Source organism: Diabrotica undecimpunctata, chromosome 10 (assembly GCF_040954645.1).
Source record: "Diabrotica undecimpunctata isolate CICGRU chromosome 10, icDiaUnde3, whole genome shotgun sequence".
Lineage (NCBI taxonomy): Eukaryota > Metazoa > Arthropoda > Insecta > Coleoptera > Chrysomelidae > Diabrotica > Diabrotica undecimpunctata.
In genome coordinates, this window is record NC_092812.1 from 81,123,899 (window position 1) to 81,195,987 (window position 72,089).

Below are 72,089 nucleotides of genomic sequence, written 5' to 3' on the forward strand. Positions count from 1 at the left end.
GATCCAAAAGGTCACAGAGGAAGCAGCTGGAAAAGAGCGGGCCTGTGACATCATAAAAATTTGGACCGAGACACGAGGCGCAGTAAGAGGAATGATGAGTGCCGCGATCGATGTGGATGAAGACGCTGCCGAAAAGATTTTGAAAATGAAAAGAATAAAAGTAGACTACACATCCTGCCGAGTAATAGAATCAAGGGTAGAAATACCGAGATGCCTAAGATGTCTCGCCTTTGGACACAAACAATGGCACTGTAAGGGGCAAATCAGAAGAGGATGTTACTTCCGATGTGGCAAAGAGGGTCATATAGCACTGGAATGCAAGAAATAAACAACCAACTGCTTCAACTGCGACGTGACTAAGCATGTGGCGAATTCAGGAATATGCCCAAAGTTCAACCGACTGGTTGAATCACTGAGGACTAGTCCCAAGAAGAGTCTTCTTCTTAAAGTTCCATCTTCTATCGGAGGTTAGATATCATAACGGCTATTGTCACTTTGTTGGCTGCTGCTCTGAAAAGTTGTAGTGAACTACAGTTAAACCATTCTCTAAGGTTTCTCAGTCAGGAGATGCGTCTTCTTCCTATTCTTTTTCTTCCTTGGATCCTTTCTTGCATAATAATTCTCAGCAGCTCATATTTTTCTCCTCTGGTTATGTGACCCAAATACTCTAGTTTTCTTCTTTTTATTCTGTTCATAATTTCTAACTCCTTATTTAGACGTCGTAGTACCTCAGCATTGGTAATCCTTTGAACCCACCAAGAAGAGTAGGAGAGTGTAAAAGAGAGCGCGAAAGAAGTACTAGATTTAGAAATGGCAAACAACGGAAACAGGACTCGAATGCTGAGGGTGCTCCAAACTAACGTGGGAACAGCAAGATTAGCACATGATCTTGCCGAGGCTCCCGCATTAGAAAAAATCATCAATGTGCTGGTGACGGCGGAACCAAATCCAACAGCGGTGAAGAGAAGAGGATGGTTTGTAGATACGACCGGGAGGGCTGCTGTACGAATCTGCAATAGGAAACTGCGAGTGTATCAAATTAAGCCGAAAGAAGGATATGTGATTGTTCGGATGGAGGGGGTGCTGCTAGTTTGATGTTATATTTCTCCAAACGTGACGGTGGGCGAGTACGAGATGAAGATAGACGAGATCATGCAGGAAGTCGGAAACACAGGAGGAGAATACGTAGTGCTGGAAGATTCTAACGCAAAAGCGGAGGAGTGGGGATCTTCCATCACCGATACTCGCGGCGGGATACTAACTGACTGGGTGGGTATTCTAGACCTAGTGGTTCTGAACACAGGTCTGGAGCCTACGTTTGTTAGAAGAGGTACAGGTACGTACATCGACATGACCATGGCGACACAAGGAATAGCGGCGAAAGCAAGAGGCTGGAAGGTTTTGCCAGACTACACCGGAACTGAACATCAGTACATCGAGTTCTCCATAACCGGAACGGGGACGACTAATACCGTCCGTGCGTCCGGGACGTCGGGGGCAGATGCGACGACGGGAATGACTGGAAAGTATACGAGAAGCTGATTAAATGAAGAGTGAGCCTAATGCAGGGTCAATGACCGACGGTGGAAAGCCTGGAGAGAGTCAGTAAAGAAGCGATGGAAGGAAGTAAAATTGGTCGCCAAGATGTCAACAGGATGCGGTGGAATGCGGACATCGAGGCACTTAGAAATGAATGTATAGCAATGAGAAGAGAGATGAGGATGAAGAATCAAAACGATCGAAAATATCTACCAGAACAACACAATGAAGATAACAGTAGAAGAAGAACTAACTGACCAAATTGAAGCTGACAATGGGATAAGAGGGGGGGGATTTTCTGACTCCTCTATTGTTCAGTCTGATCATGGATGAAATAATAAATAGGTAAGAACTAAAAAAGGATATCAAATTGGAGAAAAACAACTTGGAGAAAAATAAATTTGCTATGCAGACGATGCAATACTACTCTCTCAAAAGACGATTTACAACGTATGCTGCACCAATTTAATACAACCGCCAGAAAATTTAACATGTTAATTTCCCTAAAAAAGATAAAATGCATGGTTATAACAGCAAATTTACTAAGATGTAAATTGGGGCTGGAAGGTCAGATAATAGAAAAAGTGATGAAGTTTAAATGTCTAGGCATCACATTATCTAGCTATGGAAAGCTCTAAACAGAATTGGAAGATTAAGTGCATAGAGAAAACAGAGACACAGGTTGACACAAGTAAGATTTTATATCATCATCATGAACTAGCCTCTAACGTCCTCTGCTGAACAGAACTGATATTTTCGATCGTTTTGATCCCTCATCCTCATTTTTCATACATGTCTTTCATAATCTTGACATATTTACCAGGAAATCCTTTTTTATTGAGCGCCCACCACAGAAGTGTGTTTATTCTCAAACTACTTTCCTCGGGGTTTTTTAAAAGTATTCTAATAGCAGTATCCCTAATAATACTAGGCGTATTCCTCAAAATTATATTAAGACTTCATTTGATGTTGTAGAACATACATACTATTTTTACCGTGAATATGCTTTCTTTCTTATCTTTTAAGATTCACTACTTGATTTTTCGTTGTCTTCTCCGATATTTTCATTTATTTCGACTTTTTACTTCGATGTCAATTACCTTCCAGTTCATATATTCACGTATATCTTCTGATCTTGTCATAAAATAATCTATTTTGGAGTTACTTGCTATATATCCCCTCTTGGATTGTCGTGCATTAAAATCATACACACATAATCCACACGTGCATTAAAATCACATTTTATTCTGACTCTTCTCTCTAATGGAATATCATTCAGTATGTCTTTTAATTGATCATAGAAAGCTTTTCTTTCATTCGTACGCATAACGATTTGAGGAGCATACACACACAACATTCAAAACTTCTTTATTAAGTACAAATTTTACTTTTTTTATTCTATTACTCGTTGTTACAACTTTTACTAGGTTATCTTTCATTTCATAACTGGGATAATAGGTACGATCCTATGGTCGGAGCGATGGTCGGTGTCTCATTACGAGCGACCAATAAGTCTTCCAGGATTCTAAGATCCTGTAATGATTTTTCTAACCCGTAATGGTGTTCCACCTGAAATAATGCTCACCCGAAAATCCGAACAGAGGGCTCTATTTGTTTCCGGAACATTAGAAGGAACATTTGTTACCTCAGAAGATGCCATCACTTCATTATTATTTTTTTCACCACATTGGAGAAGGTCGTGTCAATATTATGACCTCGGACATTAGATACCTGAATATTTTTTCTATCAGCATCATCTACTGTACATTTACTCAAATTTTTCTCTACAGGCCAGGATCCCTTGTAGCAGGTCTACTGCAGAACTCTACGAAGCCAGTGCGTCACAATGCCACTTACTTTCCACGTTTGATTGAGCAGCTACATGAAACTTGATATTTTAGACAAAAGAAACAATAAACTGTCCTTGTAGGCAACGCTATAGTGGAGGCCGAAATAAAAGACATATCTTAAACAACGGTCCTTTTGCTAGAGCTGAGTAAGCTGACCACGGATATGTTGTAAGCCATTCGTGTCGGAAAGCTTGTTTAGCATTAAGATTTAAATCATTTTTAAAATCGTATGTATTGCTAAGGTTTCAAAAGTGTCTAAGTAATTTCAAACGCAAATCATTATTGACTTAATAACCAAAGTCCAAACACAAAGAAATATGCAATAATAAGTTAGTTGCTGTGCTTCTACTAGAAAAATCGAGCGATGCATCTGCTTGAGAATCATTACGCTTAGAACTATTATCTTTAAACGAAAAGAATTCTTATGTAATAAAAAAATAAAGAATTAATTAACGAATTATTTCGTTATTTTCAAGTCTCATTTTTTTATGTATGTTGATAATGAATAATACACTAGTCCTCTAAGGACGAATGCTAATTTTTCGTTACATTCGAATCAATTGCATTTTATGGGTAAAATATGTATCGAATTCGCAGCATTATGTTGTGTCGAGAAACAGTGAATGCAACACTCTGCGGTCAAGTTATATACATATAGTCCGTCTAGGAAGACTAGATATACATATACATAGTCCGTCTAGGAAGTATTCAGAATTTTATATTCTTCCTAATTTTAATAGATTTACTTTTTGTAACATTTTAAGACAAAAGTAATGCATCAAGTAGGTTGTGCCGATAATAAGTTATGGACAAAATCGCATGACAACACTATCTGTCAAATATTGTTGTTTGTAAACAGACTTAAGGTTTGTGAAATAATGTCGCAATTAGAAAAAAGAAAAGTAGTGAAATATTTGTATAGAAAGGGTGTTTGAAACGTTAAAAAAGTAGTGCATTTGACTGAACTCGAAAAAGGTGCAGTGTATGAGACAATAAAGAGGATAAAAAATGGCATAGATATGAGACATCCGCGCCTAGGGTTTCGAAAATAAGCGAACAGATTTGAAATCAACGAAGAATAAAAGTGTGCTCAGAAACTGTCTGCATGTCACTGAAAAAGCAAGGCTACATATCCAGTAATCCAAAAAAAAAAATCTCTACAATGACACCTCTGCAAAGGCAACGAAGAATAGATTTTTGTCAACGTTTTCGAGGAGATAATTTTAATAATGTCTTTATATCTGATGAAAGTTGTTTCCAGCTTGGTGCAAATCATCTAAAAGTCCCATCGAGAGAAAATGTTACCGTTCAAATTTCCAAATTTCCCACTAAAATAATGGTTTGGGGAGCAATATCTCAGTGTAGTGCTACACCTCTCTGTACAGTTAATGATACTGTTCATAATGCGAAATATTGTGACATCCTAAATGGTTTTCTTCTTGAAACGGCTCATGTTTTATATCTAGAGGGGTGGCGTTTTCAGTAAGGTGGCCAGCAGCATCGTCAGATTTAGCTCCATTGAAAACATATGGGGACTGGTGAAGATGGAAGTGGAACGAGCAGCGCCACGAGATAAAGAAGGTTTGATTCGGTCAGTTTTACAGGCCTGGAACACCATTACCGAAAATTATGGCCTTGACCTAGTTTGGGGTGTACCTGGACGTTTAGTTAAGTGTTTAGATTTAAATGGAGTTTGTATAAGTAAACAAGATGAATAAGAATATACATATATATATATATATATATATATATATATATATATATATATATATATATATATATATATATATATATATATCACGATTTATGTGATTTGCCAGATTTTACTCCACGTTTTCTCTTACCATTTAAATATGTGTATATCTATCCTATACAGAAGTTCTATATTTTATATTATTAGTTAATAGTATCTGTAAATGAAGATGCACCTCCCTAAAAATAATCCTGGCGGCGCCCATGTTAGTACTTAATCACGTTTAGAGTGGATGTGGTTTTTTGTGTCATAAAATCGAGTGTCAACGCTGATCAATTGCAAGGGGATTCATATTTTCTTGTAAACTTGAACGAAATACTTGAGTATATATGCCAATTATATACAAATATAAATATATATAAAAAATGTTTATATGCGAAAATTTAAAAGAGATTTGAATAAAAAGGAGTGATATAATAAATATTACAACATTTCTTTTAGCAAGAAACCAGGCGAATAAAAAATTTGGGATTATTTGATAAAGACGAAGTTTACTTTAACGTTAAAGGAATTAAAATTAACTAAACTTCATGTACCTTTGATTCGGTTTTATTACAGATTGCCCAATAAAACATTTTCTCGATTTACACGGACATCTATCCTATATTTGTCAAACTAAACAATTTCCAGAAATTAGGTAGAGCTACAGAGTTCTATTAAATAACCTAGAGGTCGAACTCCCTATGATCGTATTAAGACAGAATTGAAGCGTGCTAGAGGGCGCTATTTGTGGGACGAAAAAAAAAAATATTAATAAAACAAGAATTTGAAAATTACAAAAGAAAATTTTAAAAGATCTCGTTTATGTTAATACCTATATCTCGATTTTTTATGCCAAAATAATTTAAAACAAAATACCTATCCTAACGATTTCTTATTACACATTGTAGTACATAAATTTCAAAAAATAAGGAGAAAAAAATAATTGTTGATTGTTGAATCTGGAGATTTATTATTTTTGTATTATATATTACAATAATTTAGGTGTTTATAAAGATTAAGAATTACTGAATAAGATATATTTAGTCAGTTCACGCCTTTTTGAAGTAGCATTTACTTTAAGTACTGTTTTCATAGTTTATTGAGTCTAACCGTTAATTGAATATCCAAATATTCGGGTATTCAATCCTAAGGTATTCATGGCTAACCATCTTAATCAGCTCGATACGGTAACAACTGAAGTCTATCATATATAATTCAGTACATAAAGAGAACACATTGGCGGAAGAAAGATTATATTTAATACCAACGGAAAAATGCCATTGAATAACTTAGCATTTACACACGAAACATTTTTGAAGTCACCAGTTGCCAAGAACAAGGCTCTTTCTATGTTTTCAACTACCTGAAAAGTACCTTTGGCGGTAATCACTAACCCACCATTATTTTTTTCATTCACTAACCTGCTAAATTCCCCAACAGAAGCATAAGAATGATCAGATTGATCTGAGGTGTAAATAAACATTGAATACAATTTGTTTGAAACATTCAGTTTGGGAAAAATTTTCGTAATAATAAACCCAAACATATAAAAAGGATACAATCCTTTAATTTAGATTTCTCATCACCTACCAACACAATGTTCACCTTTTCTGGAAACAGTTTCTATATCATTATCTTCAAAGAATAATCTTTTCCTTCTTCTCCACTTTATTTGGAATAGATTTCCCTCATTTTCATTGTTATTTAGATTGTTCCATTCAATACAAATGGCAACATGAGAGTAAGTAATATCATTCCTCATCAGAATTTCCTTCATTACTGTCAAAAATTGTAATGAACTTGGATTGTTATTAAAACAATACCTTTGTCGAGTTTTTGAGAACAATATCTCTGTCGCATTCTGTGAAAATTGGTTAGTCAAGACATGTTTATATCCTCTGACAGCAATCAATATTTTGGAAATTTTTAATACACACTGGCAACTTATTGCAAATCCTATCATAAATGTTTCCTTGAAGATTTATACAGTAAGTTATTGTATTGTTCTCAGAGTAAGTAGGTATTACATAATGACATTCACTTTTTTCTTAAAAAAAAAGAATGGTTGTTTTTAATTATTGGTTTCTTATAAGCTTTTGCAAATCGATTCCTAAAATTAAGGAAATCAAAAAGTCTACCTAGGGCTCTAATATACTTTATAGTTTCTTCAACTCTTTAAATTCCTTTAACACATGTACCACTAAAAATTCAAGGGCATCAGCAATTTAACTGCAGTGTCTATGTTGTCAACTTTACTTTCACTTTGTTTTGGTCCAATATATATGGCTTTGCTTAGCTTAATTGCAAATTTTAAACTAATTTCATCTTGTAATTCATAAAGTTTTTGAATATAAAACCAGTTAGTTTCTCCTTTATAAGTCTTCAAAACCCTTACATTTGCTATACAATTTCTAGCGAATGTCATCATACAACATATTACCGCATTTCTTTATACATAAAGATAGTTTCAGTTCTTCACGATCTCTTTTTTTTTCGTATAATGGCTTTGGCATAACTTCCACAAATAGTCTCATTAGCCAGACTATTTGTGGAAGTTACAATTTTTGATTTTATTACCTAAGCCTATTTATAATATAAATTTACAGGAAGTAATATGTTCGTATACACATTCAATTTTTGACATATTTACAATTTTTAATTTGAATACCTAAAACTACTTATAATTTAAATTTACAGGATGTTATGTATTCGTAGATATATTTTAATATCTGCTTATTATTTGAAAAAATAATTGTATTTAAATTGACAATTTTTTAAATTTCATACATCATTTTGACTTCAAGATCGATGGAAGTTACATCCAAGTCCAGTCAAATCAGTAAAATTTGTTCGGGCTCCATCGAACATAACATCATTTAAATATAGATCAGCCTCCAGTGCAAAATCCAAGGTTGTGGTAGTAAGTTCTGATAAAAACTCTCCTTTACATTAAGGAAAAACCAATGAGCCATTTCTATGAGCAGTTGCTATTAACTAAAAGAAAACAAGTGCTTCGGTTGCTTCTAAGTACGCATGGATCCTTAGTGTTAAATTGACCAGCATCACAATATCCATATATTCTTTTTTTTCATTGTAAAGCACTTGTTTTCTTATAGCTAAACTATCCATGATGAGGTTGCAGTCCTGCATATCTTTTGGCATCTGTTTCAATTTGTCAAACACTTTTCAAAAAAAAGCAGCCCCAGCAGACACATTGGACAGTCAGTTGTGTATACTTGAGGGATGGGCTAACTTGAAAATATTCCTGTAAAAAATAAAAGTAGACACCATTACTTTGTATCTTTCGTCCCTAAAAATAATTTAATAATAATAATAATAACAAAATCTTTATGCCGAATTTTGCAGGGAGTACCCAGAAATTCAAGTAACTGAACAACGAGTTTCTGATATTAATACCGTGTAATTATAAGAAATAATCTTATCCCAGAGACTACGCAATACTCAAGACGCAACACCAAGAGGTAAATGTGAATCAAGTCCCTAATGAAATACATCAGCAAATTCCTGAGCTTGCCATACAAGAAACTCAACCTGATAATACACTACACGACAACGAGTTATGCGATACTCTGGTAAGCGAAATGGCACGTGCTGTAAAAGAGTTTAATGGAACAAATCCACTTAGCAGACCACCGCTACCAAAAATCTTCTAAAAAACCAAACTCTTCTAAAAAACTAGGTGCTCTGTTACAAATTATAAATATCGAAGTCCTACTCAATTACGTCGTAGAAGCCCATACGTTGGAATATTTGCACATGCTTATTTACTGTGCAGCAACAGCAACAGCTAGTTTAGTGGGAATTAAGATCGGAACACGACGGGGTACCAATGCCGTAAGGACAGACAACAGAGTTGCACCCTGGGAGAAACGGCTTCTAAACAAGATTGAATTATTGCGTAGGGCATTGGTCAAATGACAGAATATATACGAGGAACAACAAGTAAAATAGTCATTAAAAAAGCTGATCAAATAATGCTAAGTACTGCAAGACACTCGCAATATGACCCAGAAAACAACACAGCCCAACAGTGCCTGGATACATTATAACAAAAACTCTTCGTTTATTCAGGACGACTAAGGAGGTACAAACTTAGTAACAGCCGGAAATGTGACAATGCGCTTTTTGAGCATGCCGAGAAGGCGTTCTATCGGAAACTCAATTCCACTTTTGAAAGTGCCAATAAATCATACACAAGCCAAGAAGAAATTCAGGAGTTTTGGGAAAATCAACTTTGCACACCAGCTGCTCTTAACACCAATGCTGGATGGATACAAGATACGACGCACAGCTGTCACCACTACCGTACAACTATCTACAAACCCTTCACCACAGACGAAGTCTCTAATATCATCAAAGAGCTTCATAACTGGAAATCTCCTGGACAAGACGGAGTTGAAAACTTCTGGCTTAAGAAGTTCTGGAGTGCTCATGAGTGCTTGTCAACACTAATTAATCGTGTTATTTCTAATCCGCAGGAAATACCATCATTCCTACCTCAGGAAACAACTTATTTAATACCGAACGATCAAAATAATACCCAAGATCCAGCCAAGTACCGACCAATTACGTGTCTTCCAACTATGTATAAATTGGTCACATCCTGTGTAGCCCAGCGTATCTATCAACACTGCGCTCTAAACAATATCATATAGCCTCAACAGAAAGAATGCGCTAAGGGCATAATGGGCTGCAAATAACAACTTATTATCGACTCAGTCATTTCTAACCAGGCATACACCAAAAAAAGGAACCTCTTCACTGCATTTATTGAATATAAGAAAGCCTTTGAATCAGTGCCGCATGAATGGCTGGTAATATTAAGAATATATAAAGTCGATGATAATATAATGATCTTTTTAAGACATATAATGACAGATTGGAAGACTAAAACTCACCTCCACCAAATACCTGGTGAAAGCAATATCGAAACGGAAAATATCGCAATTAACCGCGGCCTATTCCAAGGAGACTCGCTGAGTCCATTGTGGTTCTGTTTAGCGATGAACCCACTATCCTAGCTATTGAACTCCACTGACTCAGGTTTTAGTTATTAAAAACAACAATACTGTAGAGGTGAAGCTTAATCATCTGTTGTACATGGATGATTTGAAACTAATGGCTTCCACTCGAAATCACTTAGATCAAATGCTAAAAACTGTAGAAACTTTTTCAAATGCTATTAGTATGCACTTTAGGTTAGACAAATGTCGTGTACTAAATATAGTCAAGGGAAAGGTTCGGAGGATTCGATATGCAAAATGGCCAAAACATCGAGGCTATGGGCGAAAATGACATGTATAAAAATCTAGGAGTAAAGCATGCTCGGAAAATTGACCATAAACAAATGAAAATCGAATTAAAATCAGACTTCATACGAAGAGTAAAGCAGTTACTCCTACAGCTTTACTTAATAGTAAAAATTTGTTTAAGGTATTAAACAGCTACGCATTTTCCGCGCTTAGCTACTCACTTGGGATAATTATGTGGACTAAAACGGATATAAAAACTCTTCAGCGAAAAGTACGAAAACACCTCACAAAGGCACAAAAACACCATCCTCGAAGTGCAGTAGATAGAACGACATTACTGCGATATTTAAGAGGACGCGGACTTATTGATATAAGCGAGCAATTAGAAAAACAGATTACTAATTTACGAACTTATTTTCAGGTGCAGGCGGAGACATCTACTCTTCATCACGCGATTTGTGCAGTAGATCACACAATACCGATTAAACTGAGAGAACAAGAAATGCGCATAAACCATCTTACTCAGTCTCCCGAGCCCCCAGAGACTACTACACTGATCATTAACTAATAAGTAATGCGCTGGTTGAATATCTTGTTAGTCTTCGAAATTTATCACTATGGGAAATTATTGCTTTCATACAATTGTGTACTAGCTTTCCAAGTTATGTGATTACTAAAGAAGGCTCTGCAAGAAATAAGTCAATACACGTAGTATTTCCGGTAAAAGAATCAAAACTTGTTGGAGATCCATTGTTAAGCAGAGTAATATTGGTGTTATTAATGACAGTTTCTATAATGTGTCCTATTTTGTTATATCTATTAGATCCCCAAAGTGGATTGTGTTCATTTAGATCTCCCATTATAATCTTAGACGAAGGTCTATAATATGAGTTATCTCTTTTATACTTGTATCAATATTCGGTGAAAAATAAATGTTACTAATTTTGGGAGTTTTTATGGTTACTGCTACTGCTTTAAGGTTGATCTTTAAAGTTATTTGTCTAGATTTCAATGAGTCATTAGCAGAAATAGAAACTCCTCTACTAGCTTTTTATAGCGTCTGTTTTTATGATAGTAAATGCGTTTAATTTGGCTAATTTTTGAATTAGCTTTGCTAATAGTTTAGCTAATAGGTTGGATAATAGTTTAAACATTTCTATTTATCTACAATAACCACATATGTACTACTGAAGTATTGACATTTTTGTTCTATATGTTAATTTTTATTCTTGTACTCGATCATTGTCTAATTCAGAGGAGGTATTAGTATCGAGCAATTTAGATGTTTTGCGCTTAATTTCTGTGCAACATGTTTTTATTATTTTTTCATCGAAGAGAGGGCAGATATTGTCTAATAATTTTAGTAACCCCTCAATATCTTTTGTAAAAGTTTGAGCAATACTCATTGGGTCAGGTGAACGATACGCGTCTTCAAAAAAGTTTATCATTTCTTGATAATTAAGAACGCCTTCAAAAAATGCTTTAGTTGGCTGCATCAATTTCTGTATATCAACAGGATCTGTTGTTGAGTGCTGGGTACTGATGAGTACGTTTTTTTAGGTGCTGGTGGTAAAATATACCTCATTTTTTGAGCTAATTCGGAATTATTATTATCCAATTAAATAAACTTTGAAACTAGTCATTAGATCTGAACGCGATTCTGTATCTAAACTATAACAAGGCAATTAATCCGGTGTAAAAAAAAGATGAGAAGTTCTTGTTTGTATGTGAAATATTCAGTGGTTCTTCTTTTGTTGTCAAATGGATATTTTTGTTATTACTAATATTATTGATTTAATATAATCTGACTTACAGAGCCACTGACGTAACTCCTATTCAGGAACTTCACCAACTCTTGTAATTTTTCAACAGGTATATTTAACTCAAAATTCACTCAACTTAAGAACCGATATTTTCCTACTATACAGGGTAACTTCTAGGTCAGGAATACATAAAAAATTATTCTAAAGCACAAATCTAAAGATTAACCAGTATATTATACCTATTACAAAAGTTATGTCTTATATAATTATGATTTAAAAATATCCTCGTATAACTAAAAATTATTATTTTTCGGACAGGAGATTATCTTACTTAAAACTACTCACTCACTTACTTAAAACCAAAAATTCTATTCTAATTATCGCGGGAAACAAGTGAAATTTCAAACAATAATTATATTTTTTGCCTCCTTATGTGTGTCCACCTAGCGGATGTATATTTAGTTTATTCTTGCTACATCTATGGGTAAAACGGTTTCTAGACAACAAGGTCGATAGAAAGGACTCGGGTAAAGAACACATAAACTGTAAACGGGACACATATCGATTTTATCCCCTTACTTATTTTTAAATTATAAATACAGATGTCGCGCGCTTGAATATCTGCAACAAGGACTCTGTGGTTTTAAATATGTATTTATGAATTTCTAGTATCTTTTATGTAACTTACATGCCTACCTTTTTAAAAATATAGTACAGAAATAATATATATATATATATATATATATATATATATATATATATATATATATATATATATATATATATATATTGTTATGCTATTTAAATTGTATTATATTGCTTACTTAGGAAAAATCCTGTCTATATTTATTAAATGATCTAATCTCCAATTAATCACAATAAATCAGCATAATTAATTACAATCTCAGGCTATTTAAATTGTACTATTTACCTTTGATCGTGGATTCAAAATATTTTCCAATTGGCTTCCTAATCGGGATAGGTAATATGACCTGAATAAAATACATAGAATTTCAACTGAACTATATGTGAGATGTCCTTTATTTTAATGAAATTTTATATAACAATCAATCCTGTAATATTTGCAATATACTAACTTTAAATATATGAGAAGTTGTTTTCTATCATGGACCCAAATGTTATTTTACATTGATTTTTAATATGTGTTATAACGAAGCTCTTTTTATAATTCTTTTTTTTTTAAGTGATCGCAAAATTAACTGTCTCTATTATTTATTCAATTTATTTAATTAATAAATGAAAATCACACTCCGGCTCTAATGAAAATTGACTGACCTTTCCTTCTCTGCCGTTGCAATTCTATGGCCACGCCACAACAAAAAAAATCCTTTCTCTGCTTCTGCTCCTATTGTGGTCCAGATGACGTACACCTTTCTCCTATCTGTCACTGTATCTGCAACCCAACAACTCGTGTTAGTCTATGCAGCCTCCCTTTGAGCCAATCTCCGCGCCTGTTTACAACTCCAAATGTTTCCGGCTTCGTCTGCTATTAATATTTTTATACCCTTTGGTTTTCTATCTCTCTGTACCCCGTTCCTCACACTGGTCAGCTTTTACACAGCAAATAAACACACCCGGTAAATTACGTCTTCGGGACTTCAAAAAAAACACAAATCATAAAGCTCCTTCCTTCTTGGACGACGAAAACTGACTAACTAACTTTTTTTTCTCTCTCCTATCTCATAGCCAAAACCAACCTCCTTGCATTCAAAAATTGACCAATAAAAATCATCCACCTCTTGTGACGTATATCGTTACCAACCAACTCTCTCTATAAAACGTCATTCGGGTAATTCCAGAAAACAACCTTCTTTAATTATTCTAACTAAATCTATCTGCTTTACAAATATTTCTTACTAATAGCTACAAACGATACCCGTTTCTCAATTCAATGTCTTTTGTTAATAAACTTTCACCGATATAATCTTTCGGGGAGAAAAAACCACCGCAAATCCCGGTCTATTGTTTACACTTTCTATATACACTTTTATTCCGGGTAAATCCATTCCACAATAACCGACTTATTTAAATTTCTTATCGATAATATTTGAAAGTCTTGTCTCTGAGGCCTAATGAACAATTCTTCGAACAACTTAAAATACATATTTTGTCTTATACAGGATGTTTGAAAATTTATATGCCCGTGTCTTTATGAAATATCAATAATTTTAATTTTTATGTAAGTAATAAAATTTGTATATCGGTTTTTTATTGCTTATGGACATTCAAAAGTACAACAAATCCCCGCCTTTGTAATCGATAAAATTTATCAATTTATGCAACTAAATTTTCTCGAGGCAAACTAAACGCACTTCCTGTATGCTAGCTGTACTTATGCTACGTATTATCCTATCCTACTATCTACTTTATACAAATTTAAATCTTCATTCGTGATATTTATATACATCATGGATATTATAAATACCTCTGATCTTTTCAGAATCCATATGTTTCAACTCATAGCTGTTTACTCCATCTTCGTTGTTTACTATGTATGGCCCTTCGAAAACAGGCATCAATTTTGCGCAAATACCGGTCTGAAGATTTGACACTCTTAATGCTCTTACCATTACTTTGTCACCTTTTTGGAAAGTTACTGGTCTTCGTTTCCTATTATGACCCTGTCTCTGGATGTATTTCTCATTGCTTCTTCTTAATCTCCTCTGAACGGTTTCTATAACCTGTCGATACTCTCTTTGTTCTGGATCTTCCCACGGTCTTATCGGCATGACGCCTTTCATGATGTATTCTGGTGTTTCTTTCGTTACTGTACTTGGCATGGAATTTAGGTACATCTCTATTTCTCCCAATTTTCTGTCCCATCGCCGATGTTGACCATCCGTTGCAATGCGAAGAAATTTCGTTACCTCTTGTATAAATCGCTCAGAAGGATTACTTTGGGGATGCCTGATGCTTACAAAGTTCGTCTCGATTCCCCGTTCTCTAAGCTGTCCCTTGAAACGATCATTTCGGAAGTACGTTGCATTGTCTAGTAAAATTTTTCTTGGGTTCCTACCGTAGCGATGAAATTGTCTATTTTTCTCAATATTTCTTCCCCTTTTGTGGTGCGGCAACTATATAATTTTACGTATTTTGAGAACACATCCACCATCACCAGAATATGCTTGTTCCTTTGCGTGGTCACAATTAGATCGCTTAACATGTCGATGGCTATAATGTCCAGGTTGTTCCGGGATACAATGCTCTTTGCAATATTTTCGTTTTTAAAATTCCTGCTCTTGTATTTCTGGCATACTTCGCATTTCTGTGTGATCTCTTTTGCAATGCGGTAATCTTGTCGACTGATGTAGTTTTCCCTAAATACAAGCCATACCTTTCTACTGCCAATATGTCCATTTTCCTCGTGTAGTTTCTTGATGATTCTTTCTGCCAATGTCGGTGTCACTAAATATAATTCCTTTCCGTCTATTCTCTTAAAAAATATCTCGTTTTCTAGCTCTACTCTTCTCTTTTCTCTTTCTTCTAGGCCTTCCTGGTCGGTCCTTATCTCATTTAACGAAAATATCCCTTCATCTTGTGTCAATATATTCAATCCCACATGTAATGTAATTGTCTCCTTTTTTCCTGTATCTTCGTCCCGTGTTAAAGCGTCAGCTATTATGTTGTTTTTCCCTTTGATGTATCGAAATTGGAAATCATACTCTTGTAAGAGCAGAATGACTCTGTGTATTCTGTTATTTACGAATCGATTCTTCATGATGTGTATCAATGCTGCATGATCTGTTTCGATGGTGAATTTAGCTCCCAATAAGTAAAACCTTAATTTGTTTACGCAAAATAGTACACTGGCGAATTCCAACTCGGTGACACTGTATTTTCTCTCATGTGTTTTAGTCACTCGAGATATAAAACATATCGGAACCTCTTGGCCGTTTTGTATTTGCGACAACACTCCTGCAAATTTCTGTATCGACGCATCCGTACGGAGTATAAACGGCAAATTGTAAATAGGGTGATATATTTTTGTTCCTTTAGCAAATTCTTGTTTCAATATTTTGAAAGCTTCCTCCTGTTCTTCTTTCCAATTCCATTTTGTCCCTTTCTTTAACAATTTTATTAAAGGAATTTCTTTTTGGCTTAAATCGGGAATTAATTTCTTGAAATAATTTATCGTACCGAGAAACCCTCGCAATGTTTTTAGATTTGTTGGTCTTGGGTATTCGTCGATGAGCTTTACTCTGTCCTCGGCTAGACTTACAGTTTCGGTGTCAAGTTTGAAACCCAAATAAATCACTTCCTTTAAAAAAAATTGACATTTTTCAATGTTTAGTTTTAATCCCGCTGTGTCCAATTCTTTTAAAATTATTTTGATATGTTCCACATGACTCTGCATATCTTGTGAAAAAATTAATAAATCGTCGATGTAATGGACGATGAACTCTTCAGGGTGATTCAAAATGGTATGCAAAGCTCGTACAAGTGCTGCACAGGCGCTTTGTAATCCAAACGGAACTACCTTAAATCGGTATACTATACCATCAATTGAAAAGGCAGTGTAGTTTCTACACTTTTCAGCCAAAGGTATTAACCAAAAACTATGCTTTAGATCAATTTTTGAGAAAATATGTGATCCCGTGATTCTTCCAAAAATGGCCTCGATATTTAACGGTGATTCATATTGTGATACTGTGTGTTGGTTGATATTTCGGGCATCTAAACAGAGTCTTAACTCTCCACTGCTCTTCTTCACTATCACAATTGGGTTAATATAGGGTGAGTCACATCTCTCAATGATTTGATCTTCCAACATTTTTTTGATTTCTTGCTTTACTTCTTGCCGATACTTATAAGGAATTGGATAAGTCTTCGATCGAAAATTTCCCAAGTTTTTCACCTCAAATGAGTGCTCGTATTTTGTGGCCACTGGGTTTTCCTCATTTATCAGCGTTTCATAGTCTCTTAAAATTATACGCAAATCATTTTCTTTGCCTTCTCCACATATCAATTTTTTGTCTCTCCCATCAAATTTTTCGCACATATTCACCGTGTACTCCGTGTCTTCTTCAAACACCACTGTCTCCATTGTGTCCTCTTCATTTTCCTTTGTTTTTTTTTTTGGTTGGGCTCGTCTCTTCTTTTGAGGAATCCCAAGTTTTGCTTTCATTTCTTGTCAAAATTTTTCCATCTTCTTCTCCTGAGCTCGTCTCATCTTTTGAGGAATCCCAGGTTTTTTTTTCTTTGATCTTTTTCAGACCTTTTCCCCTCTTTCTTCCTTTTCCTTTCTTCGTCGCCAGGTTCATTTCCACCGTTTGTTCTTTCTCTGATTCGTCCGTAATTTGTTTCTCTTGTTCCTTATCCTGTTCTTCTTCTTTTTCCTTGGTTATTTTCATCGTATTGGTTTTGAAGTCGATCACTACATGTTTTTCCGTTAATTCGTCAACGCCTACAATCATGTCATGTGACATATTCGGCATTATTACACATTGAAGTGCATACATATTTTTTTCCAATCGTACTATTACTCGTATACCTTCATTTATTGTTGCCAATGTCCGTTTATTTGCGCCCACTAAATTCACCCTAGGTATTTTATAAATTAGACTTGTTAAATTTACTTCTTCGATTAATTTTCTGTTGACCAGTGTTATTTCAGAGCCTGTGTCTATCATAATTTTAATTGGTTTCTCATTTATAAATCCATCCACAAATTTTAAATTAACTCCATTTCTCTTTTCATTGTTTCCTGCCAGTTTAATAAATTCCTTGGGGTGACAAAAAATTCCTGTTTGTTTCTTCGTTTTTAGTGAGCGCCTTCTTGAAAACACGCCTGTTGTTCTTCTGTGTTTTCTCTCCCGTCATCTTCTCTCTCATATTCATTTTCTTCTCTTTGCATATTATTTATTTCTCTTCTGTTCTCTTTTGGTCTATCATTCCCGTATCGATTACCGCGAGATTCCTGTTCATTCCGTGGGTTATTGTATCTGTTTCCTTGGTATGGGCGGTTATTTCTACTCTGATTTTCCCGATCCCTGTTTTCATTCCATCTCTGGGTTCTGGGTTCATAATTCTCTCTTCCGTTCGGTCTATTTTCATATCCCCGTCTAGGTATGAATTCTCGTCTTGTATAATCTCTTCTAAAATTTTGACCTCTATCTCTATATTCTTGGTTTTCTCTTTGTCTATAATTTTCTTGCGCTCTTCTTTCTCTTCTTTCATGCCTACGTGATTCTCTCATTTGCAAAAATTGACATAAGCTGTCAATGTCCTTGTAATTTTGGAGATTTATGTGGTCTTCCAAGGTATCTTTAAAGTGTCGCGATATCAACTCTACCAATTGTTATGATGAATAATTATATTGCAAATGTTTTGCATTATTATAGAGTTGTAATGCGTACATCTTTTCTGATACGCCCATCCTCTCATGGTATTTTCCATTTTGTAACTCTTTATTTACTTGTAGTTGCTGGATTTTTCCCCAGAAATAATTTAAGAATCTTCTCTCAAAATCTTGCCAATTGTCCAATTCTTCTTCCTTGCTGACAAACCAAAGATTTGCCTCTTCTTTGAGATGGTTTCTGATGGTTTCCTTTGCTGTTGCAAACGGTCCTATGTATTTGACTTTTTCCTTTAGGTTATTTATAAAAGGCACTGGGTGTATTTTCCTTATATCCCCGTCAAATCGTACTTTTACGTCTTCTGTGCTATGTACGATGACTTCCTTTCTTTCTACTCCTCTTATCTCCATCTCTGCAATTTGTTTAAATCTCCTTTCCGTTTCTTTCCGGTCTTCTTGTAGCGCATTTTCAAATTTTATTTCTATCTGTTCTAATTCCCTTTCTTGCATACTCTGAATATCCTTCATTTTAGTTTCGATTTTTTCTCTCTGCAATTCTAGTTTCCTCTCTGTTTCTTCCCTACTTCTTTCTAAACAGACTTTTATTTCGTTTTCATATTTGTCCATACGCGTTTGCATTTTTTGTTCCATTTTTCTTTGGTTTTCTTCCAAATTGTCCAATTTTTGTTCCGTTCTTTGTTGTGATTCATCCATCTTCTGTGATAGGAGTTGCATCATCTGTATTAATTTTTCTATTCCCGATTCTTGTTTTTCTGTCTCCATTACTGTTGTGTCTAATACGTCTTCCTGGTCTGAATATTCTTCCTGTTCTGATTTATCTTCTTGTTTTTTGTTCTCTTTGCTCTTGTTTCTTGTGTTTGGCATTTATTATGTTTTTATCCCCGCCAAATATAAAATTCTACTGGTCTGTTGCAACAAACGGGACTTTTCCTGTTCAAATGTAATAACTCTTGAGTACGAGTATCAAATTTCAATATCCCACAAATACATCAAATGGTAAAATATCAAATGTCAAAATCAATCAAATAATTCAAGTATGGTAAAATTATCAAATGTAAATATCACACAAATAAATCAATTATGGTAACCTATAAATTGTCAATATCACGAATAAATCAATTATGGTAAATTGTATCTTAAAAAAAATATATAAATCTTTATGTCCTCAATTTTTACATAATATTTCACTTTATCCCCGGCATATAAACTTTCAAATATCTGCTCGTCTACTCCTATCCTTTCAAATTTGCCAACTAGAAATATTTTTCAAAGCTTTACACGTTGGGGGCCATTTTGTTATGCTATTTAAATTGTATTATATTGCTTATTTAGGAAAAATCCTGTCTATATTTATTAAATGATCTAATCTCCAATTAATCACAATAAATCAGCATTAATTAATTACAATCTCAGGCTATTTAAATTGTACCTTTGATCGTGGATTCAAAATATTTTCCAATTGGCTTCCTAATCGGGATAGGTAATATGACCTGAATAAAATACATAGAATTTCAACTGAACTATATGTGAGATGTCCTTTATTTTAATGAAATTTTATATAACAATCAATCCTGTAATATTTGCAATATACTAACTTTAAATATAGGAGAAGTTGTTTTCTATCATGGACCCAAATGTTATTTTACATTGATTTGTAATATGTGTTATAACTAAGCTCTTTTTATAATTCTTTTTTTTTTAAGTGATCGCAAAATTAACTGTCTCTATTATTTATTCAATTTATTTAATTAATAAATGAAAATCACACTCCGACTCTAATGAAAATTGACTGACCTTTCCTTCTCTGCCGTTGCAATTCTATGGCCACGCCACAACAAAAAAATCCTTTCTCTGCTTCTGCTCCTATTGTGGTCCAGATGACGTACACCTTTCTCCTATCTGTCCTTGTATCTGCAACCCAACAACTCGTGTTAGTCTATCCAGCCTCCTTTTGAGCCAATCTCCGCGCCTGTTTATAACTCCAAATGTTTCCGGCTTCGTCTGCTATTAATATTTTTATACCCTTTGGTTTTCTATCTCTCTGTACCCCGTTCCTCACACTGGTCAGCTTTTACACAGCAAATAAACACACCCGGTAAATTACGTCTTCGGGACTTCAAAAAAAACACAAATCATAAAGCTCCTTCCTTCTTGGACGACGAAAACTGACTAACTAACTTTTTTTTCTCTCTCCTATCTCATAGCCAAAACCAACCTCCTTGCATTCAAAAATTGACCAATAAAAATCATCCACCTCTTGTGACGTATATCGTTACCAACCAACTCTCTCTATAAAACGTCATTCGGGTAATTCCAGAAAACAACCTTCTTTAATTATTCTAACTAAATCTATCTGCTTTACAAATATTTCTTACTAATAGCTACAAACGATACCTGTTTCTCAATTCAATGTCTTTTGTTAATAAACTTTCACCGATATAATCTTTCGGGGAGAAAAAACCACCGCAAATCCCGGTCTATTGTTTACACTTTCTATATACACTTTTATTCCGGGTAAATCCATTCCACAATAACCGACTTATTTAAATTTCTTATCGATAATATTTGAAAGTCTTGTCTCTGAGGCCTAATGAACAATTCTTCGAACAACTTAAAATACATATTTTGTCTTATACAGGATGTTTGAAAATTTATATGCCCGTGTCTTTATGAAATATCAATAATTTTAATTTTTATGTAAGTAATAAAATTTGTATATCGGTTTTTTATTGCTTATGGACATTCAAAAGTACAACAATATATACCGATTCGGCAAATTTTCAACTACCGTATACGTTATTCAGTATGTGGAACAAAGATAACACTTAATTGTTTGAATACGAGTGAGACACAATCCATGCACTTGGAGTAGCGAGTCTAATTTTTAAACAGTGTTGCGAAATTTCTGTAACATAACTCCTTCTAAAACATTAGTCGGATACATGAGTGTAACATAATGTTTAAATCCACTACAGTTCATTGTAGAATGAAAATTAATATTGCCCCAACAAATCTTACATAAACTAATCATGTAAGTATTATTTTTTAAACGATTATATTATTACTTCATTAATTAACAAAGAATACTGAATTGAGAAATTGAGATGCGACAACAGCGTGAGCTAAATAAATAACGCACTTCAGTAGACAGAAAATACATATTTTGTCTTATACAGGATGTTTGAAAATTTATATGCCCGTGTCTTTATGAAATATCAATAATTTTAATTTTTATTTAAGTAATAAAACTTGTATATCGGTTTTTTATTGCTTATGGACATTCAAAAGTACAACAATATATATATATATATATATATATATATATATATATATATATATATATATATATATATTGATACGATTAGGGTTTATAGAAAATAATTTATAAGTTATATACTACATAATATTAGATATTTGGTTGTTTTAAATAAGTTATATACTAGAGAATTTAATAAAAATATATTTATGTGAGGTATGATATTTTCCACTAAGTATATAGATTCTAATCACCACTGAATGTCTTCGTACTTCAGTTATCCTTGTTTTTTGTGAAATTACTTTTTTCAATTATCAGCTTCTACCAATTTAAGATATATTTTTCTTCACCAGCATCTATACACCACCAACCAAACCAGCAACAGCATTTATATTTATTCTTCTTTTCAATATACCAATATCCAATTATTATAAGTTGATTTATACTAATCTCCAACCATAATATAATTTAATTTCTTCCAATATACCTTTTTTTATCTTCAATAATTATTTGTGTATAATTATAAATGTGCATTAAATTATATGCATAATTTTTAATCTTCATTTAACTCACTATATTAAACTATTGGACTATTTGTACTTGATTCACTGACTCTAACTAACTTTCATAATAAACTGCTTGACTTCTGACTAAAAAACTTAAAAACTGCCCAAAACTCTTCTGACTGCACTATCTAAAACTTTTCTGACTAAAAACTTTCAAAAACTTCTGAACAATTGACTTCACTAAGTAAATGTATCTATCTTCTAACTATTATTAATTGTTTTGTTTACTTCTTCTCTGTATTTATATGGTATTGGGTATGATTTTGTTTTAAAATCTTTTTCTTCTTTAACTTTTATACTATGGATATAATTTTGTGCAATTCTATTTTCTTTATTGACAAGTCCCTTGTGTTGCTGCAATATGGAAATGACTATTGATTTATATTCTTCAGGGCAATTTAAAACTTTCATCATATCTTCTTCTTTACAAATAATATTATTCTTCATTATGTACTCATTATTCCTTGCTTCCAATTTTACGCACTCCGCCTCGTAGGCATCCATCTGCTTAAAATTTCCATTCCTTAAATATTCACTACTATAATTATTCTTTACATTCTTTTGGGACATTTCCCTATCATCAAAATACATTTCTTCTTCATAAACATCATTATTTTCTTTTAATAATATCCTATCAACTCTTATTCCTTCTTCTACCTCATCTTTCTGCATAAATTTAATTATTTGCCCTTCCAAAGTTACCATTTTTTTTTCAAAATCTATCTTTACTTTCTTCTTTTCCAATTCATCATTTCCCATTAATATATCAACACATAAATCCTTGACAATAAATCCTTGCATATTAATTTCTTTATTAAGAATATTAATTTTAAAATTGGCTAGTTTATCAATTTCACCCAACTTCTTATTATTTGCACCAATAATTTTAATTTTTGGAATCTTTATTATATCTGATAGTTTTAATGTATTAAAAATAAAATTCTCCGAGACTAATGTACTTTCTGAACCAGTATCTATCATAATTTTAATCATTTTATTTTTGGCCAAAGCATTTATATAAATTAAATTAATAGATTCAATAATTTTCTCTTCATCTAAAGAAATAAATTCAGAAGGTTTTTCATAATAGCAATGGCCTAACTTGTAATTCAGAAAGTTTACTGCACAAAATTTTGATTATTAGAATTGTCAGATTGTATCTGACCACTTGGATCTGATGTCCTATGTCTTTCCCTACTATGACTTCTACTCACATTTTCTTGCCTTGTACTATTTCGTTCCCTGTCTTCACAGCTTCTATTCCTTCGAACACAATTTACCTGTCTGTTATAGTTAGGTCGCTCTGTATTTCTTCTATTGTTAAAATCTTGTCTATTATTATTAGTACTGTTATTAAAATGTTGTCTATTATAACTAGTATTGTTATTACAATTTTGTCTAATTTGATTACTGTTATTATTATTAAAATTTTGTAAATTATTACCATACCTAGTATTATTGTTATATGATTGTCTATAAGATTGTTGATTATCATTTTTATTATATTGAAAGTTATTATTGTTTTTTCTGTTGTTATTATTACTTGTCATATTGCCTCTTTGTATTCTTTGAATAAAATTAATAAAACTATCTATTGTTTGAATATTTTGTACAGTTACGGTTTGCACAACATCAGCATCAAAATGTCTAGATACATTTAAGACTGTTTCATCCTCTCTAAGTGGTGGTTCTAAATATTTTGCAACTGTTATCAATTTCAATGCATAATCTACCATATTTGATTTTAAATTTTGATTATACTTTCCAAAATATAGAATTTCTCTAAACTTTGCTTGCTCTAATTCACCCCAATAATAATTTAAAAATTTATTTTCAAATGTTTGAAAGTTATCTAAATCATTTTCAATACTAGCAAACCAAGTTGCTGCATTGTCATTTAATGTCATTCTAATATAATCTTTAATATCATTAATATTATTCACAAATCTTAATTTATGTTTTAAACTATTTATGTATACTCTAGGATGCAAATTTTTTATATTACCAGAGAATTTAATCCCAGTCTCATTTGTTAAATTTAAGTAAGGTCTCCCTATGTCTCTCATTTGTGAAATATCATCTATTCTCTGTTCCACATTTCTTATTTGATTACTATTTATTTGGATATTTTGTTGTATATCGTCTAATTTTTCTTCTGTGTTTCTCCTGTCTTCGTTAATTTTTACTTCTAAGTTACATATCTGTAACTCTATTTTCTGTTCTATATCTATTTTATTATCTTGAATAATCCTCTTTACTTCTGTCCTCTCATTGTCTATCCTTTTCTTGTAGTCATTCCGTATACTTTTTATTTCATTTGCTACTTTTTTCTCTGCAGCTTCAAGTTTTTTATCCATTTGTTTTACAATTTTATTATTATTATCTTCTATTTTCTTTTCTAATTTTCTATAATTCTCTTCCAATTTCTGTTCCATTTTTTTTATGTCTTCTTTGACTTCTTTTGAATTCTCTTCCAATTTTTTTATGTCTTCTTTGATTTCTTTTGAATTCTCTTCCATTTTCTGTTCCATTTTTTTCATGTCTTCTTTGATTTCTTTTGAATTCTCTTCCATTGTCTTGTTCATCTGCATCATTAATGACATCAAAGCTGCCATATTGACATTTTCCTCTCTTTCTGGATTCATTTCTGCAGTATCTTGTGGAACTTGAACTAAACTCTCCTCTTGTATAGGTTGTGTTTCTACTTCCACATCTTCTTCATTCTTTTTGCTTCTTGTACCTTTCTTTCCTTGAGACATTTTGAGACTTTACTTGTTCAAATATAATTAAAAATAAAATCTATAATTTTTCCTTTCTACTGATAATTAATTTAATTATATGAGAGCACTTATCTTCCCAAACTAATTCTTTTAAATAGAGAGCCACCGCGTTGGGTGCCAAATTGTTATGATGTGTTTTTTGTTTGAATGATGAGCAATGAGTATTTTTAATAATATAATATATAGGGTTTTTATCGCGGTTCTCAAAGAATTAGCTTGTAAGTACTTTTTTAAATTATCTTTATTATAACTATTATGAAACACACATATATATATCTAACCTAGTCAATGTAAATTTAAAATAAACTATTTTTAAATTGATATTCTTATAAAACTAATTAAATTCTATAGACAATCTAAAATTTAAACAAACTATCTTCAAAATTGAAATTGTTATGACACTAACTAAATTATATTAACAAAATTTTGTACCTTTCTTTCACTGAATGCCTAAATGAACTGTTTTCCACTATATATATTCTAATCACCACTGAAAGTCTTCGTACTTCGGTTATCCTTGTTTTTTGTGAAATTACTTTTTTCAATTATCAGCTTCTACCAATTTAAGATATAGTTTTCTTCACCAGCATTTGTACACCACCAACCAAACCAGCAAACAGCATTTATATTTATTCTTCTTTTCAATATAATCCAATACTTTCTACTAATTGATTTAATCCAATTTTTATTGTTCGCTGCCCTTTTTGTGATGTATTTTCTAACCTTGATAAAGCATCTGCCACTATATTGGATTTTCCAGAAATGTATTTGATTTCAAAGCAGTATTCACTAAGTATTAGACTCCACCGATGTATTCTACTGTTTCCATATTTGTTATTTAATATAGACGTTAAAGCTTGGTGATCTGTTTCTATTGTAAATTCATTACCCAACAAATAAAATCTTAATTTTGTGACACAGTGTATTATACTTGCTAGTTCTAATTCTGAAACTGAGTAACCCTTTTCATGTGGCTTTGTGATTCTTGAAATGAATTGTATTGGGTATTCGACCCCATCATGTATTTGTAATAATACCCCTGATAATCTCTCTATTGATGCATCTGTTCTTAATATGAATGGCTGTGTGTAGTCAGGATAGTATATTTTCAAATTTGACAGAAAAATGTTCTTAATCTCTTGGAATGCTAGTTGTCTTCTCTGATCCCATCTCCATTTTACACCTTTTCTCAGTAGTTCAAGTAATGGAATTTCTTTTATACTTAGATCTGGTATCATCCTTTTATAATAATTAATTATTCCAATAAATCCTCTTAAAGTTCTTAAATTGTGTGGTGTTTTATATTCCTGAATGACTTGTGTCCGTTCTGGATCCATTTCGATTCCCTTAGTGTTAAGTTTATAACCTAGATATATGACTTCTTTTTGAAAAAATGTACATTTTTCTCGATTTATTTTTAGTCCAACTTTGTCTAATCTATTTATTATAATTTTTAGGTGTTTCTCATGATCTTCAGCCGTTTTAGAAAAAATTAATATATCATCAATGTAGTGAATTACAAAATGTTCATATTGATCCAAAATATCATGAAGACATCTACATAGAGCACTGCAAGATGATTGAAGTCCAAATGGTACTACTTTGAATTGATATACTACTCCATCTATCTGAAATCCTGTATACTGTCTACTTTTTCTTTCTAGAGGTATTAACCAGAAACTATGCTGTAAATCGATTTTAGTGAAAAATGACATTCCTGTAATTCTTCCTAGTATTCCATCTATACTCATTGGTGCTTCAAATTGCTTTTCAGTAATCTTGTTAATATTCCTTGCATCCAAACATAACCTGATTTCACCTGATCTTTTTCGTACTACTACTATGGGGTTAATAAAACGTGTGTCTGCCTTCTCAATGATCCCATCTTCTAACATATTATTTTATAATAAACTCCATCTTTCCTAAGGACTTTTTGTTTTTCACTCAAATTGATCTGATCTCTTATAATTTCTTCTTTAGAATATATAATTAAATTAGTAACTTAACATTCTAATTTAATAAAATACACATTTCAAACAATATATTATTATAACCCACTTTATATTCGTAAATATTCTTAAACGTCACTTCAGAGTATAAATATCTGTCAATCTCCGAGAGTATTTTTGGTTGCCTAAGCACATGGCTCACTTATATATATTTACAATATTAAAATACAACTTTTTACAATTATTATATGCTAATTTATTAAAAATGCCCTCACATAAATATATTTTTATTAAATTCTCTAGTATATAACTTATTTAAAACAACCAAATATCTAATATTATGTAGTATATAACTTATAAATTATTTTCTATAAACCCTAATCGTATCAATATATATATATATATATATATATATATATATATATATATATATATATATATATATATATATATATATATATATATATTGATACGATTAGGGTTTATAGAAAATAATTTATAAGTTATATACTACATAATATTAGATATTTGGTTGTTTTAAATAAGTTATATACTAGAGAATTTAATAAAAATATATTTATGTGAGGGCATTTTTAATAAATTAGCATATAATAATTGTAAAAAGTTGTATTTTAATATTGTAAATATATATAAGTGAGCCATGTGCTTAGGCAACCAAAAATACTCTCGGAGATTGACAGATATTTATACTCTGAAGTGACGTTTAAGAATATTTACGAATATAAAGTGGGTTATAATAATATATTGTTTGAAATGTGTATTTTATTAAATTAGAATGTTAAGTTACTAATTTAATTATATATTCTAAAGAAGAAATTATAAGAGATCAGATCAATTTGAGTGAAAAACAAAAAGTCCTTAGGAAAGATGGAGTTTATTATAAAATAATATGTTAGAAGATGGGATCATTGAGAAGGCAGACACACATTTTATTAACCCCATAGTAGTAGTACGAAAAAGATCAGGTGAAATCAGGTTATGTTTGGATGCAAGGAATATTAACAAGATTACTGAAAAGCAATTTGAAGCACCAATGAGTATAGATGGAATACTAGGAAGAATTACAGGAATGTCATTTTTCACTAAAATCGATTTACAGCATAGTTTCTGGTTAATACCTCTAGAAAGAAAAAGTAGACAGTATACAGGATTTCAGATAGATGGAGTAGTATATCAATTCAAAGTAGTACCATTTGGACTTCAATCATCTTGCAGTGCTCTATGTAGATGTCTTCATGATATTTTGGATCAATATGAACATTTTGTAATTCACTACATTGATGATATATTAATTTTTTCTAAAACGGCTGAAGATCATGAGAAACACCTAAAAATTATAATAAATAGATTAGACAAAGTTGGACTAAAAATAAATCGAGAAAAATGTACATTTTTTCAAAAAGAAGTCATATATCTAGGTTATAAACTTAACACTAAGGGAATCGAAATGGATCCAGAACGGACACAAGTCATTCAGGAATATAAAACACCACACAATTTAAGAACTTTAAGAGGATTTATTGGAATAATTAATTATTATAAAAGGATGATACCAGATCTAAGTATAAAAGAAATTCCATTACTTGAACTACTGAGAAAAGGTGTAAAATGGAGATGGGATCAGAGAAGACAACTAGCATTCCAAGAGATTAAGAACATTTTTCTGTCAAATTTGAAAATATACTATCCTGACTACACACAGCCATTCATATTAAGAACAGATGCATCAATAGAGAGATTATCAGGGGTATTATTACAAATACATGATGGGGTCGAATACCCAATACAATTCATTTCAAGAATCACAAAGCCACATGAAAAGGGTTACTCAGTTTCAGAATTAGAACTAGCAAGTATAATACACTGTGTCACAAAATTAAGATTTTATTTGTTGGGTAATGAATTTACAATAGAAACAGATCACCAAGCTTTAACGTCTATATTAAATAACAAATATGGAAACAGTAGAATACATCGGTGGAGTCTAATACTTAGTGAATACTGCTTTGAAATCAAATACATTTCTGGAAAATCCAATATAGTGGCAGATGCTTTATCAAGGTTAGAAAATACATCACAAAAAGGGCAGCGAACAATAAAAATTGGATTAAATCAATTAGTAGAAAGTATTGGATTATATTGAAAAGAAGAATAAATATAAATGCTGTTTGCTGGTTTGGTTGGTGGTGTACAAATGCTGGTGAAGAAAACTATATCTTAAATTGGTAGAAGCTGATAATTGAAAAAAGTAATTTCACAAAAAACAAGGATAACCGAAGTACGAAGACTTTCAGTGGTGATTAGAATATATATAGTGGAAAACAGTTCATTTAGGCATTCAGTGAAAGAAAGGTACAAAATTTTGTTAATATAATTTAGTTAGTGTCATAACAATTTCAATTTTGAAGATAGTTTGTTTAAATTTTAGATTGTCTATAGAATTTAATTAGTTTTATAAGAATATCAATTTAAAAATAGTTTATTTTAAATTTACATTGACTAGGTTAGATATATATATGTGTGTTTCATAATAGTTATAATAAAGATAATTTAAAAAAGTACTTACAAGCTAATTCTTTGAGAACCGCGATAAAAACCCTATATATTATATTATTAAAAATACTCATTGCTCATCATTCAAACAAAAAACACATCATAACAATTTGGCACCCAACGCGGTGGCTCTCTATTTAAAAGAATTAGTTTGGGAAGATAAGTGCTCTCATATAATTAAATTAATTATCAGTAGAAAGGAAAAATTATAGATTTTATTTTTAATTATATTTGAACAAGTAAAGTCTCAAAATGTCTCAAGGAAAGAAAGGTACAAGAAGCAAAAAGAATGAAGAAGATGTGGAAGTAGAAACACAACCTATACAAGAGGAGAGTTTAGTTCAAGTTCCACAAGATACTGCAGAAATGAATCCAGAAAGAGAGGAAAATGTCAATATGGCAGCTTTGATGTCATTAATGATGCAGATGAACAAGACAATGGAAGAGAATTCAAAAGAAATCAAAGAAGACATGAAAAAAATGGAACAGAAAATGGAAGAGAATTCAAAAGAAATCAAAGAAGACATAAAAAAATTGGAAGAGAATTCAAAAGAAGTCAAAGAAGACATAAAAAAAATGGAACAGAAATTGGAAGAGAATTATAGAAAATTAGAAAAGAAAATAGAAGATAATAATAATAAAATTGTAAAACAAATGGATAAAAAACTTGAAGCTGCAGAGAAAAAAGTAGCAAATGAAATAAAAAGTATACGGAATGACTACAAGAAAAGGATAGACAATGAGAGGACAGAAGTAAAGAGGATTATTCAAGATAATAAAATAGATATAGAACAGAAAATAGAGTTACAGATATGTAACTTAGAAGTAAAAATTAACGAAGACAGGAGAAACACAGAAGAAAAATTAGACGATATACAACAAAATATCCAAATAAATAGTAATCAAATAAGAAATGTGGAACAGAGAATAGATGATATTTCACAAATGAGAGACATAGGGAGACCTTACTTAAATTTAACAAATGAGACTGGGATTAAATTCTCTGGTAATATAAAAAATTTGCATCCTAGAGTATACATAAATAGTTTAAAACATAAATTAAGATTTGTGAATAATATTAATGATATTAAAGATTATATTAGAATGACATTAAATGACAATGCAGCAACTTGGTTTGCTAGTATTGAAAATGATTTAGATAACTTTCAAACATTTGAAAATAAATTTTTAAATTATTATTGGGGTGAATTAGAGCAAGCAAAGTTTAGAGAAATTCTATATTTTGGAAAGTATAATCAAAATTTAAAATCAAATATGGTAGATTATGCATTGAAATTGATAACAGTTGCAAAATATTTAGAACCACCACTTAGAGAGGATGAAACAGTCTTAAATGTATCTAGACATTTTGATGCTGATGTTGTGCAAACCGTAACTGTACAAAATATTCAAACAATAGATAGTTTTATTAATTTTATTCAAAGAATACAAAGAGGCAATATGACAAGTAATAATAACAACAGAAAAAACAATAATAACTTTCAATATAATAAAAATGATAATCAACAATCTTATAGACAATCATATAACAATAATACTAGGTATGGTAATAATTTACAAAATTTTAATAATAATAACAGTAATCAAATTAGACAAAATTGTAATAACAATACTAGTTATAATAGACAACATTTTAATAACAGTACTAATAATAATAGACAAGATTTTAACAATAGAAGAAATACAGAGCGACCTAACTATAACAGACAGGTAAATTGTGTTCGAAGGAATAGAAGCTGTGAAGACAGGGAACGAAATAGTACAAGGCAAGAAAATGTGAGTAGAAGTCATAGTAGGGAAAGACATAGGACATCAGATCCAAGTGGTCAGATACAATCTGACAATTCTAATAATCAAAATTTTGTGCAGTAAACTTTCTGAATTACAAGTTAGGCCATTGCTATTATGAAAAACCTTCTGAATTTATTTCTTTAGATGAAGAGAAAATTATTGAATCTATTAATTTAATTTATATAAATGCTTTGGCCAAAAATAAAATGATTAAAATTATGATAGATACTGGTTCAGAAAGTACATTAGTCTCGGAGAATTTTATTTTTAATACATTAAAACTATCAGATATAATAAAGATTCCAAAAATTAAAATTATTGGTGCAAATAATAAGAAGTTGGGTGAAATTGATAAACTAGCCAATTTTAAAATTAATATTCTTAATAAAGAAATTAATATGCAAGGATTTATTGTCAAGGATTTATGTGTTGATATATTAATGGGAAATGATGAATTGGAAAAGAAGAAAGTAAAGATAGATTTTGAAAAAAAAATGGTAACTTTGGAAGGGCAAATAATTAAATTTATGCAGAAAGATGAGGTAGAAGAAGGAATAAGAGTTGATAGGATATTATTAAAAGAAAATAATGATGTTTATGAAGAAGAAATGTATTTTGATGATAGGGAAATGTCCCAAAAGAATGTAAAGAATAATTATAGTAGTGAATATTTAAGGAATGGAAATTTTAAGCAGATGGATGCCTACGAGGCGGAGTGCGTAAAATTGGAAGCAAGGAATAATGAGTACATAATGAAGAATAATATTATTTGTAAAGAAGAAGATATGATGAAAGTTTTAAATTGCCCTGAAGAATATAAATCAATAGTCATTTCCATATTGCAGCAACACAAGGGACTTGTCAATAAAGAAAATAGAATTGCACAAAATTATATCCATAGTATAAAAGTTAAAGAAGAAAAAGATTTTAAAACAAAATCATACCCAATACCATATAAATACAGAGAAGAAGTAAACAAAACAATTAATAATAGTTAGAAGATAGATACATTTACTTAGTGAAGTCAATTGTTCAGAAGTTTTTGAAAGTTTTTAGTCAGAAAAGTTTTAGATAGTGCAGTCAGAAGAGTTTTGGGCAGTTTTTAAGTTTTTTAGTCAGAAGTCAAGCAGTTTATTATGAAAGTTAGTTAGAGTCAGTGAATCAAGTACAAATAGTCCAATAGTTTAATATAGTGAGTTAAATGAAGATTAAAAATTATGCATATAATTTAATGCACATTTATAATTATACACAAATAATTATTGAAGATAAAAAAAGGTATATTGGAAGAAATTAAATTATATTATGGTTGGAGATTAGTATAAATCAACTTATAATAATTGGATATTGGTATATTGAAAAGAAGAATAAATATAAATGCTGTTGCTGGTTTGGTTGGTGGTGTATAGATGCTGGTGAAGAAAAATATATCTTAAATTGGTAGAAGCTGATAATTGAAAAAAGTAATTTCACAAAAAACAAGGATAACTGAAGTACGAAGACATTCAGTGGTGATTAGAATCTATATACTTAGTGGAAAATAGTTCATTTAGGCATTCAGTGAAAGAAAGGTACAAAATTTTGTTAATATAATTTAGTTAGTGTCATAACAATTTCAATTTTGAAGATAGTTTGTTTAAATTTTAGATTGTCTATAGAATTTAATTAGTTTTATAAGAATATCAGTTTAAAGATAGTTTATTTTAAATTTACATTGACTAGGTTAGATATATATGTGTGTTTCATAATAGTTATAATAAAGATAATTTAAAAAAGTACTTACAAGCTAATTCTTTGAGAACCGCGATAAAAACCCTATATATTATATTATTAAAAATACTCATTGCTCATCATTCAAACAAAAAACACATCATAACAATATATATATATATATATATATATATATATATATATATATATATATATATATATATATATATATATATTTATTTTTTTTTTGGCCTAACTGAAATGAACTTACATGTGAAACCCATTCATCATTTTTTTACATATTCTTTTAAATACGATATTCCAAATACAGATAGACTAGTTTGCTTGTATAGGCAAGAACTCACAAAAGATTATAGTTTTACTAATTTAGGATCAGGATTACAGAGCAATAGGCAGGTAGATGGAGATGCAAGTAGTAGAATTAGAGCAGGATGGGTGAAATGTAAGGAGACAATTGGAGTGCTGGGTGATAGAAAAGTAGATGATAATTTATCCACCGTGGAGTTCAACTCGAGACGCGAGATCTTTAACCGCGAAAACGCATACAACGCTCGTCGCCCCGAAAAGGTGAAAAGACCATGCTCCAGCCCAGGGCTAAGCCCTGAGCAAGAAAATAAAAAGCAAAGAGAAGAAGACAGCACGGCAACACAATTACAATGTCTCATCCAGAAAATGGATGAGATGCAAACTAGCCATAATAGGCAAATAAAGGAGCTCTTAGATCAATTAAAAGAACTAAGAAGCGAGATAAAGCAAAAAGACCGTGAGAACAGAGAATTAGTGGCACGAATAGTGTCACTAACGGAAAAGAAAGGGGAACCCGCCGTTCCAGCAAAGCGCGCACGCGAAGCCAGTGCAAATAGATGCGAAGAACGTCAAACAGGCAAATCGGTTAGAATACATGAGGAGGTCGAAAAACCGAAAAATGTAGTAATAACCGACAAACCGAGTGAGGAAAATTGGCAGTTAGTAGCTAAGAACAAAAAAAGTAAGGCAACCACTGCTAAAACAGCGAAGCCACGCCCACAGAAACTGTGAGCGCTGCGCAAAAACAAAGAACTCTTGTCGAAAAACGACAGGAGAAAAAAATGGATGATGAGATCAAAGCTCATCAAGCAAAGAGAGTCCAAAAGGAACAAAAACAAACAAGCGACGAACCAGTGGTGCCTGGTGAAAAACAAACCAAAATGCCAAAACCGCCGGCGATAATAATAAAAACAGTCGGCGAAAGTCAAAATATCCTGCGCAAAGCCGCAGAGAAAGCCATCATCTCAGACAACAAGTTTGCGAAATCTGAGCGGTCTGTAGTCATACAGACAAAGAGCAGAGAGGGATACCTAGCGATGGTCAACATCTTAGAAAATCACAAACCTGCAGTCAATTTTATAGCGTATCCTATAGATACACCTAAAACTAAAAGGCTAGTAATCCGTGGATTACATAAAAACATGGACATGGAAACAATAATCAATGAAATAGAAAACAAAGGTGTACAAGCCATAAAAATAGAGACTGTCACAGCCATGAGAGAAGGAGTAAGAGTCACACTCCCCCTATACAAAATAACAGTACCTGAAGAAGATGCTGAAAAAGCCAAAAATCTCACAAACCTCTGCTACCTAAGAATAAGGATAGCGGATGAAACCAAACAGCAACGAAACATTGTTCAATGCTACAACTGCCAAGATTTCTACCACGGATCGAGCGCCTGCCACTGTGCTTCGCGTTGCGTAAAATGCGGAGACTATCACCGATCGTCGGACTGTCCCAAAGACAGAGAAACCCCAGCTAAATGCGCAAATTGCGATGGAGCGCACACAGCAAGCTACAGGGGGTGCACCAAAGCACCCAAAAGGAAGCCGAAAACAACGTCCCCACCGAAATACAGAGATGCACCGAGTGCACCTACCACCCGGCCTAACACAAGTTATGCCGCGGCGACAAAGGCAGCAACACCATCAACATATTGTTATGCTATTTAAATTGTACTATTTACCTTTGATCGTGGATTCAAAATATTTTCCAATTGGCTTCCTAATCGGGATAGGTAATATGACCTGAATAAAATACATAGAATTTCAACTGAACTATATGTGAGATGTCCTTTATTTTAATGAAATTTTATATAACAATCAATCCTGTAATATTTGCAATATACTAACTTTAAATATATGAGAAGTTGTTTTCTATCATGGACCCAAATGTTATTTTACATTGATTTTTAATATGTGTTATAACTAAGCTCTTTTTATAATTTTTTTTTAAGTGATCGCAAAATTAACTGTCTCTATTATTTATTCAATTTATTTAATTAATAAATGAAAATCACACTCCGGCTCTAATGAAAATTGACTGACCTTTCCTTCTCTGCCGTTGCAATTCTATGGCCACGCCACAACAAAAAAAATCCTTTCTCTGCTTCTGCTGCTATTGTGGTCCAGATGACGTACACCTTTCTCCTATCTGTCCTTGTATCTGCAACCCAACAACTCGTGTTAGTCTATCCAGCCTCCTTTTGAGCCAATCTCCGCGCCTGTTTATAACTCCAAATGTTTCCGGCTTCGTCTGCTACACGTTCCTCACACTGGTCAGCTTTTACACAGCAAATAAACACACCCGGTAAATTACGTCTTCGGGACTTCAAACAAACACAAATCACAAAGCTCCTTCCTTCTTGGACGACGAAAACTGACTAACCAACTTTTTTTTTTCTCTCTCCTCTCTCATAGCCAAAACCAACCTCCTTGCATTCAAAATTTGACCAATAAAAATCATCCACCTCTCTGACGTATATCGTTACCAAACAACTCTCTCTATAAAACGTCATTCGGGTAATTCCAGAATACAACCTTCTTTAATTATTCTAACTAAATCTATCTGCTTTACAAACATTTCTTACTAATAGCTACAAACGATACCTGTTTCTCAATTCAATGTCTTTTGTTAATAAACTTTTACCGATATAATCTTTCGGGGAGACAAACCACCGAAAATCCCGGTCTATTGTTTTTACACTTTCTATATACACTTTTATTCCGGGTAAATCCATTCCACAATAACCGACTTATTTAAATTTCTTATCGATAATATTTGAAAGTCTTGTCTCTGAGGCCTAATGAACAATTCTTCGAACAACTTAAAATACATATTTTGTCTTATACAGGATGTTTGAAAATTTATATGCCCGTGTCTTTATGAAATATCAATAATTTTAATTTTTATGTAAGTAATAAAATTTGTATATCGGTTTTTTATTGCTTATGGACATTCAAAAGTACAACAAATCCCCGCCTTTGTAATCGATAAAATTTATCAATTTATGCAACTAAATTTTCTCGAGGCAAACTAAACGCACTTCCTGTTATATGCATCATGATATATATATGATATTTATATACATCATGGATATTATAAATACCTCTGATCTTTTCAGAATCCATATGTTTCAACTCATAGCTGTTTACTCCATCTTCGTTGTTTACTATGTCTGGCCCTTCGAAAACAGGCATCAATTTTGCGCAAATACCGGTCTGAAGATTTGACACTCTTAATGCTCTTACCATTACTTTGTCACCCTTTTGGAAAGTTACTGGTCTTCGTTTCCTATTATGACCCTGTCTCTGGATGTATTTCTCATTGCTTCTTCTTAATCTCCTCTGAACGGTTTCTATAACCTGTCGATACTCTCTTTGTTCTGGATCTTCCCACGGTCTTATCGGCATGACGCCTTTCATGATGTATTCTGGTGTTTCTTTCGTTACTGTACTTGGCATGGAATTTAGGTACATCTCTATTTCTCCCAATTTTCTGTCCCATCGCCGATGTTGACCATCCGTTGCAATGCGAAGAAATTTCGTTACCTCTTGTATAAATCGCTCAGAAGGATTACTTTGGGGATGCCTGATGCTTACAAAGTTCGTCTCGATTCCCCGTTCTCTAAGCTGTCCCTTGAAACGATCATTTCGGAAGTACGTTGCATTGTCTAGTAAAATTTTTCTTGGGGTTCCTACCGTAGCGATGAAATTGTCTATTTTTCTCAATATTTCTTCCCCTTTTGTGGTGCGGCAACTATATAATTTTACGTATTTTGAGAACACATCCACCATCACCAGAATATGCTTGTTCCTTTGCGTGGTCACAATTAGATCGCTTAACATGTCGATGGCTATAATGTCCAGGTTGTTCCGGGATACAATGCTCTTTGCAATATTTTCGTTTTTAAAATTCCTGCTCTTGTATTTCTGGCATACTTCGCATTTCTGTGTGATCTCTTTTGCAATGCGGTAATCTTGTCGACTGATGTAGTTTTCCCTAAATACAAGCCATACCTTTCTACTGCCAATATGTCCATTTTCCTCGTGTAGTTTCTTGATGATTCTTTCTGCCAATGTCGGTGTCATTAATATAATTCCTTTCCGTCTATTCTCTTAAAAAATATCTCGTTTTCTAGCTCTGCTCTTCTCTTTTCTCTTTCTTCTAGGCCTTCCTGGTCGGTCCTTATCTCATTTAACGAAAATATCCCTTCGTCTTGTGTCAATATATTCAATCCCACATGTAATGTAATTGTCTCCTTTTTTCCTGTATCTTCGTCCCGTGTTAAAGCGTCAGCTATTATGTTGTCTTTCCCTTTGATGTATCGAAATTGGAAATCATACTCTTGTAAGAGCAGAATGCCTCTGTGTATTCTGTTATTTACCAATCGATTCTTCATGATGTGTATCAATGCTGCATGATCCGTTTCGATGGTGAATTTAGCTCCCAATAAGTAAAACCTTAATTTGTTTACGCAAAATAGTACACTGGCGAATTCCAACTCGGTGACACTGTATTTTCTCTCATGTGTTTTAGTCACTCGAGATATAAAACATATCGGAACCTCTTGGCCGTTTTGTATTTGCGACAACACTCCTGCAAATTTCTGTATCGACGCATCCGTACGGAGTATAAACGGCAAATTGTAAATAGGGTGATATATTTTTGTTCCTTTAGCAAATTCTTGTTTCAATATTTTGAAAGCTTCCTCCTGTTCTTCTTTCCAATTCCATTTTGTTCCTTTCTTTAACAATTTTATTAAAGGAATTTCTTTTTGGCTTAAATCGGGAATTAATTTCTTGAAATAATTTATCGTACCGAGAAACCCTCGCAATGTTTTTAGATTTGTTGGTCTTGGGTATTCGTCGATTAGCTTTACTCTGTCCTCGGCTAGACTTACAGTTTCGGTGTCAAGTTTGAAACCCAAATAAATCACTTCCTTTTGAAAAAATTGACATTTTTCAATGTTTAGTTTTAATCCCGCTGTGTCCAATTCTTTCAAAATTATTTTGATATGTTCCACATGACTCTGCATATCTTGTGAAAAAATTAATAAATCGTCGATGTAATGGACGATGAACTCTTCATGGTGATTCAAAATGGTATGCAAAGCTCGTACAAGTGCTGCACAGGCGCTTTGTAATCCAAACGGAACTACCTTAAATCGGTATACTATACCATCAATTGAAAAGGCAGTGTAGTTTCTACACTTTTCAGCCAAAGGTATTAACCAAAAACTATGCTTTAGATCAATTTTTGAGAAAATATGTGATCCCGTGATTCTTCCAAAAATGGCCTCGATATTTAACGGTGATTCATATTGTGATACTGTGTGTTGGTTGATATTTCGGGCATCTAAACAGAGTCTTAACTCTCCACTGCTCTTCTTCACTATCACAATTGGGTTAATATAGGGTGAGTCACATCTCTCAATGATTTGATCTTCCAACATTTTTTTGATTTCTTGCTTTACTTCTTGCCGATACTTATAAGGAATTGGATAAGTCTTCGATCGAAAATTTCCCAAGTTTTTCACCTCAAATGAGTGCTCGTATTTTGTGGCCACTCGGTTTTCCTCATTTATCAGCGTTTCATAGTCTCTTAAAATTATACGCAAATCATTTTCTTTGCCTTCTCCACATATCAATTTTTTGTCTCTCCCATCAAATTTTTCGCACATATTCACCGTGTACTCCGTGTCTTCTTCAAACACCACTGTCTCCATTGTGTCCTCTTCATTTTCCTTTGTTTTTTTTTTTGTTGGGCTCGTCTCTTCTTTTGAGGAATCCCAAGTTTTGCTTTCATTTCTTGTCAAAATTTTTCCATCTTCTTCTCCTGAGCTCGTCTCATCTTTTGAGGCATCCCAGGTTTTTTTTTTTTGATCTTTTTCAGACCTTTTCTCCTCTTTCTTCCTTTTCCTTTCTTCGTCGCCAGGTTCATTTCCACCGTTTGTTCTTTCTCTGATTCGTCCGTAATTTGTTTCTCTTGTTCCTTATCCTGTTCTTCTTCTTTTTCCTTTGTTATTTTCATCGTATTGGTTTTGAAGTCGATCACTACATGTTTTTCCGTTAATTCGTCAACGCCTACAATCATGTCATGTGACATATTCGGCATTATTACACATTGAAGTGCATACATATTTTTTTTCAATCGTACCATTACTCGTATACCTTCATTTATTGTTGCCAATGTCCGTTTATTTGCGCCCACTAAATTCACCCTAGGTATTTTATAAATTAGACTTGTTAAATTTACTTCTTCGATTAATTTTCTGTTGACCAGTGTTATTTCAGAGCCTGTGTCTATCATAATTTTAATTGGTTTCTCATTTATAAATTCATCCACAAATTTTAAATTAACTCCATTTCTCTTTTCATTGTTTCCTGCCAGTTTAATAAATTCCTTGGGGTGACAAAAAATTCCTGTTTGTTCCTTCGTTTTTAGTGAGCGCCTTCTTGAAAACACGCCTGTTGTTCTTCTGTGTTTTCTCTCCCGTCATCTTCTCTCTCATATTCATTTTCTTCTCTTTGCATATTATATATTTCTCTTCTGTTCTCTTTTGGTCTATCATTCCCGTATCGGTTACCGCGAGATTCCTGTTCATTCCGTGGGTTATTGTATCTGTTTCCTTGGTATGGGCGGTTATTTCTACTCTGATTTTCCCGATCCCTGTTTTCATTCCATCTCTGGGTTCTGGGTTCATAATTCTCTCTTCCGTTCGGTCTATTTTCATATCCCCGTCTAGGTATGAATTCTCGTCTTGTATAATCTCTTCTAAAATTTTGACCTCTATCTCTATATTCTTGGTTTTCTCTTTGTCTATAATTTTCTTGCGGTCTTCTTTCTCTTCTTTCATGCCTACGTGATTCTCTCATTTGCAAAAATTGACATAAGCTGTCAATGTCCTTGTAATTTTTGGAGATTTATGTGGTCTTCCAAGGTATCTTCAAAATGTCGCGATATCAACTCTACCAATTGTTCTGATGAATAATTATATTGCAAATGTTTTGCATTATTATAGAGTTGTAATGCGTACATCTTTTCTGATACGCCCATCCTCTTATGGTATTTTCCATTTTGTAACTCTTTATTTACTTGTAGTTGCTGGATTTTTCCCCAGAAATAATTTAAGAATCTTCTCTCAAAATCTTGCCAATTGTCAAATTCTTCTTCCTTGCTGACAAACCAAAGATTTGCCTCTTCTTTGAGATGGTTTCTGATGGTTTCCTTTGCTGTTGCAAACGGTCCTATGTATTTGACTTTTTCCTTTAGGTTATTTATAAAAGGCACTGGGTGTATTTTCCTTATATCCCCGCCAAATCGTACTTTTACGTCTTCTGTGCTATGTACGATGACTTCCTTTCTTTCTACTCCTCTTATCTCCATCTCTGCAATTTGTTTAAATCTCCTTTCCGTTTCTTTCCGGTCTTCTTGTAGCGCATTTTCAAATTTTATTTCTAATTCCTCCAAATTATCTTTAATTCTCATTTCTTGTTTTTTCATATTATTTTTAATTTCATTAATCTCTTCTATTTGTTGTATCAGTTCTTTCTTTATCCCCTCAACACATCCTTTAATTTCCTGTTCATAGTTTTCCAGACGCTGCTCTATATTGCTCATTGTTTGTTTTGTTTCCCGTTGGTTTTCTTCCATTGTTTGTTTTGTTTCATCCATTATGTGTTTTGTTTCCAGTTGATTTTTATCCATTTTTTGTGACGATTCTTGTATTTGTTGTGTCTGTATTTGCATCATAGCTAATAATTTTTCTAACATCCCTGTTTCTTTTCTTTCCTCCATTATTGTAGCATTTCCTTCATTATCCGATCCTTCATCAATAATTGTTTCCTCTTCTATCTTATCCTCTTTCCTTTCTTGCGTTTTGCTTTGACTCCTTGTGGTCGACATGTTCGTTAGATTATTTATCCCCGCCAAATATGAAACTTTGAAATTTGTGCAATAATATCCCCGCCAAATATAAAATTCTACTGGTCTGTTGCAACAAACGGGACTTTTCCTGTTCAAATGTAATAACTCTTGAGTACGAGTATCAAATTTCAATATCCCACAAATAAATCAAATGGTAAAATATCAAATGTCAAAATCAATCAAATAATTCAAGTATGGTAAAATTATCAAATGTAAATATCACACAAATAAATCAATTATGGTAACCTATAAATTGTCAATATCACGAATAAATCAATTATGGTAAATTGTATCTTAAAAAAAATATATAAATCTTTATGTCCTCAATTTTTACATAATATTTCAATTTATCCCCGGCATATAAACTTTCAAATATCTGCTCGTCTACTCCTATCCTTTCAAATTTGCCAACTAGAAATATTTTTCAAAGCTTTACACGTTGGGGGCCATTTTGTTATGCTATTTAAATTGTACTATTTACCTTTGATCGTGGATTCAAAATATTTTCCAATTGGCTTCCTAATCGGGATAGGTAATATGACCTGAATAAAATACATAGAATTTCAACTGAACTATATGTGAGATGTCCTTTATTTTAATGAAATTTTATATAACAATCAATCCTGTAATATTTGCAATATACTAACTTTAAATATATGAGAAGTTGTTTTCTATCATGGACCCAAATGTTATTTTACATTGATTTTTAATATGTGTTATAACTAAGCTCTTTTCATAATTTTTTTTTAAGTGATCGCAAAATTAACTGTCTCTATTATTTATTCAATTTATTTAATTAATAAATGAAAATCACAATCCGGCTCTAATGAAAATTGACTGACCTTTCCTTCTCTGTCGTTGCAATTCTATGGCCACGCCACAACAAAAAAAATCCTTTCTCTGCTTCTGCTCCTATTGTGGTCCAGATGACGTACACCTTTCTCCTATCTGTCCTTGTATCTGCAACCCAACAACTCGTGTTAATCTATCCAGCCTCCTTTTGAGCCAATCTCCGCGCCTGTTTATAACTCCAAATGTTTCCGGCTTCGTCTGCTACACGTTCCTCACACTGGTCAGCTTTTACACAGCAAATAAACACACCCGGTAAATTACGTCTTCGGGACTTCAAACAAACACAAATCACAAAGCTCCTTCCTTCTTGGACGACGAAAACTGACTAACCAACTTTTTTTTTCTCTCTCCTCTCTCATAGCCAAAACCAACCTCCTTGCATTCAAAATTTGACCAATAAAAATCATCCACCTCTCTGACGTATATCGTTACCAAACAACTCTCTCTATAAAACGTCATTCGGGTAATTCCAGAAAACAACCTTCTTTAATTATTCTAACTAAATCTATCTGCTTTACAAACATTTCTTACTAATAGCTACAAACGATACCTGTTTCTCAATTCAATGTCTTTTGTTAATAAACTTTTACCGATATAATCTTTCGGGGAGACAAACCACCGCAAATCCCGGTCTATTGTTTTTACACTTTCTATATACACTTTTATCCGGGTAAATCCATTCCACAATAACCGACTTATTTAAATTTCTTATCGATAATATTTGAAAGTCTTGTCTCTGAGGCCTAATGAACAATTCTTCGAACAACTTAAAATACATATTTTGTCTTATACAGGATGTTTGAAAATTTATATGCCCGTGTCTTTATGAAATATCAATAATTTTAATTTTTATGTAAGTAATAAAATTTGTATATCGGTTTTTTATTGCTTATGGACATTCAAAAGTACAACAATATATACCGATTCGGCAAATTTTCAACTACCGTATACGTTATTCAGTATGTGGAACAAAGATAACACTTAATTGTTTGAATACGAGTGAGACACAATCCATGCACTTGGAGTAGCGAGTCTAATTTTTAAACAGTGTTGCGTAACATAACTCCTTCTAAAACATTAGTCGGATACATGAGTGTAACATAATGTTTAAATCCACTACAGTTCATTGTAGAATGAAAATTAATATTGCCCCAACAAATCTTACATAAACTAATCATGTAAGTATTATTTTTTAAACGATTATATTATTACTTCATTAATTAACAAAGAATACTGAATTGAGAAATTGAGATGCGACAACAGCGTGAGCTAAATAAATAACGCACTTCAGTAGACAGAAAAATAGTATAAACCATTTGCCCTCTCTACCACTTCCCCTCAAAAGAATAGGCGGTCTTTATCTGTACAACAGGTTTAAGGTCAATAAGGTAAGGTCTATTTATTTGATTTTTAGCTGTCGTGGTAAAAGGTTGAAAACAAATAATTAACATGCCAAGTGTATACAGTAGAACTTCGATAAGTTAAATTCCAAGGGAAAAAACCAAATATTTTAAGTTATAGAGGTTTTAAGTTATCAAGGGTCTATGTTGTGATGGATTAATATAGGTCAGAAGTTCATTAAAATATAGGCATTTATTATAGACTACATTACTACATACACTATATTCATTTATTATATTCGTTACAAAAAGTTAAAGCAATAATTAAAGGTATAATCTACTAAAAAAAGTCTGCGATTTTCTTTTGTTTTAAAAAATTCATAGATTCTAAATCGATATGATTTTCAATAACATAGAGAAGAAAATACGTTATCTTTTATGTTTCTACACTGCTCTATAAATGATCGTACAGTCTTTATAGCACTCTTGCTTCGTTGATTGATGTGCTCTTAGATGAAGTTTGTGGGTCGTCATTAAATTCATCGTCTTTATAACTTTAAATACAGTACATGTTGTTATTCCATTATTTAGGATCATTATTATCTTCCTCTTCAAAATGATTGCTTGAGGTTCTGAAGAAAAACCACAGGTTCTAAAGCAGTTTTTCACTGTGAGGAGTGTTACGTTTTGCCATGTTTTGTCCACCATCCTCATTACTTGAAGAACATTGATAGAAGAAATCGTATTTTGCTCCATATCAGCTATCATTCTTCTAACAACTTCTTTTCTGTATAATGTTTTAAAATTTTTAATGATACCCTGATCCAAAGGTTGAAGTTGTGATGTTATGTTTGGTGGAAGAAATTGTACTTTGATTGCCTTTAATGGTGGTATGTCCCCGTGTGATGTTCAGTTGTCGATGAACAGAACAATTTTTCTATTTCAAGTTGTCCTTTGCTAATCTATATTAATCAGCCATTTTTTAAAAAGTTCTGCTGTCATCCATGCTTTTTTATTGGCTTCATAATCCATGGGTAGTGATTTTAAACCTGCAAAACACCGAGGTTTTTTTGACTTACCTATATGGTTAAAGGTTTGAGGTTTTCTGTGCCCGTAGAATTTGCACAAAGCAGAATCGTAAGTCGTTCCTTGCTGTGTTTTTCTCCATGACATTTTTTATTTTTGAATGTTAATGTTTTTTCGGGAAGACATTTAAAAAACAGACCAGTTTCATCAGCATTAAAAACATCGTTGGGATCATAATCATTCACTAAATTATGCAATTTCCATTCTTGGCAGACTGATTTGCTTACGCTCGTACTTTCGCCGCACATTTTTTTTAGCCTAAATCATTCGTTTATTGAAATTCTCTAACCAGCCATTGCTGGCTTTAAAATTATCGATTTTTAGTGAATTAGCGAACTCTACAGCCTTTTCTTTCAGTATGGGTCCACTGATACTGATGTTTTTGTTTCGATACTGTTTTAACCACGTAAACAAACACTGTTCCAAATTAGGGAATTCGGCAATTTTTGTCTCCTGATTCTTGTTTTTTCAATAGTTCGGTTTCTTTTTTTATGATGATTGATAATGTACTCTCGTGTATTCCAAACAGAGCCGCAACTTCTTTTCTTTTGAATCCATTTTTCACTGCTTCTATAGCTTTTAATTTATCAGCATATGTTAGCGTTGTTAATTTTCTTTTTGAACTCATTTTAAACAAGGTATCACACAGTACCTAAATCGATGTTTCTAGAACAGTGATCAAAACTTATGATACAGTAAGCTGTTCAGCTGTCATTGGTAAACAATTTTATGTTATAGAGATTGTGAAAACATTTCTTTAAGTTACTGAGGGCCAATATTGATATTATTTATTTAAGTTATCGAGATTGTGTACTTTAAGTTGTAGAGGTTTTGGGCTCCGATGGGAAGGGAACATATAATTTTTTGAAGTTATAGAGGTTTTTAAGTTATTGAGGTTTGACCTATCGAGGTTCTACTGTATTTTCAAAAAGAAAAGATTCAAATGGTGAAATGGTATTATGGGAACCATTCTATTGTAGAAATAATACAGTTATTTATTGCTGCTTTTTAAAAACAATAACTTTTTAAAAAATGTTTTCCGATGAATCTTCATTCACAATCCATAAAAGTCATAATCCATCTGTCGTCCGCTATTGGTCTAGGGAAAAGAAACATTTGAGTATTGCTGTGAAAACACAATTCCCAAAGAAATTAAATGTGTGGACTGGCATTTATAACGATAATATAATTGGTCCATTTTTTATTACGGGAAATCTGAATGGACGAAAGTATCTAGATTTATTACGCAATTAGATTATTCCAGCAGTTCGAAACCTTGCGGTCAACTTCGATGATGTTTGGTTTCAACAGGATGGTTGCCCAGCACATAATGCAATCGAAGTTACAAATTATTTGGAACAAACATTTCCTGGACCAATAATTTCTACACGAGGAACAATAAAATGGCCCCCTAGATCACCAGATTTAGCACCTTTGTTATTTTATTTCTTAGGAATGCTAAAATCAAAATTATATCGGCATGAATTCAAACGAGCCACCAATTTAGCAGAATTGTAAGAAAAAATTGTTCAACTTTGTAGTCGAGTACAACCAAATCAGCTAAATGCAATGAGACTTGCTTTAATTGATAGATTCGTATTTTGTTTAGCTTAAAATGGTGGTTTGTTTGAACATTTAATTGGTTAGAGATTTTTAAAAAATGCCTTTAATTTTAATTATTTAGAATAATTTTTTTGATTGGTTTTTTTCTTATAAAAATAATATTTATATTTAGTTAATGTTTGTTAAGTTAATTATTGTTTTATTTCCTAGCTACCACAGCTAAAAATCTACAAAAATTACATTTAAAACTCGAATACCTATAAGTGTTTGAGTTTTTCTTAAAGATTTACCGACGGAAAGTTGGCGACGAAATAATTTTATGCAAAGAACTGCACCCCATCAATGTCCGATAATTACTGTCGGTCATCCGTGTATTTTTATGCCGCTTCGCACTGTAAAAGAAGGCGTTGCTTAAAATTTTAAACTTTTCAGGGGAATAATGCTTTGTTGCCACACATAAATTACTTAAATCACTGTTCTTTGTTAACTAATAAAGTAATTAATAAAATCGATTAGAAAATAACAATTACGTGGCTACTTTATTTGAATTTTTTTGGGACAATATTAATTTTTATTCTACAATGAACTGTAGTGGATTTAAATATTATTTTAGACTCATGTATCGGACTAAAATTTTTGAAGGAAAGATGTAACAGAAATAATAGCAACACTGTTTAAAAGTCATACCTACTCCATCGAGATGGTGACTGCTTCTCACTTCTATTCAAACAATTAAGTGTTATCTTTGTTCCACATACTGAATAACGTATACGGTAGTTGAAAATTTGCCGAATCTGTATATATATATATATATATATATATATATATATATATATATATATATATATATATATATATATATATATACTACAGGATTTAACTTGTAAATACAATACATTTTGGAGACTGCTATCGCCGTATTCCGTTTCTTTTCCGCCAATCCTCCCGGTCCAAGGCATGGTCCTCCTCCAAACCACTCGATTCCATCGCACTTCTAATTCGTTTTTGGGACCAACGTTCGTCAGGCATTCTCAATAGGTGTCCAAACCATTCTAAACCTCTTTTTTTTTATTCTGTCAATAACCGTTTGTGTAGTATTCATGTTATTTCTTATAGATTCGTTGGTCTTCCTCTCCTTAATTAATGTTCTAGCTTTTCTTTTCAAATAATACTTTTCAACTGCCAACAATCTTCTTTTCAGGTCTGCATTAATTGTTCGTAATTAAGAGCCATAACAAAGAAATAATTCAATTATGGTTTGCCGTATTCTTTTTTTGTTCCTTTTGGAAATGTTGCGATACCACCATTAGGAGTTCAGGCATCCTACAATTTTACGTCCCTGATTAATTTGGTGTTTAATTTCAGTTTTTCCCAAGCCGTTCTTATCAATAAGTGCATCTAAATACATATTTCAATTTTTCCATTTGTTTGATTTTCACGTACTTGTCTATCAACACTTTAAACCTTGCATCTGAATTCTGTAAGTGTGTTGATAAGTAAATATTCTGTTTTTTTCATGCTGACTTGTAGCCTCGATTTTACATATTTTCTGTATAGACGCTTTATCATAAATTCTAGATCATAAGAATCTTGAGCTAAGACGACTTGGTCTTCAGCAAAGTCCAGGGAGAAGAGTACGTCATTTTCTATGGGGATTCGCATTCCCTGGCAGTGGTTTTTCCAATTTTGGACTTCTGGCTCAATATACATATAAATTAAACAGTAAGGGTGACATACTGCATCTTTGTCTTAGTTCTTTAGTTACTTTTATTGGCTCTAATAGTCTATTTCCGATTTTTAGGTAAGTAGTGTTTTCTCTTTATGCTTCTGTGATTATTCCTAAAAGGTATGAATAAATGCCGAGTTGTTGTATAGCTTGCCACAATGTAAGTTTTGGAACTGTGTCATACTCCTTTTCTAGGTTGATTAAGGCTAGATGTACTCCGGTACCAACCGCTATTCTTTTTTCTATTAATTGTTGGAGTATAAATAAGTTATCAGTGCAAGATCTACGAGGCGAAAATCCACTTTGGTCTTCGCTAATTAAATGTCCTACATCATCTTGTATTTTTCTATTCATTGTCTTTCCATACAATCTCCTGAAAGTAGGTAGGACACTTAATTCTCTGTAGCAGTTAGGATCTTTTCAAATACCTTTTTTAAAGATGGACACTTGGTGAGCGGTTTTCCATTCAGATGGTACTTTAATTTGTTGGCAGCATTGATTCATTAGAAAAGTTATTCGTTCTATTAGAAGTGGACCTCCTGCTTTAAGTAACTTTACAGCTATATTGCCAGATACTGGAGATCGCCCGTTTTTTATTTTAATTAACGCAGTACGGACCTCAATATTAGTAGTATTAATGGTACTATTTGTTTGTCTCTCCATACTGTATTCCTCTCTCAGATATTTCAATATGGACTCTTGGAGTAAATTTAAAAATTTATAGTAATTTTCCTACTTTTCTATAGGAATTAAGTTGTTTAAGTAGTTATGAGTGTTTTTCTTTAGATGAGTCATAGTTCTCCATGCTTCCGTAGTCTGAGAACCACCAATAAATTTTTTAACTTGGACACATTTTTGTTTTCAGAAATTTTTTTTTTGCTACTTTTACTTGATTGCGTATTTCTCCGTTTTCCTTTGATTTGCTACTCGATTGCTCGATGTTTTATTTGTTAGTCATTTCTTATATATTTTGTTTTTTTCTTGTATCATTTCTTTGACGTTTTCTGTCATCCATGGTGGTTCGTTATGTTTTTTCGTTGCTCTCTATTCCTAATACTTCATACCCAATTTTTTTTATTATCCTTTCGAGGTTGTTGTATTCTTGTTCTACATTTTTATTTCTTTCCATCTCAGTTAGTTTATTTTCTAATCTAGATAAAATTTTTTTTAATATTGGGTTGGAATAAAAGGTGCAATTTATATCTCTGTTTTTTACTATGTAGTATTATTTCTCGCACATTTGGTGTTCTGTTTGTAGTATTATTTAAAGGGGCACAAAAATGTTTAAGAGTTATTTTTTAAAAAATTGTTTAATATAAAGATAATATAGAAATTATTGTACAAAATTTGAGCTAATGACAGCAATTTTTTCAAAGATGCAAAAAACAAAATTCACTTTACAATGTTCATGGTAACTTCTGTTGATCATCTGTTGACAGAGTTTCCCTAGATCGCAACGTCTAAATATTATTTATTTTATTATTTTTTCAGGTTTTAGAAGTAAAAAAGACGAATTTTTTTAATTTTGCGGAAGAGTTTTGGGTTGTAAAAATTTTTTTTTCAAATTTTTGATACATATGGATAGTTTATTAACTCTTAAAGTTTCATTTGGAATGCGTATAATTACCGTATATTTAATATTTTCTAACTAATGCTATTGCAAAAAAAATTTTGCTGAAATTTTAGCGTTTGTTAAGGGTCAAAATACACAACTTTGGATATAATAACAATTACTAGGTTGACTTTTTAGTATTCGTAACGATTACTATAGAAAGCAATTAACGATTTTACGTCGATTTGCAGTTTTTAAAGCAACAAATTAATGTTATAAGTTTTAGTAATAGCTATTTTAAACCTTTTTAGGTCATAAATGATATTTTTTTATAATTTTACCTTAACCCTTAACCACTGACATGCGGTATGCCATACCGAGCCGAAAATATATTTTGTTGTAAAACGTGTTTTATAAAAGATTCTTAGAACACCATCTGTGTACCTTGAAGTGAGGTTTAATTGTACCTGCTCTCAACTGCTGCAGTTTTAGTACACGTTTAGTCTTTGAGCTACGTTGACATAAAGTTTTCTTGCGGTATCAAGTACCGCATGTCAGTATTTACGTTTCTATAGTTAAAAGCAGTGTAGTGTATTCTTTTGCTGTTAGTATGGCAGCAAGTTCATCCAGTTGTTCTAAATTTAGCCGCAAAACTGTAAAGCTTTCAGATGATAATTTTAAGGCTGTTTTATCTCAATGGGCTGACGAAGTACCTGGTGATTTAGAATATTTTAGTGATAGTGATGTTGACGATGCAAGCGAAGAAGTATGTATTGAAAGTTCACACGACACCGAAAGTGAACAGTCGGAAAGTTCTGAAGACGAATATCATTTAAATGATTATGGTAAGTCATATTTTTATGGCAACAATCGTTTTAAGTGGTCTACTACAGCACCCTCGAAAAATGTAAGAACTCCGTTACACAACCTTGTAACAAAAGTACCAGCTGTGAGGTCCAGAGATGTAAGAAACGAAACTTCATTATTTTTTTATTTTCTTATTTCTGAGGATATAATACAAGAAATACGTAAATAGACAAATAATAAATTACGTGCAAGTCGTGAAAACTATAAAAGAATGAATAGACCAGAACTAAATGAAATTAATGAAATAGAACTAAAAGCCTTTTTGGGATTGCTTTTATACTCATCAGCTTTCAAATCCAATGACGAAGATATAAATTCTATATTTGCTACAGATGGCACTGGTAGAGATATATTCAGATGTGTTATGTCAAAAGAAAGATTTGCAATATTTCTAAAATGTTTACGTTTTGATAACCCTCTGGATAGAGAAGAAAGAAAAAAGATAGATCCAACAGCAGCCATTAGTAACATATTTAATATATTGATATCAAATTGTCAAAAACTGTATTCCGTAGGCACATGTGTTTGTATTGATGAAATGTTGGTCGGCTTTAGGGGAAGGTGTAGGTTTAAAATGTATATGCCTAATAAGCCTGTGAAATATGGCATTAAAATAATGTGCCTGACTGATGCACGAACAAGTTACTTATACAATGCCTATATATATGAAGGCAAGGACACTGACGGAACTGGGTTATCTGAAGAAGAAAAGAAGATGAATAAACCAACTCAATCTGTTCTTCGGCTTGCTAAACCTATTTATCGAACTAACCGTAATATCACAGCTGATAATTGGTTTAGTTCTATAGAATTAGTAAAGCAGTTAGAAGTAAAGAAGTTAACGTATGTGGGAACCCTCAAGAAAAATAAACGGGAAATCCCTCCGGAATTCCAGCCACACCGATGTAGGCAAGTAAATTCAACTACTTACGGATTTACGAAAAGTTTATCCCTAATTTCCCATGTGCCAAAAAAATCGAGGGCTGTTTTACTTATTTCTTCGATGCACCATTCAATAGGCACAAATCAGATTACTGGAAAACCAGTAATTATAGCTCATTATAATCGTACGAAAGGAGGTGTCGATACTTTAGATGCCAAGTGTGCCAAATATTCTGTAAAACGTCGTTCTCGCCGATGACCACTTACTATTTTTTACCGCATCATTGATATAGCTACTGTTAATTCGCATGTTGTGTACCAATCACTACAAGAAGATAATATGGAAAGGCTAAACTACACAAAGGAGTTGGCGAAACAATTAGTTTTACCTCATCTACAAAGAAGACTCGAAAATCCCAGAATCCCGAGAGAATTATTATGTGGTATTGAACGAATACTAGGACAAAAACGCCAAAAAGAAGCAGATTTTGAAGAAAGGCTTGAGAAAAAGAAGACGTGTTACTTATGCCCAAGTGCATTAAAGCGAAAGACTTTTTATGTGTGCTTTTCTTGTGGAAAACCAGTGTGCTTACAGTGTACAAAGAAAAATTGCGGACCTTGCGCGCAAAATGACTAGTTATTTTATTGTAATTTTTGGTTATTGTCAGAATTTTGTATTTTAGTTTCTCGTTAAATTTAAATCATTAGTCCGTTTCTTTTGACATTATTTTACCATTTGTTAGTCACAAGTAATCAATTTTGCTTGTAATTTAGTTTATAAAAGATTTTATAGTAACGTCCACCATTTTTTTAAATATTATGCATGCATTCATAATATTCTTGAAAAAGTAAAGTTTATTTTACTTGTAGCAGTATATTATGCTACAGCAATGTGAAGAATCATTCCGTAGTTGATATAAAAAACAAATACAGTGATATAAGATAAATTCATATTAAAAACAAAGGAGAATAGGCAACGGTATGACATACCGCATGTCAGAGTCTACGTTCTGAAACATCCACGTCAGTAGTTAAGGGGTTGAGCATTAAGCTTTTTAATAGGAAGCAAAAAATTGAAAACATGGCATTTTTTACACAAGTTATCAATAATTCAAAAAACGCAGAAATCTTCGCAGAAAACGTATAGGTTTTATTTATATAATATGCCTATAAAAACTAAAAAATTTGCAAATACCTAGATCTATTACATTTCCGAGAGAAATCTTCTTTTTCCGAGCTAAGACTAATACTTTGCTGACGATAATGAACATTGTAGTGACTTCGTGAACCGCCGCGCCAAAATACTAAAATATTAAATTTATAAGTTAATTTTTATTTCCGTTGTTATTTTAATTCTTATATTATATAATAATAATAAATAATTAAGGTAATTAAGTTAAAAACTATTGATAAGGGAGGAAACAACAATTTTATTGTAATAAAAAATACATTTTAGGTTTCTGATGTTTTAATTTCGACGTCGGAAATCGTTTTCAAAAAACATTATTTTAAAAGTTTAGTTATTTTTAATTGTTAATATTAAACCATTTTTAAAATAATCTTTAAAAAATAAATAAATAAAAAAGAAAATAAAAAATGAGATGAAATGATGAAAGATAAAACTCAAGAGAATTTAAACAAATTCATGATTTTTTGATTCATGAATTCATTGCAAAAGACACTGCTTAGTTGTTATTATTTTTAAGCGCTACCTCGATTTAAAAAAAAACATCGAAATTGATTCATTATTACCGGAGATGCATAAAATTTTTAAGCGCTTTCGAAGTCTTTATTTTAATTTTTGCAACTTCTCAGCTTATTCCCCCCACTACTTTCAAGATTAAATATTCCTTTTTTAAGACACTTTTAAATCGTTATTTAACGTTAAAAAATCAACTATTTTTATATCGGCAATGCTACTTGGTAACTTAAAGGATCGAGTGATTTATTACCTGCGTTTAAAATGTTAATGTTTTTCTTCTTCTTCTTCAGCTTTTCCCTTTTCACGGGTCACTGTTCCTTACTCTTCGTCGCCACTCACTTCTGTCCATCCGGTTTTCTTTACCTAAACCGTTTTCTCTTAAGTCCTCTGCCTTCCATTTTCTCCTCGGTTTTTCTCTACCTCTCTTTACATAATTTTTTAACAGCTCTATTCTTCATTCCACATAGTTTTAATTTCTATTTCTGACATGACCAAACAATTGCAGATTTTGTTATTTAATCTTTTTTGAGACTGTAGTCACCCCATCTCTTTCCCTAATCAAGTCGTTTCTGATCCTGTCCCTTTTAGTCCTACCCAACATCCACAGTAACATTTTTATTTCAGCTAATTCCATCTTTTACTGTCTACACTTCACTGCCGTACACCAAGACAGGTCTCACCACACTCTTGTATATCTTTCCTTTTAGCCTTTTTTTGAATTTTCGATCACAAAATCACCCCGCTCATTCGCTGTATCCTGTGGGAAATTTCTCAATCTAGTGTCCCATTTTCCGTTATGTAGGAGCCAAGGTATTTAAATTCTCCTGCTTGTTCTAGTTTTTCTCCAATCAATTCTATGTCTTCAACTATTCTTCTTCCTCCCAGCTACATATAATCCGTTTTCGACCTGCTAACCTTTCTTCTTCAATATCCCTTCTCCAAAATTTTCATTTTCAACTTCCCCTCCAATATTTATTTACTCTTCTCTACTAACGCGATATCATCAGCAAAGAGCATTGACCAAGTATCCTCCTTCCTTACTTTCTCTGTCAGTACATCCATAATAAGATGAAACAAGTAAAGACTCAGTGAAAAGCCTTGATGCAAACCAACCGTCACTCGACAACTTTCGATAAATCCGATACCGATCCTTACGTTGGTATAGGTTGCCTTACACATATTTTTCACAAGCCTTACGCACTTCTCAGGAAACCATTTGTCTCTTATACATCTGCATAGCACGTGTCTAGGAACTGTGTCGTACGCCTTCTCAAGATCTATAAACATCAAATGTATCTTTTTTTTCTTTTTGATGTATTTCTCTGTCAACTCTCACGAAGAAAACAATGCATCTGTTGTCCTTTTACCTAGCATAAAACCAAACTGTTTTGGTTTTATGTGTTCTCTCCCAAATTTTCATCATGTTTTCAACTTTATCCCTCTGCAGTTATTACAATCCTGAATGTCCCCCCTATCTTTATATAATACTACTATCATACTCTCTCTCCATAAATTGGGCGTCATTTCTTCCTCATTTATTCTACTCATCATTTGCCACAATCTCCACAGGTATTCCATCAGGTTCTACTGGCTCACCATTATTTATCCTATTTAACGACTTGATAACTTTATCTCTCACTATCCGCGGTATTACATTCCCATTTGGGATCCCCCATCCTCGGTCTCTCCTTTAGTATTTTTTATTTAGCAATTTTCTGTAGTACTCATACTATCTTTGCTTTATTTCAGTATCAGTTCTTAATACTCTTTTATTCGCACTCTTAATTTGCTGCACGTGGGTCAAGTCCTTTGCTGACTTATCCCTTGCTTTAGAAATGCTGTATAACCCTTACTTCACCTCGGATGTTTCCAACTCTTTATACAGCTGTGCAATGTGCATACGATCTTTCAGCCCACTTTGCTTCCCTCTTTGCTACCTTGTATATATACTTATCTTCTTCTTTTTTAGATCTGTCATACCTCTTTCTAGTCTTTCTCTTCTCTATAACTTTCTGTTGCATTTCATCGTTTCACCACCAAGTTCCTTTGTCTCTAGGAGGCCCTTTACCAGTTGTTTTTCCTAAGACTTCCTCTCCTACTCCTACCAAAACTTGGACTATTGGCGTTTCACCAGCCATTTACCGTATCTTTTTCCTTAAGCTCTTTCAGCACTCTAGTCTTAAAGACTATTGCCAGATCTTTATCATTTAACTTCCACCACTTTACTTTCTGGTGTTCTACTTGCTTTTCTTTCTGCCTCACCTTTATCTCCGTATCTACTATCACCGGCCGGTGTTGACTAGCTACAAACTCACCCTTTATCACTTTACACTTGGTACTCTTTTAGCTGACTTCTTTTACACAGCATAAAATGTATCAATCTTTTCTTTTCCCTGCTACTATAGGTAACACACTGGTCTCCAGTGTTCATAAAGAACGTATTAATAACAGCCAAATCGCATGCCACTGCAAAGTCAAACACACTATTTTCTTCAATATTTCTTATTTCCATTACCAAACCTCCATGAACTCCTTGTATTTCTGCTCTTTCTCTACCAATATGTCCATTCAAATCACCTCCAATACAATACTTTCCGTCTACAGGAATCTTGAACATCTAGCAATCAAGGGCCCACCAAAATTCTTCTTTTTCCTGTTCCCCACACCCTAACTGTGGGGCTTTTGCACATAAGATGATCACAGTGGTATTGCCTGTATTCCGTCAGACACTTCTTATTCTAAAGCTTCTTTTTTGTTTACCCTTACAAGTTGTTCTTTTCATTTGTTGGTCAAAATAATACCTACGCCATTTTTGCCTTGACTGTTCGAACTATAATATATTAACTTGCACCCATCTCCAAGATCTCTCGATTTATTACCTTTACAACGAGTTTCCTGCACACAAAGTACATCAATCATTCTACTCTATCTCATTCTTTACCTGTCATACTTCCAACGTTGAGAGTTACAAATATCAGGCAAGGCTCAGGCAAGGCCGCAACTTCGCGTTGCTTACAGGGAACGCCCTAACCTCTAAACTATTTTCCATATTCCTTTTTCCATGGTAAAATATTTTAAAGTCTTAACGTTAATATATAGCTAACAAATATTGAATTTAAAAAAGAGATCTCGGTTAAAAATGGTTCTACAAAAACTTTCAATTTTTGAATTGGTAAAAAAATCCCAGCAAAACGAATTTCAAATCAGAATTAAAAAATATTTATTCCTTGCAAAGTTATAAACCAAAAACCTTACAAATAAATTGAAAAATTGACAGCAACTATTTGGGGGGGGGGGGGGAGGGAATTGACATTTTTTTTTATTCAAAAACAATTAGTCCGTATAGAAACCTGAGATATAACTATAAAAACAGCATTTTCATCAATTTATTTATTCTTCACGATATCGAAAGCCAACTTATGAAACAAATTTTGAAAAGATTTATCCATTCTTCTTTATCCTCATACCCATTTTAATTTCACTGGTTTTTTCAATTATTTAAATAAATTATATAAAAAATTTTATTAAGAAAATCTAAAAAGATGTTTTCAAAACCTTTTAAAAAAAGTAAAGCCTTCTATTGGGATCACCTTTTTGATGGATCTTACTTACAAAATAATTTTTGGTAATTTTAATGTTTTAGTCAATGTTTAAACAATTATTCCGTAAAACTAAACCGATCCTTTTATGAACAAATTAATACTTTTTCTGTTCGCTTAAAATAATTTGATCTCGAAAAGTTTCTAATTTGAAACCTAATACACTACAATTTTTTTATTTTGACTGACCTAGTACTACTGTCGGCGGAAAAAATAGTGGTAAAGCAATGTTAATAAAAGTGCTTTAGAAGAATGGATGGCGCAAAAATGGCCGACACTAAAATTAGGCTACGAACTAGATGTCATTTTTAAGGCAGATGAATCTCGACTTTTTTGCAATATGACACCAGACAGGACTTTACGTTCGAAGAAGAAAATTGTTCTGAAGAAAAAATGTCTGAGACTTATGATTGAGGTTGAAGCAAATATGACAGTATCTATAAATGCCAGCTTATAGTTATTGGGAAACCTAGAAAACTAAGAGGCTTTAAAAACGTAATGCTTACTGCCGGTAACATAATGAAAACAAGTCAGGGACGACTTCGAAAATTTTTGAAAGATATTACAATACTGGGTCGCTGAATTAAAAGCGATACAAATAAGATAGTTATCTTTTAGTTAACAATAATTATGCTGCTCATTCGGCTGTTACTAGTCTAAATCGCTTTGAATGCTTTCTTTAGGATCTTGTCATATCTTAAAAAAATAATACGCATTATGGGTCAAATTCACTTGGAACAGGTAAAATCCTGATGAATACCTTTTATAATCTTAACTTTTCCTGAAAATAATTTTGATTGTTGCTGTTCCTTTCCGATAACGAATTGTTGATTCCTAACATTCTGGCTGTCGATGTTAATCGTGTCAAAGTATTTCCAAAAGTATTTGTTATTGTATCTTATCTGTTAGAACGATTAAACCAATAAGTGCTAACTGTTTTATTTTATTACCCATTGTTATACAGAAGACTCTTGTCTATACTCTAACAAGAAAGTAAAGAGGGTGATTCACCATTAAGAACCGATTATAGAACTGCCAACAGTTTGAAAATTTCGCAATTTTAGCGGCGTCCTTATTTCATTATTGTTTTAGAATTGAATTGAAATTACTTCCATTGTGATCACCTTTGTCATGTTGTGGATTTCTTAATTAAAAAAGTTTTGCCTAACTATTATAAGAGTATATATACATTACTTCCTACGGTCAAAGATTTTATCTGAATTAACTTCTTAAATACACACATACCATTGAAAAATTATATATATATATATATATATATATATATATATATATATATATATATATATATATATATATATATATATATATATATGTATCTATATATATACATATATATATATATATATATATATATATATACACATATATATATATATATATATATATATATATATATATATATATATATATATATATGTTTTTTAAACTTTTATCGACAAGGAAATATGTACTGCGACGGCCAACATCTCTGATGATTGTATAACTATAGAATTCATACTTTTCATCATAATTACATTTTTGTTGAGAGTTAAAAATTAAATGATCTGGTATTACGTATTATCTTAGTGCGAATTATATATTAGGTAAAAAATCAATAGGCAAAAATATTATTTAAAACATACGGACTCCATTGCAATCAATGTTTAAGTTATGGGTGTTATAGTTTCGGCTGTTAAATGTATGTCCAATTACTTCGTCTCGATAGTTTTCGTAGTCACTGTGTTAATTAGTTTTTTATTATAAATTAAGACAAAATATATATACGATCAATATTTTCTAGAATAAAAATAAATGTAACAAATGGTACAAGTACACGACATCCACGTCATAGACCTCTCTCAAAAGAGAAAAAACCAATGATCTGAAAGGTACATGATGGACAAAAAACACTTCCTTCAACAGAAGCTGTTAGTCGCTGTTCTTTTTACCGGAAGTATCAGTGTCAATAGTTAAACGTAGTGTGCGCGAAAAAAAACTTCATAGCGACAAATCAGCATGAACGAAAACCTATTAAGTTGCATGAAGCCAAAAAAATATCCTCAGCGGAATTATAAACTATTTTTCTTTGAAAATAGAGCTTCCACACTCATATACACTAAACACACATACACACACATACAAATACACATACACGACAATTTTTGTAAAACTCCAGCCCCGAGTGACCCAATCCATAACCAACCACCCCTCCCCATCGCAGGAGATAACGAATGGGAAGGCTTTGAACTAAAAGTTACTTTGGATGCCTTCGGTAAGGAAAATCCTCTATTTTACTTTAAGTGGTTCAGTTAACCGATTTTATGGGTAGCTAGAAGAGCTAGAAACAAGAAAACTGGAATACCTAGACCACGTGATGAGGGAACCAAAATATGAAATTTTGAGAGTATTATGATACAAGAATTTTTCCCTGCATCATAACACAGGAAAAGATTCAAAGAACAAGATCTGTTGACCTAAGGCAGCATTCTTGGCTGAAAATTCTACATAATTAATATCAATACAGATCAATTGATTTGTTTAGAGCAGCAAGTTCTAAAATAAAAATAGTCGTTGTGATTGCCAACCTCCGTAGGGAGACGGCACTCTAAGAAGCAGAAGAAGAGCTTTTCTCCCAATGAATAACTAAAGTTAATTTTACATGACTTTGGAATTGTATCTCAAAATATGTGTTCGGTGACTCGGTGACGCTTAGCCTGGATTGCGTGTGCTCGGTCACTTAGCCGACAAATTGGCAAAATAGTTTTTCTTCTCGTCGTCGGCTAAGGGCCCGAAGGTCTGCTCAAGGGAGCCCACGCTTGTCGGTACGTGACTTCGATGTTCAGGTTCCGCGAGCTTGGTCCTTTTGACCTACCTGAAGCGTATTAGGTGCCTGAAGGGCGTTTTGCCTGAACGGCTGTTCAGTCTGTAGGGCTGATCAGCATTCACTTGATCTACTTTTTTATATTGTATTAGCGCTGCATGACTGCTGTAACAGTTTATTAATATACAGCTCCTAAATCTGTTTTCAGTTAAATGATTACAGTAAAACCATTACAAGATCTTAACTTTAGTTATAGAAACAATCTCGGAATGCAATTTTGACAGATAAGGAGAAAATTATGTCAGTGTGACGTAATTATTTACGCTCAATTCAGAAATATCATGCAACAAAATGAAAAATTAATTGCCTTGATTGGACTGGGGTTATCTCCAGGTCTACATATATCAAAGTTTGGCAAAAAACAACGGTAACAAATGTACGGTAAGCATTTATTGAAGTTTTATGAATAGGATTGCCAGCACCGTCAGGTAAGGACCAGCGTATAATTGGACGTGTACGAACTCATCACTTTATAGTCCTCTATAAAATTATTAGACCCACCGAGATATAGTAAACTGATCATCGGCATCCTTTGGAGATAGGTAAACTTATCACCGCAGGTAGGTAAACTCATCACCAGCATTTTTGCCCCAAGGCGCTGGTTTCTAAGGGGCAAATTGCCTGTTACCCGTTACACTTCTCGTTTATGTGGTTATTTATTAAATTCAGAAATTATTTGAAGCAAATTGCTTTAAAATATATATTAATATCGGGTTTCTTACGGTGTGACCTATTAGACGTATCTGCCAATCTAAACGGTTTTGAGATTTGAAAAATCAGTTGCATAGATTTTCGATAGTGAACTTTATAATGAAAATATCTATTAAAAACAGCTGGAAAAATGGGAATAAAAGCATTCGCATGGATTTGTGGTGAAATGTATACAGCTAGACTGGGATGTCCAAACAGTTAGAGGGAAAAGAGACTCATTACTTATGTAGTTCTCTACCATATAATCGGCCATTTTCATAAATGAAGACAGGTTATTGATATCCTCATGAAATCGCTGAAAAAACAATCGCCTACTCGTTCTGGGTCAAAAAATTGCAAGCCAAATAAGTAGTAAAGTCACTTGCCGTTGGAATCTCCCCTCTTGTAAGTGGTTACCGAACCAAGTTTTTGGATTTTGCAAAACCAATTTGAAGTCAAGTGAAATAAACACCCAATTCGCCTCGCAGATGGCCGAACGGCAATTCTTCTGAATCTAAATTTGGCCTTCTGAATCGAAATTTCAAATCAGCCATAAGTCTTTAAGTCTTGATGGACTTACGACACCAACTTCTTCGGAGCAATGAATTAATTGAGTTAAGACCGTGACGTAGGTTTCTATGCATTTGTCGGGAAGAACACAGAATATAAAAGACACGTAATGCCCATTTAATAGGCTATGAACGGTAAATAATTTCAAGAAAAATTTTGTAGCATATTTAAATGTACCTATGTAAAGTGTCTCTGCTTTCGACAAGTAACGTAAAGTTGCGAATCGTTATGAAACACAAAACATTTATCGCGGTCCTTATTTAGATTCTTCTGTTGAATTACTTATTGCGATTCCTCATTGTCTTCGGTATAGGTGACATAAAAGGCAAATGATCGTTTGTGCATATTCCTCCGAATACAAGAGATTTCTGTTGTTGTCAGGTAATCTTTGAAAGAAGAAGTTGCAATCTTTTGGTGAATGATTTTTGGTGGCCTCTCCGGTAAGTCCTTTTGAGCTTTCATCTTGCGGGAGTTGCTGATGACTTGACGGCTTAGTTTTTGAAGGTCGCTTAAATGACTGTGTTCCAAGTTGCAGTGCAGAATATTTTCCGCAACTGAAATAATTATAGAAATACAAACACATACTGGTTATTTTTAAACAACTGGACTTTATCCCATCAAATAAAATCTTCTTTAGTTTTAAAATCCATTTATGGTTGTCAAAAGAATATTTGGATCTTCAGCTGGTATTGCAAAACTTATCATAAGACTACAATTGCAATTCTACACAGAAATTGGTTATTTATACTAAATGATTTTCCAATTCTGGCATTTTAAATTTTTATCAAAAATATTTAGCCAGAAAAACGAACAATATTGACATACATTTGTCTTTAGATTTAAACTTCTAAATATGCAGCGTGTTTCATTCTACCACCATTCACGAAACATGGAGGTTGTGTCAACTAAGAAAAATAGAGAAGTTCTCTAGAATTAAGTGGTCTATCACCACAAATTATTTTTGGGTAAGTAAGATGTTGTATGTCGCATGATTTAGAATGTTTTTAATAGACCACCATCTTCAATATTACACTCATTTGCACTTGCTTTTATTACCGTACGTTTCTCAAATGGATAATGCATAAGTAATATACATATTTGATATACATACTTTGGTTTTTATCTAACAGTTTTGTAAATATTAATTTTTTTATTCTTATTCCAATTAAAATCCAGAAAATTTAACCAACAATCAAACTTAATATTAAATGGTGACTGATGTAAAACTGTCATAAAAAAACCAAAAATTTTTTGCGTCACACAAAAGTGAACGTAATATCTGGCATACTTTTTGAGATATTCAATGTTTTGGAATGATCTACCTAAAATCTATAACTGTAACAATGCGACTTTAACACGTTAATCATAAATCTAAAAATGTAATATCAGAAAGAGTGATGTACTTAAAGCAACAAAGTAATATTATACCTTGTCTACAAGAAACATCTTGTACAGTTGACTTAAAGAACTTAATTAAGCTGATTTTTTTCTGTTTGATCAGAATGATCCACCGCCAGTGCGAAATACCTAAAAAACGGTATAAAATCTATTCACCAGTTGTATGATATTTTGGAAAGGCAATTTGATTTTAGAGTCTTTAGCAATTGAAATTTGAAATTGTTGCTAACTATTATTTTTCGTCCGCATTAGCTCAAAACATAATCAATAAGCAGTTTACTATAAATGTTAAATCAACAAGGACATAGCGGTTTGCAAGGGATTTATGGTCTATAACTGCCACTTGGTGCAGGTAGGTCAGTGATGAGTTTACCAATCTCTAGGGGTATTTTTTAAAATCCCTAGTTTTATGACGGTGATGAGTTTGTACTATGTACAAGGGTATATGCTAATTTGTGATGAGTTTAGGTGTATACTGTATCCAGAAATTTAGTGTCTCATTATAAAAGTTATTTTAATAACAGCTGTAAAACTGAATAATCCCTTGTAAATACTCTATTGTTGTATAATTATCACAGCTACCAAAGCTGCCAGGACCGGCATAATAGCCAAGCATAGCACTACTGTATATAGGTATATATAATCATATCAAATATTATCATTCAAGCATAATGTCAAAAAACTCTTTTTATAAACATACAAATTTCCCATAATTATTGTTATTAATCATTATTTTAAGTCTCAACAAAGAAAATGTTTTGTGTGTGTTTTGTGTTTTATTGGCACTAGTTTTCACACTGGCCAGTCAATTTCATAATGATTTTTTTAGACTATGACTTATCACTAACTCAGGGGAGTACTGTGTAGTGTCTGTGTTAAGTAAATGTCTTGTTACTTTAGTAAAGTCGACTTCATTGACTTTACAAAGAGACGCTAATTGTATCTGAACATCTGAGGTCCCATCGACTTCATTGTCTTTACAAAGAGACGCTAATTGTATCTGAACGTCTGAGGTCCCTTCGGTGAGTACCGATTTACTCGTTTTAAAAGGTTCATATTTATTCATGTTGACTTGTTATGTTTAAGTTTTCCGTTTCATGTCTGAAAAAGTTGGCAAAAAATGGGAAATATTCTTTATTAATAATTTTACGAAAAAAAATTACTCTTCATTAGAGGTTATGCATCACATAAAAATCATTAACAAATAATATTATAAAATATTAAGTGGTAGATAGGAAAAATCAAAATTATTAATTAATACTGAAGAGGAAAGTGATTTTAAATTTAGATATGCTAGAAAATTTAATTTTAAAATGTTTGTAGCTATTAAAAATTATGTCCAAGTTTAGACTTATGGCCTTCTAATAATTAAATAATACATTTAAAGTAAAAAGTAAATAAAAAAATACTTTTGCATTTGTTGATTTTGTATATTGAATAAGGTAAATTAGAAATAAAATTAAAAATTAATGCACCTACTGATACATCATTAAAAGGCCATGAATCTAAATTTAAAAATAATTTTTATATCCTACAACCAAATTAGAATAACATTTTATGCTGCACCTAAATTTAAAAGCACTTCACTTTTAAGCATAAATCAATATTTTTGATTTTCGGTGTATACCACTGAAACTTTTATAAATTTGATTATTGATTTCTATGAAATGCAGAAATGTTTATGAAGAATAGTTTTTTTCATGAAATTAATAATAAAGAAATTTCCCATTTGTTGCCAACTTTTTCAGACATACTTTATACCTTACTAACAATTAAAACACTTCTTTCCTTACATGAAGTATAAAATATAATCATATTTAGCTATATGTATATATCTACATTAATTCATTTTAATTTTCACTTCACCATTTTATTATTTCACTTGCAATTTTTTTAACAAAACAAAAATTGTTTATGACTTTCAAAATTTGGATATATTTAATATATTTATTAAAGAATCGAGACAGAAAATATAATAATTAATTAATTCTAATACTCCATCAGTTTATATACTTTTTCCCGTAATTATCTAGATATTTAGTTAAATTAAATATGTAATGTAAATGACAAATAAAATATAAAATTCGTTAAGCCGGCCCTTTTTACTATTTACCTGAAGAGGCATATCCCTTTATGGCTTCGACTTCTTCGAAATCTGCATAAGTCAGTTCTTATAATTGTGAATGAAGTATACCCGTCTAATTATCACCCATAATGGCAGCGATTTGATTTTCTGCAGGATGGTGCCCTTATTTTTATATTATATTTTATATTATGAAGACGTGAACTCCATAATATGCTTCGAGAAGTGGTTCGAGAATATTTTACAGTGTGTAAATAGTAACTCTGTAATAGTAGTAACTAATACATCTTATCACAGCCGCCTTGTTAAATGCATTTTAACGATGACTTATAGAAAATCTACCATGCTGAGCTGGCTACTTGAAAAATGTATTTCATTCAAAGAGGATATGATATGGTCGAAGCATGACTTATAACAATATTTAAGAAACATCTTGGCAGATATTGTTAATATGCAGTTTACTCAATGGCTACACTTCATGGTATTACTGTTTTAATATTTTCCCCTTACCATTGCGAGTTGAATCCAATTTAATTAATTTATATTTAGCTCCTGTTACAAACCAGTATAGATTACATAAACTATTGATTATGTACTTTAGAAATAAACTACAACGTTAAGCGGTTTTATTGATTTATACGATCAGTGGACCGCAAATATGAAAAAACCGGCTAGTGCTACCATTTAAAGGAGTGCGTTTTTAAGAAAGGGGTGAATTAGTCCCTATGCACTAGGGTGAATTTGGGTAAATTCTACTCACTTTTCGTAATTATAAATGTACAGAAAAGTTGTTCAAATTAGATTTTCTATCGAAATGTCGTCTTTCAAAGTCAAAAACAATTTTTTTGACAAAAATATGTTCAAAAACCGATGCATAAAAAACACAAAAACAAGCCATTTTCCATGAATTTTTTCTACGTGGGTATAGGTATAGGCATTTCTTTATAAAAAAAACTTGTATCCTTTTTTTTCAAAATTCTTTTGGTATAAGTCTTTAATATTTATAGTCTTCTAGAAATGATTTTTAAAATTTTGCCACTCACTCTATTTTTGGGCCATTTTTCCTATTTTTTTGCAAACATTGTTCTATGACTTGTTTCTGCTTAACTTTAGGTATAGTTCATTCAATAGAAATAAAAGTCAATTACCTTTAAAATAGTCTTTAGTAAAAGGCTCTAGAACTAATTTGACGTAAGATACGGTTCTTCAAAGTTTTTTATTTTTACCGATTTTTGCTTTTAAGCGTATTTTTTAAATTTCTCATAACTTTTTTGTTGGACATTTAAGTATATTCATTACTAAATAAAAAAAGAATATTATTTTCATTACTTAAATATAGTCTATTACAATATATTCTAGGACTTAATAGAAATTAATAAATAGCCGTAAAAGCAAAAAATTCTTATTCGTATGTTAGTCATTAAGGCCAGTTATTTCCGGTCTGGTTTAGCAGTATGTTAACAGCTGGTTGTTAACTGCCAGCTATCTCTCCATCTTTTAGGTGGTCTACCTTGTGGTCTTTTAACTTCTGGATTTCTATCTCTTACTATTCGGGCAAGTCTCTTTCCTCCCATTCTATTATTAATCTGTTGGTTCCATTCTCATCTTATTTGACGTCTACATCTGACGATATCATATACTTGACACATGTCTCTTTTTTCTTAAAGTTTTACCTGCTATCACCTAGTGATAGCAGGTAAAAAAACTGCTAGTGTTTTCATCGCTGTTGTTCTTAAGATTTTCTTTCTAATTGATGTTTATGCTCTTGTTTTTATGGCATAGATTAATATTGGTCGTACACAAGTATATATGCGTGTTTTTCTTTTTATCCTCATGTTCTTATTACTCCATGTCACGTCTCGTAAACATCCTTATACGTACGCTGATTTATTAGCTTGTATGCGAGTTCCTTCGGAGATATTTTCATAATAGGATATTTGCGTTCCCAGATAGTTGAATTTCGATATTTGTTTTATTATTTCTTCGTTTACTACAATATTGCATCTCACTGACTTCCCAGCACTAATGAGGAACTTGGGTTTTATTGATGACATTTTCAGGTTAAACTTTTTGCGTTAGCTTTTAAAGCGTGGACCATGCGTTGTAGGCCATATCCTTTATTTGATATTATTACTGCGTATCTGCATAGTATAGTCTTTCTACTTCTTCTATTAGGTTGATTAAACAATAACTGGCTCAAGCTATCACACTCGTCTTATACCTGATTAAATGTTGACTTCCTCCGTTAGTTCGGTTCCTATGTTTCTTCTTATTTTAGGATCAGGGTTACTATCATTTACTATCTTTATTATAGTGGCTGTTTTATTCTCTATGTGTAAAAGATGTCAAGTTGCAAACACACCTTGTAGTTTACTACAATTGAGGGCTTCAATAAGGTTGATAAAACACATGAATGCAAAAGTGCTAAATTTGTAACGTAAATATTTTGCCTACCACATAGGATATAATTATAGGGGTTTGAAAATTGGGACAGAAGTTACTGGGGTGGAGATAGGGCAAGCAAAATAAACGATACTGTGCGAACGGCACTCAGGGCTTATTTGGAGAGCTGGGTCGTAGATAAGTTAATGTTAAGGGGTCGGATTGGGGCAACTACAAAAAATGAAACAAATGGATACTTATATGAATCTCCTAGACCAAAGGGTTAACAAACAAACAACAAGAAAGACCTCCATCTATTTGATATAAGGACGCCGCTTCGAAGAATTTTAATCTTGCTGGAAAAAGGAAAAAAAAGCTCTTCTTTCCTAAAATAAGAAACACAAAAAAGGTTAGGAGACTTTTCTAAAATAAACAAAATTGTTCAGAGAGATAAATTAAATATTTATTACTGTCTCAATACAAACAGTTACAAATACAGATAATACATAAAGACTGTAATAATAGTCATAAAAGTAAATATAAAAATAACAAAAAAAACTTGCATGTGTCCTATTCGTTTACAAGTGGGAATTGCTACATAACTTACAAATGTTACTGGGCTATAAACTGTGGCAAATAAAAAATTATTACAAGTAAAGAATTATCTTTTTAAATAAAACTATTCATAAAGATTAACCTTTGTTAAAAACCAAACAAGCTAATGTCACAAAAATATGAATCTAGCTGTAATATGTCAACATTGAATTTAACAGAGAACAATTAAAATGACAGCATAGCCACACCCTACGATTTACAATATTAATTATTAAAACGTTTTATTTTTATTATTTATTATAGTTTAGTTATATATTAGTTATATAGTTAAGTTTAAAACAAAAAAGGTTACCTTGGTTTCACAAAAAAAAACAATGCACTGGCACTTCTGGGGTTAAACTGGAATCATACTGGAATTATACTGGAATTTTTTCTACACAAAAAGGACTGCTTTAACTTGTCTGGAAAGACGACCAGAGATAAATAAAGTGAGATTGGAACAAAATCAGCGGCACATTGCGACACACCCTATAAGCGGTTACAACACTGGAACCAATTTCAATACTCTGGTACACGGCACAAATCTCTTATTCTCTTATCAAAATAGTGATTACTCTTTTTTAAATCTGCCATATTACAGAAATTTCCCCTAAATTTCCACAAATTCTCCGGTTTTGGCCATCTTAACTGCTACACGTCCGTTCAACACAGACTTAGTTGCAAACCTGACCCTCCCTCGGTCTCTAACGCAGATACGCAGGTCGCACTTTCCCCCCGCGTCCTGCTACATACCACGGAATCAGCTAAAATTCGTTAGACCTACGAATCGTGAAATAACCTTGAAATATTTCCAGTGTTTAATCTAACACGTACAAATAAATTAATTCTTTCTTGGGGATTTTAAATGTGTACACAAAGACACCAAAATTTATATATTGCCCAAGGGGTACTGTATAATTTTTATAATATACATTTGCATTTTAAAAGAAATTATTATGCTACAAATTCTACAGCTTTCTCTCCTATTTATCTTATTACGAATACGGCATCGACAGTTGATCTGTTACACCGAAATATTTATTGCTCTTCGCATATTTGATACTTTTTAATTAGTTTCCCAGCAAGTATTTAAATCAATTTTAATTTCAAACTGGTGTCAAGCAACGTAATAGTTCAAAAGTTAGATGGGTCATTTTTGCCCCTTTTATGTGTATGGGAATCATTATACTTAATTTCCATTCCTTTAATATGAATTTCATTCCAAGCACCTTTTAGAATAGTTTCGTAATATTTTCTGTTAATGCTCTTCCTCCATATTTTATTGGTTCATTCGTATTCGGACCTGGGACTTTTGGTTTTTTAATCCTTCTATTTTCTTTACCACCTCTCCTTCTGTTATTATTACCAGATCGTCTTCTGGTCTGATCTGTCTATCTCCGTTCTTGTAAAGCTATTCTATATACGAAGTTAAATGTGTCGATAGCAATTAAAGTAAATTGTATACTCTCGCTTAATCAAGCCATTAAGAGCGATGCTGGGAATATTTATATTCCACTATACATCAACAATCAGTGCGTTTTGATTTGGTATGAGTCTTCTTACAAACTCTCTCTGATGACGGATAGACCCAGAAACACGTGTCAGGGAGTAGTAAGAGACTTAAATTAAATTGAAACGCAACCATTTTCGTATATTCTATATACTTTTTCCATTGTTTTTCTTGTATTTTATTAATATTGTTATACTCTGTAATAGCTGTTTTCCTTTCCTTCACCAGCTTCCACAGCTTTTAGTGTGCAGCATATAAATTACATTCCATTTCTTTTGTGAATTTAGACCAATTTTTCCTCTTTAGTTTTCGTATTTGTGGGTGTCTTATTACTTTGATAGTGAATATACGCTTTTCGTTTTTCATAGGCTAAAGTTTTAATTTCGTTGGTGAATCAACCATTTATATTAACCTTCAGTGTTCCCATGGTTTCTTTAGCAGTAGTTATTATGTTCCTTTTTATTGTTTCCCATCTTTGATCTCCTCCATTTTCTTCTAATATGCCATGTTATTAAAATTTTTTCTTTGAATCGTCTTTGATATAACTATCTAGTTGTTCCTTCTTCTAAGGTTTCAATATTTATTGTTTCCATATATTTTGGGGGTAATTTTCTCTTAAGTGGTATTTTTATATAAGATTTTCCCTAATATTATAATATAAACTGATTCTACATTAGATGATGTTAATATTCTGATATCTAATACTTGTTTAGGGTGTATTTGCTTGCTCGTTATTATATAATCTATAGTAGATTTATGTCCTTGGGTATTTGTAAACGTCAATTTGTGTTGTGGTTTATGCGGAAAAAGTATTTTACTTACTTACAATATGCTCTGGACGCAGAAATTAATTAGTGCTTCTCCATTTCGATTTATTGTCTCTTCGTTAAAAGGTTGTTTTATTCCTTCTAATACTTCGTTCCCTATTCTTGCGTTTAAGTCGCCTAATACAATGATTTTTTCATGTATATTAATTGTATTCGTCTGATCTTGTAATGTATTATCGAAGGCTTCAGATTCTTCTTCGGTTTTACTGATATCTGGATGATAAATACAGATATTAAATGTATGTTACTATTTTCCATTTTTGGTGTCATTGTGAATATTCTGTGATTAAAATAGTGTACATCATCTATAATTTTTCAAATTTCACGTGGATGAGCATACCAGTTCCTGAGCTTGCATATTCTCGCTTTTCTTTCGCGTTGTATATCAATATGTATTTTGCATATTTACAGTTCCCTAACCTTTTTTCTTATCTCTGAAATTCTGCATATATCGATTTCGTAGGTATTGAGTTCCATAATTATTTCTTGTTCTCTGCTTGTCCATGATTTGTTATTCCAACATGCTATCCTTACCATATCCTTTCTCGTTGTCCTTTTCGCGCCGTTTTTGTCGTCATTTGGTTCCGTATTGTTTCCGGGGCTTGTTGACCGGTTCTTTGAGAACTGATTCGTTTTTTAAGATAGGTAGGTTGCTAACATTGCCTATTAACGCTCCATTTTTATCCGGGCTTAGGACCGGCTGTGATAAATACAGGAAAGTAATCTCAGGCATCCCAGTTTACTTAGTAACGCACTCTTTTACATGGTAACACTCTTCTGTTTTCTCTTATTTGGTGGTCCATTGAACATATGAAACAATAAAACCCCTTTAACGTTGTAGTTCCTTTTAGCCCTCTTTTTGGACGTAATCAATAGCCTAACATACATTCCACAAATTGGGAGAACGCTGTTGTAATGTCTTAATAGAATAGAAAATGTGTAAGTTGGATGGGATATGGGAAAATGCTATTTAACCTGTAAGAGTAAGGGTCGGTGCCAATGAGTAAGAAGACTCAATGGATTCCAAGGATTACGATTATTTATAAACCAAACGGTAAGTAAAAAGCTTAATGTAGTAAATATGAATATTTTTATGGTAGTAATACATTTTTTTATCCAAAACGGTTAAAAATGAATTTACTATATTTGTGCTAAAAATAGAATTAAAAAAAAGCAACCCGAAATAGTGAAAACCGTAAATATACGAAAATTTGAGGTTCCACCTTTTATTCAGGGCAAAATATGTGAAAAGGTCCGGTCAAAGAATATCATTGTTTCGTAAAGTATCATTATCACCAATTAGCCTATATTTGTTCACTGCTGAACGTAGGCCTCCCGTAAAATTTTTCACCTCTTTCTATCTTAAGCTTCTTGCATTCAGTTTGTGGTGATGCGCTTGATATCATCCGTCCATCTAGTCGGTGGTCGTCCTCTGTTTCGATATGCCTCTTGCCTTTGGGCAGAGGCATATCCAAACAGATGGACCAGAATCTTTCTGGTCCATCTATTATCCGTTAATCTGGCAACATGTCCATCGCAAGCCTATTTAGCCATGGCTATTTTTTCAATTGCGTCTGTGACTCCTATTCTTCTTCTTATTTCTAGGTTTGGTACTTTATCTCTGATGGTAATACCTAATATTGATCTTTCCATAGCGCGTTGTGTAATTCTTATTTTATCTATTGGTTTTTTTTGTCAGAGTCAGTGTTTCTGCACCATATGTAAGAACCGGTAAAACGCACTGGTTAAAAATCTATCTTTATAAACAAACTGGGATAAGAGACCTGCCCATATGAGACCTATCCTTTTTTGTATTCCAGTTGTCTGATTATCTCGGCCTAAGCGAATCTCATGCCCTAGATATTTGTAAGCTATTACTTGGTCGATGCTATTTCTGTCAATCATAATTTTACCGCTGACTACAAGGTTGGTCATAAATTTTGTCTTTAAGGTGTTAATTTTAAGATCACTTGTTTTTGACACTTTATAGAGCATGTGCATTTTTGTAGCTTTATCAACTCTATCAGATATTAAAACGATGTCATCGGCAAATCTTAGGTGGTTCAGATCTTCCCCATTTATATTAAGTTCCCTGTTATCCTCTCGTTCCAGTTGCTTGAACATATATTCAAGAACAGTTGTAAACAATTTAGGGGAGATAGTATCAACCTGTCTAATTCCACGTTCTATTCGAAACTTCTTGGTATCTTCATAAAGGCGGACACAGGCTGCTGTACCAGTTTCGTAAATACTTTTAATCAAGGCGATATATCGGTAGTCAATGCGGCAGTCGGCCAATGCTCGAAGCATTTTATGATGATCTATAGTATCAAACGCCTTTTCATAATATACGAATATAAGAAAGATAGGCTTGTTATACTCTGTACACTATTTTATTAGCATTTTTATGACTTGTAGATGATCATTTGTTCCGTATCTGGAGCGGAACCCAGCCTGTTCACAAGGTTGGTAACTATCCAGTTTGTTTACAAGCCGTTTTTTATTATCTTCATGAATAGTTTGTATGTATGGGAGAGCCAACTAATAGGTCTGTAGTTGTTTAGGTCTAAAATGTTACCTTT